A 72,089-nucleotide genomic window follows, 5' to 3' on the forward strand; every position below is an offset into this window, starting at 1 on the left:
TGTGAGCAAACATCACTAGCTTACAGTCCCTTGGACTGTAAGCAGTTCATAGAATCATAGAATCGTAGAGTTGGAAGAGACGACAAGGGCCATCCAGTCCAACCCGCTGCCATGCAGTTAATCTCAATCAAAGCATCCCCAACAGATGGACATCCAGCCTCTGCTTATTGATTAGAAAATAATTTAATGTGCATGCACATGTGCATGCGCGCGCACACACACACAATAAGACCCTATCTGCATCCTGCTGTAGTAGGAAATGTTTTTATAGCAATCAGCTAGCAATGGACAAGGCAAGGAAAGGTGGCTGAGTCTAGCAATTCCACAGTTTCTCCATTCTCAAAGCTTGTACTACTAAATCTTTGCTAAGCAAAACAAATGTTGCTTTAGTGACATCAGCAAAGGGCATAGCTATGCTATCAACATAAACTGATGCAATCTGTGGCCTTCAGACTTTATATGCATGAAGGAGCTACATGCAATTAAGCAGGAGGGAGATTGTGCTGCTCTGTCACATCTCTGATACTGGGCACCTTCACAAGCCTGTCCTGCCTGACATCCATACCTTGAATGTGGGTATCTGAAAATAGGAACACAGTGTGCCTAAAACTCAACAGTTAGGCTTCCATACAACCTAGGGCACTGTGTGATCCAGATTCAAGACTGTGTGGATGGTTATGAGCATTAGTTGTTCCCCCTTCAGAAATCTATGTCCATCAAGAGGATTAGGAAATATGCAACATTATATATGATGCCAGAAAATAACTTGGAAGTATTAATTTTTATATTAGAACAAACCTCTTCATGACAACAACATGCAAAGTGGACTATAATAATTCATTTTTCTGGGATAATTATTATTTTAGAGATGGAGGTCAAGAACTTCTCTTGCTCTTTGAGTCTCTCAGCATACCAGAAGACTACAATTACCAAAATTTCTTGTGAGATTCCATGGTAATTAAAGAACTATCAAACCTATATAACTGTGCAGTGTAGATTGGAGCAATAGTTGTTTTGAATAGACTTTGAAAGTGAGGACTTCAAGGTTAATTCATTTTTGGCTGGTACATTTCAGATATAGGAGTTTTAAAGTTAACAGGTATCAGATCTGAATGCATAATTTTCTTTACCTTGCTAGCACTATTATTAGCTCATGAAGCAACAGCAAAACCTGCAGCTAAAACCAACACTATGAAAATTAAAACTGCTACTGCAAGATATTAGTGCAGCAACCAACACGCCAGACTGTTTCTGCATATGTGTATTTAACAACAGTTCTGCACAGTTCTCTTCTACTCTTGGCAGATAAGCACCAGCGAATGGTCCTAAGTCAAGTAATAATTCTGGCTGTCTCTACTCTGCTACTGCATAATTGTTTTGTACCAACTTGGCTCCTGCCATAGAATCCTGGGAAATATAATTGGGGAAAGGTCTTGAGAATTTCATGTTACTGACTCTTAAGACTTTTTCACAAGGAGGAGGCAAGTATCATTAAATCATAATTAAATTGTGCTAATAGCACTATCAGGGGGAAGATTATCACACGCTTCTCCCATTCGTGTCCCGTGTGTAAACAGTAATGGATGCATCAAGGGGTAATAACAGGAGCTTCCGTTATTACCCAGTGATGTGCCCATTACTGTTTATGCATGGGACATGAATGGGAGAAGCATGCAGAGGTGATAATCTTTCCCCTGATCACACTATTAGCATGATTTAGTCATGATTTAATGATGCTTGCCTCCTGTGTGAAAAAATCCTTAGATCCAAGCCTATCATCAGCACCAGGCTCCTGCCAGGGCCTGGGGGAGCCCAATAATGCAAATATTTCCCTGGGCAATTGGTTAATAAGTGAATTTTCTTCTATTTTTCTTCTATTTCTTTTATCTTACTTTTAAAATCATCTTGGCAGTTGTAGAGGAATCTTTTTTAAATGTCATATTATGTTATTAGGAGATTGCTTCACTCTCAAGACACTGTGCATTGTCAGGTAACACAGAATTGTCATTATTACCATGATAACAATACAGCTTTCATCTCAGAGTGGCCCAAAAGAAAGCTAAGAACCTCTGCTGTAGGGCAATACTTCCTCAAGCAGTGAAAGCAATTCCAGGATGCTTAAAATGACAATTTGCTAGCCCAGCCATTGATGTCAGATAAGACTACGGCTGGAAGCCCACTAATATAGGAATGGACCAACCTGAGTCCACTTTCCTGGGACTCTTTTTGATGCTGACAACCCAACCCACCCATAGTTCATAGAATTATAATAATATGATCCCACTTTGACTGTCATTGCTATATCCTGTGGAATCCTGGGGTTTTAGTTTGTAGGTCTTGCAAAAAAAGCTCTCTGACAGAGAATTCTCAATATCCATCATTAAACTGCAAATTCCAGGATTCCATAGAATGAAACTGTCACATTTAAAGTGTAACCATAATGCTATAATTCTATCATGTGAAAGAGCTCATAGAATGACAGATACATCCAAGAAAGTCTGCAATGAAGCTATGACAACAGATTCCATATGGCTGGTAATATAGAGCATCAGGAAACTTGCCCTGGTTTCTTACATGATAGGATGTTAGGGTCAGAGTCATGGTCTGTTCTACATATCTAACAGGGGGAAAATTCTTCTAAAGTATTCCAGGATGTAAGTCAGGGCAGCCATCTTTGATTGCTCTCTTGTGTACCAAGCTTCCTCCCTGTAAACAAAAACAAAACAAACTTAACGTATCTTAGTGAAATGTTCCAAAGACATTTTAGATGGAAATAATTTAAAAACGGACACATCTTATATACTCTGTTGCCTAAGGATTCTTCCATGTCATCCAGCTACACTGAGAGACAAGCCAGAATGCTAGGACAGAATACTGGGGACAGCTTTATAGATGGGGTTAAAATCTATGGCATTGTTATATAAAGACAGAGATTAACAGTTGAATGATAAGTGAAAATGGTCTTAAATCATATGTACTAATTTGTGCTTGTTCTCTTCTTATCATTTGCCAGTCCTGGTTGATTCCAGCTCATGTTAATGAAACCTATGGATTAACCTCTCTTTCCCAAGAGTAAGTTAACATGTGTTCATTTAGATACCAAGAAAAACAGATTGTTTTTCCATTTTTCTTTCCAGTAGTTCCTTTAAACTCTTGTTTCTGTGTTGAAAATATAGGTAGTCAGAGAGAGATTGAGTAAGTCTATGATTTTCAAAGTGGCTGAAGGTCAGGCATTCTTCACTGTTGTTCATAAAGTTCTTTTCTGTCCAGCTTTCTTTCCCTTTGCTTTCCTTCTTCTCCTCATGTTCTCTCCTCTCCTCTTTCCCATTGTTCACCCTGTCCTCTTTCCCATTGTTGTAGGGCTCTCTGAAGTCTTTCATGTGATGTTGTGATTGGCTTGGAAGCTCTTGAATTAAATACGGTTTGTTGCTGTGGTACATGCCAGGGCTGTACCGTTCTGCTCCATAGCAGTTGTCTTCTTCTTCCTCATGACACAAGCTTTCCTTGGCACTTTCACCATCAGAGTGAAAAGAAAATCCTTTTTCTTGGCTTTTTTGAGAAAGGTCAAAAGGTTCTTCCTGTTCCAAGGCTCTTGACACATCTGTCTGTGATGTTCTCATTCGTTCCCTTCCAAGTCCTATAAGTATTTTTTTTTAAAGAAAATGAAAAACACACACACAGAAAGAGAGATAAATTTGTTAACAGAAACAGTCACATTTCTACATCCATTTTGCAGTTAAAACAATTCTGATTTATAATTTCAGACATAATATTTTAGCTATTTTTTTTACCTTTTTTTGATTAATGGGGGAAAGTAAAGAGTTCTCCTGTTGACTCATTAGACTTCCCCAGCACAGTGAAAACAACATTAGTTCTAGCAGTATTTAGGATTGCATTACCCTGCCTTGAAAAAATTTATGTAAGATCCAATGAATAGCAGAAAATACTGATAACCATGTTGTGCGCATGCATATATATATATATATATATATATATATATATATATATATGAGAGAGAGAGATCCACCATGCTGTAGTGGTTTGAGCGTATGACTACGATTCTGGAGACCAAGGTTCAAATCCCAGCTTAGCCATGTAAACCCACTGGGTGACCTTGGGCAGGTCACACTCCCTCAGCCTCAGGGGATGGCAATGAATACCCTTTTTCTCTATACAGGTAGAGAGGTGTTCAAACAAATAAACATAGAATATTTTAACAAATTAACATAGAATATTTTAAATCCAATGTAGATCATTAAATTTTATGCATCAAATCACATTCAGGAATTATGACTTTATAGATGCAACAATTAATGGAGCCAGTGTAATATAAGAGATCATGTTCTACTCTGATTATCAGTTGCAAGTCTCATGATAAAAAGTATTAAGTGTACTACCAAACATTGGCATCATGCCTATAGCAGTCTTGAACCAACGGTTTTAGATATAACAGACTAATTTGTCATATGCAGTGATTTTTAATAATACCTATCCATTCTTTAAGAATCACAAGAACATCAGAAAGGCAAGAACAGATCATGTGACAAAACCCACTTGCACTTCATGTACATTTGTGGTTGTTGTCCCACATCTCAGAGTGGTGAATGCTCTCTGGGTGTGAATCAAAAGGAACTTTTCCAAGTGATGATACTGTTTTAGAGATAGGTTCCAGCTTTGGATAGCTTCTTTGAAGACTAAAGACTAAAACACAGACCAGATTCAGCACCACACTGATGCAGAAGCAGGCAGCTGCCTTTGGCCAATAACATTTCTTTCATCTGTGCATCCCCACAATTTGTGACTTTGCTACCATTCCTACTTGGCAAGGTCTGAGGTCATTAGGTCGGGGTTCTGAGGCGGAGGAGCAAATGGTGCCCACCATCTATCCAAATCCAGTGTTGTTGTTATTATTATCATTATTTTACAACTAGGGAAAGGACTGACCTTTTCTTCCTCCTCTCCCTTAAGGTAAAATAATAAAATGACAGTGAATAGCACAGTTTTTCTGACACCATAAACCAGTTGCCTGAAATGGCTGCCTCACTCTGACTAATGATAAGGATGATTATGTTTGTAGGGTGTCAGACTTTGGTGCACACACTGCCTTCCAAATGGTAGAATTCAAAGTCATAACTGTGTTAGTTTGGAAAATCAGTATGCAAAGGGATCTTGTAGCACCTTTGACACTGATCATGCATCCGTACTACAGAAATAATCCACTTTGGCACCACTTTAATTACAATGGCTCCATGCTATGGAATTCTGGGAGTTGTAGCTTGTTCTGGCACCAGAGCTTTGCTTTGCTCTAGTGCCAGAACAAATTACAGCTCCCAGAATCCTATAGCATGGAGCCATGGCAGTAAAAGTGGTACCAAACTGGATTATTTCAGCAGTGCAGATGCAGCCTGAAAAAGAGAAGCTGGTAGCATAAGCTTTTGTAGACTTGAGTCTACTTCCTCAGATAGCATTTCTCATGGAATGCATTTAAGGAAGTAGACTTAAGGCTACAAAAACTTGTGCTACCAGTTTCTCTCTTTCAGTTAGTCTCAAAGGTGCTACAAAATCCCTCTGCATATTGCCTTTCAAATGTTATACTTGGTATTATTAAATCTAAGGTAAAATCAGCTTGGTTGATGGTCATTTACCTTGAGAACGAAATCCTCTTTCCATGACTCCATGTTTGACTTTCATGTGTCTGGTGAGGTTCCCCTTCAAGGTGAATTTGCTGGGACAGTAGAGGCATTTAAATGGCTTGCTGTCTGAATGCAAGTGCATGTGCCCCATTAAATTATGCATTCGATTAAATTCTTTTCCGCACAGCTGTCAAAAGAGCAATGACAATCACAGTGATTTATTCTGCAGATAGACTTTCCAAAAGACATCATTGTGTTTTCTTGAGCCAAGAGGCTTCTGCGGCTGAAACAGTTTGGCAACTTAACATTGTGTCTATGAGAGAAATTTGAACACCTTCAACCATGTGTATAAGCCCATCAGAAATACCCTTCTTTAAAGCTGGGTCTCTTGTGAATTAATAAACCTAATAAAGTATGTTTATTTCTTGATTAATTATAGTTTTAACCCACCTTTTTCAGGTTTTCCTCCTCCCCACTTTTTCCTGTGAGATAGCTTGGGCTATGATACAGTGACTGGCCCAAGGTCATCCAGTGGTTTTTACAACTCAGTGGGGACCAGAATCTGGATTTCCTAAACACCAGTCTAGCATTCTAACTACAGAACCACACTTATTCTAAGTGCTGCATAAGGAACTGTGATAAGAAGGCTTTTCTGGATTGACTGGTTTTAATGTGATGAAGCCAAATGGCCAGTATGTTCATGGAGCTGTCCCACATAGGTACTACCATATATAAAAAACAAAAACAAAAAAAAATACAAACAGAGCAGAAGGTATTGCAAGATGAAGACATACAAACCACAGAGAGGTACAAAAATGGTAAGGTTATGCTTCTTGTATTAGCTACCGAATGCCAGAAAATAAATAAGAAATACAATTGTCCTGGTTTTTCTCAGCTAATCAGAATTACTAAGGGTAGGTGAATACCTACCTTTTTCTCAGAAGCTGGAATAAGTTGGGAAAACTACTTTTTGTACTTCAACTGAGGCAGTCTTGGCTGGGGGATTCTGGGAGTTGCAATACAAAAAGCTTTGCCCCAGATATATGTATTCTACAATAAACTTTTTTTTACTGCCCAGTTCTCTTTTCTAACTTTGATGGATTTGTCCTTCCTTGTTTCTGGTTCTCTTTAAATAAGTAGGTAGGTATTAGTAGGTTGACAGTTACTCATGATACTGTTGGATCTGGAAATCTAGATGCAATATTTTTAGTGTATTCCTAGAAATAAAATATGTGAATACTGTATAACAACCAAATGTTTTCACCAGAGTTTGGCTGTGGCAGTTTGATGGCAAATCTAGATTTGCTGCAGTGTGATGCTAGAAATATGAGGTGCTTTGGAGTTTTAGAAACTCAAAAGGGCTTTAATAGGAAGAGCAGCACTACCTCATTCTAAAAGATGGATCCTCACATCCTAAGCATGTGGTCTTTGGAATGCCTGGAATGCTGAAGGAAAATAAAACAGATGAAGAGAACTTCCTCTCTGGGCATCTTGATGTCTCCTTTTCTTCAGTACTTTTTTTGATTTGGTCACTGCTTCTGCATTCTGTAGCCCAAAGCAGCCCCACCCAAAGCCATTCTTTCACAACCTCTCAAACATTTCCTCCCTTGGAATCCTTAAAAGTGCCCTTGCTCTCCTGGATGCCTTTCTTGTGGAAAAAAAGGTGGGGAAAACATCTTTAGGATGTTATGGGAAAGAAGAAAGATGGGTTTTATCTGGTACACTACTATCACTTATGGCAGAAGGTCCTGTGTTGAGGAGCTTGGAAGGTTAATCTTTAAAAACAGTTTTCTCTGCTATTAATTATGATCTGTCAAAAGTAGCCCACTGCTCTTACTTGTTTCGATAATGAAAGCAAATAATTCAGTATTTTACTCATCACACTTCTTCTTGCCTTTACTTTTTTGAGGAACAAAGCCCACAAGATTGATGTGAGAAGGGCATAAAACTTGAAAAATTAATCACAAAATGCCTTTTAAAAGTGGCATTGGAAAGTAACCAGAAATTGTTACACATTAAACCAATTAAATATGTTTTATTTATTTATTATGCTTCTTCTGAAATTTTATAGTTTAAAACTCATCCTTATTTCACCCCCCACCCACCCCATCAACTTACATGCAGCTCTTATTTATAACCCATTACTATATTTCCAAGCTCAAGTGGCTTTTTGGTCCTAGCGACTGAAATCGATATTGCCCATTCAGTACTCTGGCTCATGGGTTTACTGAGTCCTTAAAACACCTTTAAACTGCTCCTCCATGCAGATACCAAGAGGGTGCAAATATGATGGGCAAGGTAATGCTGGAATGGGGTTCCTGCTACAGCATCAAAGCACCCCAAGGTCCAATTGTCCTGTCAGCAGGATGGAAACAAGGGAGAAGTAGAATTCCTTGCTCCCCCTCCTATTTTTAAAAATCAATTCTCCCCCACACACACTGTTTGCAGAAGGAAGTAAGGAAGTCAGATCACTTCGAGCACTGATCTATATTTCCAACCTAGTCTGCTGCAAGGATATAGAACTTCCCTTATTCCATCCATGCCATACCCCCAATCCTATCATTTTCCACCCTCTCCCAGACCTAGAGGTCTCACATTCATGAGGGATGCAAGGTAGGAGAGGACCCTTTCACACTACACAGTAATAGTGCTATGATTCCACTTTAACTGCCATGGCAACTTCCTATGGAATTCTGGGAGCTGACATTTAGGGAGAGATATCTAGAGTACTGAGCCAGAGAGTTAACTGGTGCTTCAATAGCAACAGCAATAGCAAGTACATTTCTATACAGCTTATCAGTGCACTTAAGCACTCCCTAAGTGGTTTACAAATTTAAGCTAATTGTCCCCAACAATCTGGGTACTCATTTTAGCAACCTCCTCGGAAGGATGCAAGCCTGAGTAAAGCTTGAGCCCTTTTGCTGGTATTGAACTGACAACCTTGTGGTTTGTGAGTGAGTGGCTGCAGTACAGGCATTTAACCACTGCACCACCAGGGCTCCTTCAAACTACACCAAACTACAAACCCCAGACTTCCATAGGACATAACCATGGCAGTCAAAGTGGTAACATAGTGCCATAATTGTGCAGTGTGAAAGACCTCCCAGATCTCTTCTGGGCTCTATTAATGACTTTATTACATGTTTTCACAGTTATCCTATTGCCACTATTCTCAAGACCTTAAAAGTTAACTGTAAAACAAAATAAAAATAAAAACACAGAAAAGCATCCAAATATCAGAACAAAGAAGACAGCCAATACAATAAACCAAAGAAAACCAGACCAGTAAAATGCTTGGGAAAATTAAAATGTTCTGAGCTGCCCAAAGCAATTGCAGTGCTGGCACCAGTCATACTTCTATAGGAATGTGGGAAGGCCACAGTTGAGAAGGTTCTCTCTACTGTTGGCAGATATAATGCCCAAGACACTTGGGAAAGTTTCTTAAATCTGATGGTTGTGCTTCCATCCAACAAATCATAGTAAGCTTTCTTATAATATGAGTATATCCACGCTACATAATTATAGCAGTTTGACACCACTTCCATTGCCATGACTCCATCCCATGGAATCTTGGGTTTTATAGTTTGGTGAAATGCTGAGTGTTCTCTGCCGCTGAGCTGTTGTGGTGCAGAAGAGTGAACTAGAGCTCTCTAGAAGAGAAGTACATCCCCACACCGTAAGTCCCAATATTTCACAGGAAACAGACATTTCAATTAAACTTGTATAATACAGTTCAATCCAATTGCTGTAATTGTGCAGCAGAATACCACTTACTTAGTGACAGACACTAGAGCTTGTTATTGATTTTATTTGCTGTCCAGTCAATTGATGGAGACTATTTATATGAGACCTCCATGAGCCCTGGTCATCAACAACTTTGCTCAGGTCTTGCAAACTCAGAGTCCCTACTACCTTTCACTTTACCAAGCTTTGTCATCTTTTCCAATGAGTCATGTTGTCCCATAATATGTCCCATGTTATGTCCCTAGAGTAGACCCATTGAAATGAAATTTATATGGGATTTAGGCACCATCCAATGGGGATTGCTAGGCATCACTATTCTATTTGAGACTAAAGTCAGATCTAGTTTGATTTCTACAGTATGGAACTCTAAACTAGATTATACTTAGTGGTACATGATGGTGAGATTAAGACAGTGGAGTTTATCAAACAAGGACATTGGAAGTATAATCCAATGGCAATCTGAATGCAATCATGGGATTTAACGTTATTGCGTGATAACCCACTACATGCAAATTCGGGCAATGGGAAGTCAGTCTGAGCACAATCATGTTGTTTCACGTTATTGTGTGATAGATTACCACATGCAAATTCAGGCAATGGCATACTATTTTCAGGCAATAGGAAGCAAGTTCGAATGCAATTCGCATTCACGTAAATTCGCTAAACTAGCAAATTCACATGAATGTGTTCTGGCCCCACTTTCTTTTCATTCAAAATTAAGATAAATTCCTCATGTGTGATAAAGTCCAGTGTCATTTCAAGAATTCCATTAAATCATTACAAAAAGCCTGTATGGTATCTGCCGTCACTTAGACAACTTTGAAAGGTTATTAGACAAATTCATGGAATACAGGTCTAGCAGCATCTAATAGAATTTTGAAGACTTTTTTTTTTAAAGTCAAATATAATGTGCAAATTTTGTCTATGTATGACGAAGTACATTTCAGCCAAGTTAGTGACCCATGTCTAAAACCAATAACATGTTTCTGCAACTCAGTGGATTTTGGTGGGACTTCAGCTGAACTAGTCTGGAGTTCATGTTGAGAAAAAAAAAATCAAACAAGGACAGTCCTTTGTAAAAGAAGACCTCACTCCATCAAGAGACATGGGCTGGGTGTAAAGCTTCTTTCTCCACATTTAAGCAAGGGTGTGCATACTGTTGACTACACTGACCACTGGACTAAATCAATGACAAAGGGATTTTTTTTTAAGTGAACAATGTGGACAAAGGCTTTTCCAGTGAGATTTCTGCATTGGCACAAAGATTGTGCTTAGAAGCAAAAATCTATTGCATTTTTTTTAAAAAAAGAAATAACAATACAAACCATCTGGATGGACTAACATGAAAGGCAACAGGTAGCACTGTCTTTAGAGAGGAAAAGCCAAATGGGTGAGGAAATGTGAGTGCCAAAGGTTTTCTTCTGCTTTTGAGTCAAGCCACATATGGTTGGTCCCTGCGTGGCTGTGATTAGCTCTGTAGGAAAGCTGGTGTTTTCTTTTGCTCTGAGAAACAAGGTGAAGAAAGCTGCAGCCTGCCGTGAGGTAGAAAGGCCACTGCTGTGCTGTCCTTCCCTTGTATTCTTCTTTAAGAAAAAAAAACATACTAGAGAAGGTTTAATAAGAAGGGTGTTCCTTTCCTGAAAGTAAGAGAGAGGGAGGGAGAGGGAGAAAGACTGTAAACTGTCCAAAAGGGCCGTGAGAAAACAGGAAGCTCTGAAAAGTACAAGAGAAAGCAAGATGAAATCTATTTGCAGGCCATTCCCGGGGGACGTTGCAAGCCATTGTTAAGCAAGCAGTTCATACAGCTATATCCTTCCTTCTGTTGAGGAGGAGCATGGTGCCAAAAAGGGGCTATCTGGTCATTGCCCTAACTTGCTGAATACCAGCCAAAGAGTCTTTAACTGAGCCCAACTTCCTCAGGGGGCTTCTCAGGGCAAAGAGGGGCTATAAAAGTTGGTCAGTCAAGATTCTCTGTTTTCTGAGATGCAGGAACCAAAACCAAAACCTCTGGTTTTATTCTGATTTATGTTTTCATTTGGTTGGTTGTTTTGTCAGCTTAGAACCTGTTCTTTGGTTAACAGGACTCTCAGGATGTAATGTAAGTAAATGCAGTGCAAGGAATAAAATTGTCTCTGTATGACCAAGTACATTTCAGCCAAATTAGTGACCCATTAGCGGCTGAGATTCTGTATAGCAGACATACGGCATAAATATTCTGCACCTGGAATTGTTTCATGACTCCTGCCTCCTCTGTAAAACCACATCTTTTATCTCCCCACCCTTTAGCATGACCATGTAGCTGTTGATGGAGAGCAGGAGACATCTAGGAGACCATACTATGTCCTTATAGCCAGAAGCATGATGGTGAAGGTGTCATCTAGGAAGATCTCCCAGGGGTCCTCTGAAGGTCCAAGAGGATGATGTCATCATCATTCCCAGGCATCCTCCACTCTCCACCAATAATTATATGGCTGTATCAGGGAGGGACAGCAGCCATGTTGGATTTGACCATGTTAGGTGTTTATAGTAAGGTTTTATCATTGTTTGAGCAGACAGAGGATTCTGACCTCTGTAACAGAAATGAATGGAAACATTCAAGAAATGAATAGAAATGAAATCATAATCATAAATATAGATGGGCTATCAGAATGACCTAGAAAAACTGGACCACAAAGACTCCCGTGTAGTTCAACCTCCTCAGCCATTGTCAGTCACTTCAATCAGAAATGTACGAAATAATAATGCACTAAGAATTTTGAGTTAAGATAGCTATTGCTATTGAGCTCTCAAAGAAACAATAAAGAGTGTCACTGAATTTGCTGCCTGAATACAGCCCGGGTCCATCTCCACTTCCTCCCGGCTCTTTTCGGATATGGATGTTTTCCGATTTAAGAAAATGGCCTATGGAGCAACTCTGGAAGCAGGGATGGACCCGGACTGTATTCAGGTGGCAGATTCAGTGGCAAAAAAATGTCTGATAAGATCAGGATGCCACCCAAATTCAGCTTTAAACTGGATAGAGGTAAATCAATTTAATAACTTATGCAATAAGCCTCTTCGATGGTTTAGGATTTACAATTGCCTAAGTGCAAACCACACCTCTTTTTATATGGCCATATTCACTATGGAAACTGCAAAACTTAAATACTGCATGATGCAACACTGAATATGCATGCCATGTTATCCTTGTAATACAGAAGCCTAAACTGTAAACTAATCTTAACTTGTATTTCACACTTTAGCTAAGTTGTTTCTTTTCTTATTTAATAAGCAGGTTCAAAGTGTTAGAGAGTTGGAGGTTAGAAACATATTTAGATGTAAATGCCAACTAAGAGAATGGATGAGAGGCTGGGATATAGATGTGGACAAAGAGTTGACTTCCCAATGTATATTATTATCCTTTAGTTTACTACAAGGTTTTGGCTAATTACATTAAAAAGTAGAGATAGACATTTAAAAGACCGAGGATAGTTTATGTGCAAGTTAAGCTGGAGTGTAATTCATTTATTTTGATTCTGTCTGAAATATCATGATACCTAAACTAATTTTGCTAATATACTTGCCCAAAGGTATAGACATCATTAGTATTTCGTACCAATCAAAAGTGCAGCATGCATGGATTGACTCAAGTGTTTAGCCAGTATATCAGATTGTTAAGCATCCTTGACCTCCCTTTGGGATGAACTGTGCTATGCAAATGTCAGATGTATTTATCATCAGCAGACGTGCAATTATACTAAGTGCTGTGAAAGTGCAGTTTCAAGATGAGGAATCAAACTGAAAGGAAACAGAAAGATAAAATCTTGGATTCTAGTTTCAAAGAATCGTTGTTTTGGATAAGTAGGTGAGTATCAAAGGAGGGGATAACATGGCCATGCCAATATTTCATTAGCCCCAAATTTCACTCGCAATTTCATCATGGAGGGGGTACATTCTACAGAAGAGGAGGCCAGTAACACTTCTCTCAGGATTGGGCAAGTGGCCTGCCTGGGAGGAAGGCTTCCTGGCCATTGAAGACTTGAATGCATGTCCTCATCGAAGATCTCATGCCAAGTCTCACAACATTGCAAGTCTCACAAGATTTGCCCAGGATCTCTGAGGGATTATATATAGCTCTGCTGACTTCCTGGACAGCCATTTTCAGTGAACCTTCCTCATGACCCAGCCACTCTCCCTATGTTTTTCCAGTGGTCCCTTGGAATTCCTCATGCTTGTGGGTGGGGGGGTGGGGAGAAATTTTCTGTGTTATTGTATCATGAGTTGGGTGTTTTTTGTTTGTTTGTTTTGGTTGGTTGGTTTTGCCTTTTCATCCACTTCATTGCAGCATCATGAGTTCTATCTGCATTGGACAACCTTATTTTTACTTGTTTCTCTGATTTACTATGAAGCTGTTGGGGGTTGCTTTGTAACAACCGTCAGGTACGGAGAGAAGGGGAGAGAACACTCTGCTAGATTGTGCCAAATGCTATACATATTTGGAAAGGGGAAGCCATGTGGGCTTGGGTCAACTGATTACTTGGCACAAAATACTAACAACATGAAACAAAGGGCACATCTTTGAGTTGGGGCACCTGCAGTTTGGCACACCTCTATTGGACTGTTCTGACAGCTCCTCAGATATGCAAATCTCAGCAAGCATTAGCTGCCATTTACCAGGCATCCTAATAGCTTCCTGCATTGCTTAGACAGACATTGCTCTATGTAACTTAGAACATCATATTCTCCCTTTTTCTTCCTCTGGTTGAGAAATATTATGGTTTATTCTCCCCTTTTCTTCCTCTGGTTGAGAAGTATTTTGGTTTATGAATAATATACTGTTTAATAAAGTTGTGATCATCCACATTTATCCCATAATTTCACTGCACAGCTTCTCTGTGTTGGTGCAATATCCTAGCTCAAGAAGTAGTCAAAATGTTGAAAAAGTATATTACTGTTATTACTGTGCGGGTATTCTAAGCATTTCTGTACAATACCTGCATGAGCAACATAATTCTGTTTTTGACTTTTAAAGCCCTGCATGGGCCAGCCCCTCCTTATTTATCAAACCTTCTTCCTCCTCACCTTCCCTCTCGGGCCCTCCATTATGGTAGTCAAGGTCTGCTGTCTCAGCCTAGGATTTTCATTGCTCCGTCCCGGATTCGTCCCTTTTCACTTGCTGTTCCTCACTCTTGGAACCTCCTTCCCCCAAGAACACGGTTCATCATTTCTTTAACCAGTTTCAAAACTGAGCTGAAGACACCATCCTGTTCAGAGAAGCGTTCCCAGGCATTGCATAACTATTATTTGCTATTTGATGTTTTTAATTTGTTGCCTGATTTACTTTATTGAACCCTTTCCTGTATTGTTATGTATTATTTATATGTATTATGCTATTATTTCTTAGATTGTACGCCATGGGCCAGTTTACTTTATCTATTTTATTGTTTGTATGTACAGCGCTTTGTAAATCTACACCGCTATATAATAATAATAATAATAATAATAATCAGTGTATCTTAGTTTTCCTGTAGGTTCAAGAGATGGAGTATTAGGATGTTTTCCAAATTAACATTATATTTTTTTTATGGGAGTTCAACACTATTCAGCTAAACACAATAGCAATAAACTGAATGTATTAGTAGAGGGAATGCACATATCCTGTCCTGCTCTGTTGTTGCACCCCTCATGCAGACAGTGACATTCTAAAGAGGAATTCAAATACATGGTTATGTTAGTCTGGAAATTCAGTATTCAAAGGATCTAGCAGCACCTTTGAGACTAAGGAGGAGTTTATCACATGGAGTTTATCCCTCGCAGAAACGGGATTCAAATCGGGATTGTTTTCAGATGAAGTCGGGGGCACTGAGCATTAATCCGACATTAAGCCGCACAGAAATATGACAAAATCAGCCACTTTTTAGTTTCAAGATTGGATGGAAACAATCCCGCAGGTTTTTTCCGGGATTTAAATCCTGTTTCTGCACAGGATTTGGGCACATAGCCTCCCGTGTGATAAACTCCTAAGAAAAAGTAAGAAGCTGGTAGCATGAGCTTTTGTAGACTTGAGCCTGCTTCCAATGATACTAATTTCTTTCTTTCAGATAGCCTCAAAGGTGCTACTAGATTTCTTCTCAGTCTAAAGAAGAAAGAGCCTTCTCAATGTGCAGAGAGCACTCAAATGTAATGGGGGCTCTATTCTTCAGACTGCCACATTCCATGGAGGCATAGAAGGCTACCACAGGCCCTTTCTCATATTCCCTGGGAATAGGGATATACACACATTAAGTCCATGTTGCTGTGTGTGCATGGCATGATCTTAAACTTTCACACTCAGTGTGTGTGTTTGTGTGCATGCCTTCCTGACACCTGTTGACATATGAATTTCATAGAGTTTGCTTAGACAAGAAATACTCAGAAGTGGTTTTGCCAGTCCCTTCCTCTGAAATATGCCTACACCACCTGATATACATTGGTGGCTTCCATCCAAGTACAAACCAGGACTGACCTTGCTTAGCTTCCAACATCACACTCCATAGGGCTTTGTAACTGCATTCTCCTCCCTCCCTCTCCCACATTTTTACATGTCAATTACACAAGAGCAATTTTGTTTCACTTGACTGGAACATTGAGAATTACTCACCTTACATTTGAAGGGCTTGACATCTGAGTGCACAATCATATGGGCTTTCAGAGTCTGTTTTTGAACAAAGCTCTTGAAGCACAGATGGCATTGGTAGGCTCTGATATTTGTGTGAATTAAAACATGTCTTTTCATATTGGCAAGTAGTGTGAACTCCCGACCACAGATCCCACACTTGTGCTCTTTCACACCCTTAGAAAACATAATAGAAAGGTAACTAGTACAGCTATCACAATAGTTTCTTTTCAACAGAAATAGTAAATTTCTACTTCCTCACTCTAGTGGAAATTACTATCTTATTCATCTCATACAAACTGAAAAGCAATGGGACCTGGTGGTTTTCATGTCAATGGGGCACTGAATCTTCTCCAAGGACCCTTTCAACACTTCAAAATTATAGTGCTATGATTCCACTTTAACTGCCACAACATCCTAGGGAATCCTGAGAATTGCAGTTTAGGGAGGGCTGTTTAGAATCTTTAAGATGTAACCATGGCTGTTAAAGTTGACTAATTGTGCTATAATTGTGTGGTGTGAAAGGGATCATACTTTCAGTTCAGATTTTGAAGGGACTTTCAAAGGTGCTAACCCTACCTTGGAGATAGTTTTCAGTATCTAGTGTAACTCACATTAAAACCCAGAGTTTCAGTGCATGAAAGGGATATTTTTGCTTAACTGGGTTTATAACTTCCTGATAAAGGGGTTGATAGGTCTGAAAAGGTGCTACAATAAAGGCAAGACAAGTCTCTAAAATCCTATACAGGTTTATTCTGAAATAAAGTCATCTTTCCATGTTTGCAGCTTTGAGTTTTGCAGATTTGATTAATATATTTTCTCTAGGAATCTCTGGGTCCCCCAGTGTGACTCTATGGTCAATGTCCATCAGAAGTTGTGCTGGAGGACCTAGAGCTTCCTAGAGAGAGCACTACTCAAGTCTTCTGTAGATCCTCCAACACATTTCTATGGTCAAGCTCTGGCAGATGTTGGCCACAGATGTGCTGGAGGAGGTAGAGATTCCTAGAAAGGTATACTTGTGGGTTTTTTTCAATTTCATGGGTATCCTGTACCCCTTACCCCAACAAATGTGGAAAGATCCCACTGTAAGCCCCATTGTATCCAACTAAGCATACTGCTTAGTAAGAGTGGGTAGGATGGCAGCCCTACAGTACAATCCTCTGCATGCCTGTTCGGAAGTTAAGTCCCATCAAATTCAGGGTACACAAGTAAAACAAAGTTAGGAATCATGTATCCTCTCCCAGTGAGATGGTACTGCAACTTCTAGTAGCCCTAGCACCAAAACCAATGTTAAGAAATGCTTGGAGCCACAGTTCCACAACACTTGGAGGACCACACATTTCCCATCTATGGGAAAACGACTGCAGTTTCAGTGCCTGTTGGACTTAATTTACAAGTGCCTCACCCAAATAAAATATACAGGGGTAGCCATGTTTGCCATGCAGTAAAATACAACAAAAACTAAAATACACAACAAAGTGGTATCTTTATTGGTCAACCAAAATGCAGACAATACATCATGCAAGCTTTCATAGCTTTACTGGCTTGTTCATCTGACAAAGCCAGTGAAGCTTCAAAAGCTTGTGTGATGTATTTTCTCTATTTTGGTTGGCTAATTAAGGTATTGGTTTTTTTGGTTTTTTTATGGATTGTGGATTTTGTTGCATTTGACCCCAAATAGTTTCTGTACTCTGCAATTTGGTAATCCACAGTACTGACCTACCTTATGAGTCAAAGAGTGCTGCTTGAGGTGATGGGGTTGTACAAACTCCATGCCACATTCGGAACAGATGTACGGGCGGATGTCCTTGTGCTTCATCATGTGATTCTGCAGCTGGCTTGGGTACTGGAATGCTTTATCACACTCTGTGCAGTTGTACTGTATGGGCCCTCGGTGACTGGTCAGGTGTCTTTTGAGCTGAGCCAGGGTTGGAAAGTCAAGGCCACACTCAATGCAAATATTCTCCCGACCATTCTCATGCTTGGACTCGTGGGCTTTCAATTCACTGGGATAGGCAAACCCTCTCCCGCAGATCCTACAGCTGTAAGGCTTGACATCACTGTGCTGCATCATGTGTCGTTTCAGGTGGCTTGTTTGGGTAAATGCCTTGTAACACACTTGGCACTTGTGGGGCCTGGTGCCCTGGTGAGTCAGCATATGGGTATGCAAGTGGCTCAACTGCTTGAAAAGCTTGCCACACCGGGAGCAAGCGTGTGGCTTGATGCCACTGTGGCCCAAAATGTGAGTCACCAAGTTGTACTTGGATGTGTAAGACTTGTCACACATTGGACACTGCCAGCGTTTTTGTTCCCCTCCTACATCAACATAATAGCTGTCATCGATCTGGATGTTCACGTCCACCCTTTCTACCTTCTGCTTATTTTCCACATGTTCTCCTAGGTCAGCCCTCTGGAAGAGTGGCTCTGGAGGCCTTCTGGGTGGGATGGGGCTTCTAAAATGAAAATTGGGGGGCATAATAAAAGGAAGCATTAGGGCTGGGTGAACATTGGGATAGTATGGATAGGGAGTATGCAGAAATGTGGGTGGTCCAGGCCATAGGACACTGGGTTTAATCACTTCTTCCTTTATAGGCTGGGCCCCAAAATGTTCCAAAGTTCTGTAGTACTGAAAGCCAATGTTGCACAGGTCAATCATGTGGGCATTGTATTTTGGCTGTGGGTGGTGTTGCTGGAACATTAAAGGGAGGCCAGGAGAACCTCTGGCTGTATTGTGTTCAGATCTCAGCAATGGGGATGTGGGATCTCCTGGAGAGATGGCAGAAGGCATTTTTGTGGGCATGCTCTTACGTTTACGCGACCCCCCTTCTAAAGTCCCCTGGAAATTCTGTAGCTCTAAGGGAGGAGGACTGTATCCACACTGGGTACGTTGAGTTCTGAATTCTTCATTGACAGGTGATGCGACATCTGACTTCACCAGAGGGTCCAAGCAATGGGAGAAAGAAAAGTTCTGTATGTCGTCCATATTACCATGAGTGTCTTCTTTCTTCATTGCATCTACTTCCCCTTGCATCGACTCTCTTCCTTCAAATAAACATGAACAATGTTTAAAGCCCTCTTCTCTCTGTTTGCCATGTCTTAAAGCAAGGATACGGGAACCAGATGTTTTGGTATACAATTCCTATCAGTCTCCCTATGGTCAATGGTTATGAATTTTGTAATCCAAAAACTCATTTTGCAAGCTGCCTCCAGGACCCTTGTTTTAGAAGTCTCCCGCCTAACTCAAGCAGCTTTTAGTGGAATCTGCTCACAGTTTTGCCTGTTGATGCTGATTGGAATGGCTTTTAATAATAATAATAATAATAATAATAATAATAATAATAATACAGTGCGCCCGCGCCATACATGGGCACGCCATACACGGTCTTGAGCATACACGCTCAAGCCGCGGGGAGCGCGCGGGGCGGAAGGGGTGGCGTGTCCCATTCAATTGAATGGGGGCGCACGCCCATGGTGCCCCGCGCGCCGCCGCGCCGCCATGCACAAGCCCCATTGTTTCCAATGGGGCTTGAGCATAGGCGGAATTCGCCTTACATGGTGGGATCTGGAACGGATCCCTCGCGTAAGGCGAGGGTCGACTGTAATAATAATAATTTGTATTTCCCGCCTCTCCCTATGGATCAAATAGTGGATGAGATGCAGAGAATGAGGTGCAGAGAATGGTCCCAGTTGCCAGAACAAAGAAGTGGACAGTTTATTCAAGTAAAAGGGAGGTGCTGAAGCTGTGCTCTGAAGGCTTCTTTGGTGGCAGCTGAGTGACCAAACACATTTCAGCAGCCTCACAAAATGGCTTGATGCATATTGGCTACTCCTCTCTTATCAATGGGCAAATCTCCATGTGAAGGCATGCACATGCACAATCTCAGTGTCTAGGTGCTCAGAAGGTTGAAAATATAGCCGCTACATGCAGTGTATTAGCAGTGCATGTGTACTGCTTCCTTGGGTTCTATGGGGCCACTTATAAAGGAATATTGCAAACACAATTACAAAGGGTACTTATACAGTTTCCAAAGTTCTATGCACCCCACAAAGCACCAAGGAACAATTTTCTTGAAGAAATCATGCTGATCAGCAGTTACTGTAACCAACCTCAAAGCCCAAATCAAAGCGACAAAGGCTTAAGTCTTACCCCTAACAAATACTGCTCCTCTCTTCTTCAGATTTTACTCTTTGTATGGTGTTTCCAACCTTCTGCCAACCAGCCAATATAGTGACATACTGGTCAAACCTGTAAACTTTGCACTAGCTGGCCTCCAAGGAAAAGTTAGTTGACAATGCTCATGCAAGAAGCAGAAGGTATTCTGGAAAACTTCTGTTCTCCTTGAACACCCTATAGTTTGGTGACAAGACCTCATAATTGCAAGCAGAAGGAACCAGATTTGATTTCTGGCATTTCCAGCTAAGGCTTGGAAAGAATCCTGTCTAAAACCTTGGAGACATGTTGCCAGTCAGTGTGCTAGATGAGCCAGAGGTCTGTCTCAATATAAGGCAGCTTCCTATGTTACTGTATTCTGATTTCACATGCCCACTGTGTGGTGTGGGGACTAGAAATTCAACAACAAGAACTCGTGCTGAAACAATAACACTAGGCATCTAAACTGAGGACATCTGGATGTAGCCTTCAAAGTCTAGCTTTGGCTGTAGCCTGCCAGTGATTCAAATCAAGTCCAGAATCTGCATTAGCTATCTGGCCTAAAGTACACCATCCCCTGAATAAATGTGCATTTAGTATAAGAATCAATAGTGCAACATTTGTACTTACATTAATTCATCTCCTTTGTGCCAAATATGCTATAAGTGCTTTTGCATGGGCTCCAGAAGGCACTTGTGTCTAAAGAATAAACAGAGAAGAAGCATAACATAAATTGTGTTATGCCTGTGATTGATTATATAATATGTGTGTATATGTTTGAACAAAAATGAAATGACACTAATTTTAAAACCAAGGTTCTGTCATTATTTTATGGTGCTAAGTCAGAAGCAGCAACACAATTGTCTTGGCTATTACTATTGTTGTAAAGTCATTTTCAACTTATGATCCTATCCCAAGGCTTTCTTGGCAAGATTTGTTCAGAGGAGGATTGGCAGTGCTTTCCTCTGAGGCTGAGAGAGAGTGTCTTGCCAGTGCCACACAGTGAGTTTCCAACCCTGGGTTCCCAGTGTCCTTGTTCAACACTCAAATACTATATTGCATTGGCTCTCATTTCATATATAGATATATATCCAATTGCCAGTCCCAATTAGAGTAGATCTATTGACTCAGTTACCGAATGGTAAATTAACACTTGGGTAAATGCCATTGGTTCTGAGGTTAACTACGTGGGACTACAAGTTAGCTTTAAGCCACAGATTGCTATTTTACCTTTGTTGTGTTTTTCTTTTCTATTGTGTCATAAAAAAGAAAAAAAGAAATCTGTGGCTATTTTATGCTGCTTTGAGCACACAAAGAATATGCAGTGCCTGCCACTAAATCCATCTGACAAAGTGTAAGTTTTTATTAACTTTGTCAATAGGGTTGCCAGGTAAAATGAGAGACAGGGCTCTTGACCCTTTAATGGTTGCATCAAAGAAGGAATTTCAGAATGTTTGACTTGTGTGACCAGCAAAACCTGGTGAAATTTCCTCTTTTACATAATCATTAATGATTATGTTTATGTGTCAGAAGCAATAACACAATCATTTTGGCTATTACAGTACTATTTTGCACTATTTGCTGTTTGGCATTTTATCTAGTTGTTGATGTAAAGTCATTTTCAACTTATGATGACCATATCACAAGGTTTTCTTGGCAAGATTTGTTCAGAGGAAGATTGCTATTGCCTTCCTCTGGTGTTGAGAGGGAGCCCTTCTCTTCTTTCATCAAGGGACCCAACTTACCAATAACACAGGCTGGGTGATTTTTTAAAAATCCACAAGACAATCAGGGGTTCGTCCAATCTACCTGGAGCTCTTTAGTTTCAAAGAACATTTTATCTACAAGATCACGCTCATCATAACAAATTAAAAATAACTTTAAAGAATGATTGCTTTTGTTCTAGTATTTCCATTTGTGTCTCTGACTTTATGTTCAAGGTTAGCTATGTTGGCTATAAGATAAAACAACCTCCTTACCCATCCAGTGGTGATACCTTTATTAGGCCATCCTAAATATGCAAACTACATCACTCTAGTTTTCAAAGCTTCACAGAATACAGTCCTCCCTTCCCTTATGCGGGGGAAACATTCCGGACAACCATTACCACCCCCCGTGTAAGGGGGAAATCATGTATGCTTGTGCCCCATTGAAAATAAGGGGGTGCGGGCACACTCGCCATTGATAAAATTCTCCTGTGGCTTCAGCATATGCTGTAAGCTGTGTAAGTGAAACCCACATATACTGTACTTCATCAGGCAATATGGTAAAGTAGTACATAGGGAAAAGAAAGTGACAGTGTTGTGGTCACATGTCTACATTTCGGATGTTACAAGGAAGCACATGTAAATGACAAGCTACCCCCTCCCCTGTCATAAGATGAGTGACAACAACGGCAATAAAACAGAGGCAGTTCTAGACTTCCAAATGGGGACTAATGGTGGGCTGACATACCTTCTCAAGCTCTATGACAGGGATATCTTGGGTGGCAAAATAAGTCAGCTAGGAGGCAAGCTAATCTTTCTCCAGGCAAGGAGTGAACATGAGATTACTCACACATGTTCCAAAATGCTACTTCTCACAAGGAGACTGAGGAATTTATAACAGTTTGAAAAAAGTTGAGCAGCAAGGAGTTCTTGGGATAACAGACATATATAGTTTCATACACTGAAAGCTGCTTGCCAGAAGAGGCAATGGTGTGCATGCCTGTGGCGCATGCGCTGCACCGGTATTTCTCTTATGTAGGGGTGGGAGGGGGTGAGGGTGGTCCGGAACAGATCCCCCACATAAGGAAAGGGCACACTGTACACATATTGATATAGAGGGTTTCAAAAATTAATAATTAAAATTGGAACTTTTCCCTTTTGGGATGATGGATTTATAGTTAGAAAAGAGCCATGGAAGTATACTATACAACAGCAAAGTTGTTATATGTGAAAAGATGGAAGAATTCAACACTACTCACTGTGGAGGAATGGCTATGGAAGCTAACAAAATTAGTAGAAATTGACAGATGGTTTGATCGGATTAGAGAATGGTTGTTTGTGACTCAGCTGAACCCTCTTATGGACTTTTTGTGAAACAAAGAAAAGGAATTATTAATTGTTTTGACGAGTAGAGAGAATCAGTTATTGAAAGAAGATAATAGTTGTATTTTATAGATAGTGAGGTATGAATAACTATATGCATATACAGCCACCCTTCTTTTTCATTTTTTCTTCTATTTTTCTTCTTTTAATTTCTGTAATTTCTAATGTACTTTAAAAATTCTTAATAAAAATGTTGAGGGGGTGGGAACAGAGGGAGTTTGGATTCCCCATTTGAAGCTAGAAAGCACTCCTTAGTTGAAAGCACTCCTCATCTCAAGTTAACCTTATACCTGAGAACACAGAGACTTTCCCAAGAGACAGTATGCATTATTCCATCAGAGGGGCCTGTGGCTTCAGACTGGATATTCCAATCCAGTTCTCTGGCAGGAGCTGCTTTGTAATTTCAAATGGAGAAGCAAAAGTTTATTGCCTGTTTTGTGGCCTTGGTTCCCTCCCAGCTTATGGCTGAGGTGAAGGGGATTCACTTTTCATCTACATATACTTCCTGTAACATCCAAAATGTTGACACTGTGGACCACAATACTGTTCCTTTCATTCCTATATATGCTATTTTATCATCTTTGCCTGATGCAGAAGCCTGCAAAGCTTTGAAATCTATTGTCATGTATTCTGTACCTTTTGACTGGTGCAATAAAGGTATAATAAATGGGATATTGGCATTTTATGATCTTCCTTTGTTCTGTAATGGTTAAATCTCATTAAGAAGAGGAGGAAGAAGAGGGGGAGGGGAGGAGCAGGTGAAATCCAAATCATTCTGATCAACATTATAATTGATAGCAGCATACCTCACTGAATCCTGTCTGCCTCCTAATGTGTGGAGAACTATCAGAGTTAACAGCACTAGCTGTTACTGGCCTTGATATTGGGAGAATAGGCTTAAATAACTACTTTGGTAGAACTTGGTCAAGTTACCTTTGGACTAGGGTTTCCATAATCTAGTTACTAGTGGACATGCAAATCGGTAGATCTTGGGAATTAACGTCTAAAAATAAAAATTTCAAGCTATGGAGAAAGCCCAGTAGGATGACTATCTTAACCAGCCACTTGTTTCCAGGTTTGGCTTCCAAAAATCCTTGAAGCAAGTCAGGATGGAGGAGAATTCAGTTTACCAGCTTTAACAACATCAGACACTAATTTGTAGCAGCTTCCTTGGATTAAAATGGAAAGCATAGCTATGCCTGGGTTTTGTCAGCATAGTCAATAAAATGAATCCTCCCACTTTGGATAGACAGGCATAGGGCAACCATAACTGTTCATAATATTCCCATTGTAACTGCACCATAGATTTTTTTTATAAATGCATTCTAAAAGAGCTAATCTTTCATTTTCATTTTTTTCCTCCACACACTGGCCTTCCTTTCTCATTGCAATGTATGATTTATTGCAAGTATTTTCAGTGAGGTGTGAAATACGACCCTAAAATCTTTTTAGTCACAGCTAATTCAGATCAATTAACCATGGCAGATAGGCTTTTTCATTTCTTATATAGGGCCATAATTTCCCCAATCCTCCAGCCAAGACACATTTTTTTTAAAAAAGGTATTCCTTTGTTAACAAGGTAGGTTTTAATGATAAACTGCATTTTTTTGTTAACAGCAATTTCACACCTATGTCCTTTTAAGAATTGTTGGGTGAATTCCCTATTTGCTTGTTAGTTCTGAATATGTATATGTGTGTTAATTAGTTCTAAATCTTCGGCCGTTTCTGTCCCTGGATTGAAGGCAGAGAGAGATAGGGAAAGGTGCCAAGTAGCCTGCTCCAGAGGATCACTTTGGACTATTTGCATGCAGTGGTGTCATTAACGATGATGTTACCTGGTGTGGCAAGGGCATGCATGCACCCCTCCTGTTCCTTTGGTCCTGGGCTTTTTCCCTGTAGAAAAAGTCTGAGAACAGAGCAGCCGACAAAGGCGCATGCGTGCCCCTCCTGCACTGAAAGGGAAGGAGGGCTCAACCAGGTGTCACCCCACCTCTGGGTGTCTCCTGAAGCAGTCCATACACCCTGCACCTCTTCAATGATGCCACTGCTTGTAAAGTGAACACAGAGAGAGAAAGTGCTAAAGTCAGCTTGGCACCTTCTCCCCATCCCCAGCTCACTTTGCAAGCAGTACGCACTTTGCAAGCAAGGTTGTTGTTTCTACACTTGCAAATTACACAGACAAGTTCCATTAATTCAAGGAGGGGGTCTGCTCTTTCCATTTTCCTTAAAACCATGCACATGTGTGTGAGTGGTCCTGAGTAAGCCTCAGAAACAAGAAGACCTGATGTAAAAATGGACCCCTTCTCAAATTAATGGAACTTCACCACAATTTGCAAGCTTCGAAAGAGCAAAAAATAAAAAATCAAGATGTCAAAAAGTGGGGTCTTCCTATGCTTTTTATATCTTTTCATGTGCTTTTATCTCTACATGTTTCAGTTTCTGTAATTTGTCTCCAATCCTAGTTTTGAGGAAGAGGTGAAAAATAAATTAATAGATGATGATAGCTTTGTTCATGGCTTCTGTTTGTTTCTCCTTCAGGGCAAAGATTCAATTGTCCAATTGTCACAAGAAAGTTTTTGGTCTTCTTTGGCACACACGCACTATATATAATGCATATAAATGTAATAATGCAGGAAGGACTAATGCATATATATGTAGTAATATTACTACATATATATGCACTAGTCCTTCCTCCTGCATATGAAATGAGTTCTCCTTCAGCATATGTAACAGAAGGAATATTCTCAGAGACAGTTCTAAACCCAGTTCTGGCCTTTGGTAGACAGATTTGTTGCTTTCACACATCAACACTGACCACTGTAAAAATCTGAAAAACCTGTTTCAACTCACTCGGACCTTTGAAAATTTAGGACAAGGGACCTGATTTGGATCTTTGCATCCTATTACATTCCATCCCACTCCCACAACTGTCTAAATATATTTTATACCTGAGCCCTTACTATCATTCATTACTGCATCCGAAGATGTAGTTTATATCCATAAAAAATCATGCAAAAATCAAAACCTGTTAGTCTTGAAGATGCTGCCACATTTCTTTTTTTTCTTTATCTACCCTTTCCTTCTTCCTTTCTTTGATATTGTTATCAAACTATATCCTTTTTGACTTTGTCTAATTTGTTGTAAATGTTTTATGTGACCCTCTATGAAAATGGTTTAACAGAACTTTTAAGCTTCCTGAAAGTATTGGGCACTACCACACCAATTTTCTCCAACTTCTTTTTAAGAAATCCCCTCACTGTACAAAATTTCCCTGTTCTAAAAATAGATGTGACAATTCTGGGCTTTCTAGGCAATTTTAGAAATGCACACACATACACACACATACATTTTGAAACTGCTATAGTGTTGTTATTTTTTTCAAAATCTGCCAACACAGCTCTAGCCAGATCCTGGACATGTCAGTGTGGATAATTTCAGAGAGAGGCAGAAAAATAGCTCTGTATATTACACAATAATTTAGAACAGGAGTGAGCAAAGTATAGCCTGTGGCCCCAAGGCTGTTTTTGTGGCCCCAGGGATTGTAAAAAGCCTTCCAAATGGAGTGCATTTCCATCGTGTTTAGAGGCTCCCTGTCCCAACCCTGTGGTCAAAAAACATTTTGCAAAACTTTTTGGCCCCAGATGCCCCCTATCCACAATGGGTTATGGGGGGGGGGGGATTTAGGGTCTAAGGAAAATTCTCTTTTGAAACAGGAAATGAATATGAAGTGACTTTTTCCCACTTCCTATTATTTTTAAAATGCCTCTACTGATCCTAAAATGTCCTTGGAAAGCCCAAAAATATGAAGAAAATGCCCTCATTCCCCCCCAGAGAGCATTTGGGGGTTAAAAAAAAACTTTAGGAGAAGATGCGTTGGAGGGGATACAGCTCTCCAAGATTTCTTGGGGGACTAATTTCGCCACTTAGCCTTCCATAGTCACTCATCCCAATCTAGAACCGGAATATAAGTAACTGCTTTGAGCTTTACACAATGCCACATATAGCTTATAGCAATACTGCAATTAATCTCTACATCACAGAGTCAAATCCCCACACATCAAATCCATTAGTAATAGTTCTAAAGTGCAAGGCATTGGAAGCTGGGCCAACCCCAAACATTTTATTGTCTGAGGCAGGGTAAACAATGGCGTCCAAGCCCAGAAGCCTAAGAGAACCCAACTGCATGCAAATGGGTCTTTGGACACCTTTGAGACTTGCTGATTTTCCAGATCAACATGGCTATCTTTGAATTTTAGGACCCATTTGTCTTGTGTCCAAAGGCCCCTGTTGACTGTGCTCCCTTCAGCTGAAGGCAGCCTGGTAGCTTAAGGGCAACAGAGCTGACTGTGTGTCACCCAGATCTCGACTTTCTGACATCTTGCTGCCACTCTCCATGCCCAGTATCTTGCTGCCCTTTTGTGACACTCAAAGTCTGATACCCAAGGGAGACCATCTCACTCTGTGCCTTGATAAAGCCAGCAGATTCCTGTCAATGTACAAGAATCCTTATATTGGTGCTAAAATATGTTACACATATAATTAGAAAGCCAGATCTACTTTGACTATGCTGATGAGACGATAAAGGAATTGAATATTCTGCAAATGGGAGATGTCCAGGATGCAGATACTGTGGGATACTTAAATTTTCAGTTTCTGTTTTCCTCAGAGGAAAGTACCAGATTTTTTTTTTTTTTGGGGGGGGGGGGTGGTTTCCTGCACATGCCTTTTGAGAAATAAGAAAAGACTTGAAACGCTCCAGTCAAAGAAGACTGGAGGGTAGGCAAAGTGTGTGTGTGTGCGCACACGTGTGCATTCACAAATATAATTACAAATGTCATAAGGTTTTCTTAGACCAGGAATTCTCAGAGGTGGTTTGCTAATTTCTTCCTCTGAAATATAGTCCACAGCGTCTTGTATTCATTGGCAGTCTTCCATCCATGTACTAACCAGAACTGATCTTATGTAACTTCCAAGATCAGACCGAAGGGCAAAATCTTTAGGGTATTTAGGCCATAGGCAAAGCTTACCCTCTAACTATTTCAATTTGGCAGGGATAGCCTCAGTTAATACTATGTTGTCCCACTTTTTCATCTGCTTTTAAAATGTCCAAGTTTCTTCCTCCTCCTCCTCCCATTTCCTTCCCTTTGTCTTCAGCCTAATTCAGTTTTTGCAAGACTCAGTTTTTGCACTCAGTTAAACTCAGTGGGAAGAAAGGAAAGGATGGAATCTTCCCCTTCCCAGTAAACTCAGGCAAAAGCTATTTGATAAAGCCAATTTTTCACTTTGGTGTTCTTCCTTATTAATACCATTTGCCCTCTTGACCACACTGTGAAGATTATTGCACTGGGGTTAAAACGTTCCCCAGTGCATTCTAACAGGGGCGAGCACAGAGCGTGACGGGAACCCGATGGGGCCCAGAACGCTAGTTTACTGCACAGCAGAACGCCACCGCCAAGCGTCCCCATCGGGTTCCCATCGGGTTCCCATTGGGTTCCCATCGGGTTCCAGGGGACGCCATTTCTGGGCATGCTTTGAAACCGTCCCCAGAAATGGCGTCCCCTAGAATCCGATGGGAACCCAATGGGAATGTTCGACGGCAGCAGCAGTGGTGTTCTGCCATGCAGTAAACTAGTGTTCTGGGCCCCATCGGGTTCCTGTCACGCTCTGTGCTCGCCCCCGTTAGAACGCACTGGGGAACGTTTTAACCCCAGTGCGATAATCTTCTGTGGTGTTGCTTGGCCACATGGTTCCAGTTTTCATCTGTGTAATGTTGGAAGGTATGGCGAAGTGCAGCCTGTGGGCCACACAAAGTCCCCCAGGAGTGTATTTGTGTTTTTCAGGTTTTAAACTTTTTGTCAGATACACACACACACACACACACAAATGTTCCCAAATGACCTCTAGTGGATGTGGGGGCAATTTCACCATGTTTCCTGTCCCCTTGAGGTTATCTTAGGCCCAGGAGACACCTTTTTTTAAAAAACAAAAAAAAGCAAATAAAATAAAATAAAAGTCACAACACCAAGAAGTGTTCTGGACTTATGAGTCATTTCCTGTTACAAAAAAAAGCAACTGGCAATTTTAAAGATTTTTTAAATTGTGAGGGTGCAGCAGCAGCTATCCAAGATCTTCTGGGGGCTGGCCAATCTCTGACGATCACCCACCCCTGGCAGAACCAAAGATCAGTAGTCCAATACAGTTGGTTGGTTGGTTGGTTGGAATGAATTTGTATTAACTGCTAGGGATCATGAGACAAATACAAGACAGGTGCCAGTGGTTGGGGATTCTGTGGGAGTTTTATTTTACTTTTAAAATCTTTACATGGCTTGTTAAATTTTGCAAATCAATCAATCAAGCAATCAATTCGTTTATTCTTATAAAGAATGTAAAAGATCCATGTCAGACCAAACCAAATGGCTACCGAATTCAACATTGTGTTTTCACTCTTGCCAGCAATAGCATTAGCATTAGCATTAGCCATAGCATGTGCATTTCTATACAACTTAATAGTGAACTCAGCACTCTCTAAGGGTTTACAATCTGTAAGCCAATTGCCCCCAACAAACTGAGTACTCATTTTATCAGTCTACAAAAGAATGGAAGGCTGAGTCAACCAAGTGCCATGCAAATTTGTGTGTGTGTGTGTGTGTGTAACAACAACAACAACAACAACAACAACAACCTTAGAGTCCTGGAATCGAACTCACAACCTTGTGACTGCTGTATTGGCATGTAACCAGTGTACCACCAGGGCTTCCTTGCCAGCTCATATCCTCCAACATTTCACAGATGAAAACATGGACTCATGTGGCCAAGCAACATCAGAGTGTGGTCAAGAGGGCAAACATTATTAATGAAAAAGTACACATATATGTAGGAGAAGCTGGAACAGTTTGATTCTGCCTGAATCTACTGGGAAGGGCAAAATTTTAAAAATCCTCTTTCTCCTGCTGAGTTAATTCCATTGTAAACTATTTTTGTATTTTGAACTCAGTTTGCACTAATGGATATGCTGTAAGCTGAGAACAAAGGTGGAAAGTGGGAGGAGAAGAAGGAGACATTTTAAAAGCATATGAAAATGTGGGTGAACAGATTAATTGGGACTGTCCCTGTCAAACTGGGACAGTTGGAGGGTGTGCCAACTAGATATCTTATAAGGAGCATATGTTTTCTAACTGTTTTCTAACAACTGATAACTAAAGCATATTGTTTCAGATACTGGATGTAATATACAGATATGACTAATATGAACAGGAATGGGTTAGATATCAGTGTATATCACCTATCTTGATTGCAGGAGGAAAAAAGAGATTCTATCACATTGATTGTTGGTCTTTCTAAACATTGATGATCTTCTCCTAGCATGTCCTTATTTGTCATCCTTTAGAGAAAGGAAGATCCATTTTCTACTTTGCCTCTGTACACAATGTTCTCATTTATAAGTATGGGAAGTAGGTGTTAAATGTTAAAAATGCTGCCAAATGCAACAGCAATAGCAAAGGAAGACGTGCTTCCTGTACTTTGAATAGCTGTGTAGGAGAAGGATAGCTTTGATTACTCTCTTTTACAAGATCCTACTCCAAAATTCCTTTGATTGTGCTCTTGTTTAATTTATAGGCGTTCTCCTTGGTTCCTAGCTATGTTATACTGCACAAGCCAGGAATTTATCTTCTATATTTGTTGACAATGTGGTGACTTGGAAAGTGTGGGATGCAGCAATTGTGTATCAATCATTATTGTTGTTGCTGTGTGCCTTCAAGTAATTTCTGACTTATGGTAACCCTAATGCAACTCTATCACAAGGTTTTCTAAGACAGAGCATGTGTGACTTGCCCAAGGTCATCCAGTGGGTTTCCATGGCTGAGTGGGGATTCAAACTCTGGTCTCCAGAGTCATAGTCCAACACTCAGATATCATACCATGCTGGCCTGTATCTGTCATATTTAATTCTCCACAGTTCAACAACTCTCAAGTTTTTGTTCTCTCTGCCTTTTTGTTACCAATTTTATTCTATCCTTCCCATGAAAATAAAGGTAATACATACTAATAGGAAGAAAGATCTAACTTATCAGATGAACTTTCATAGAAGGGGCTTATATTTGCAATGAAAAGTTGACTGTCACTAGATCATGTACCTCCAGGAACTGGGGAATATTCAGTTGTTCCAGAAATGTAGCTGTTTGCCTCAATCATCTGCCTTTTCACATTACACAATAGTACTTTAACTGCCATGGCAATGTCCTGGGACCCTGGAATTTGCTGTTTGAGAGTTTAGAATTTTCATCCAGAAAGCTCTAGTTCCTCACCAGACTACAAATCCCAGGATTACACAGAATGCTGCACAGAATAATGGAATCATACTGCTATAACTGTATACTACTAGAAACAAACTACACTCTTTTGTCCTCCAGATAAGTTAGCTGCAATTCTCATAATCAACATCTGACACAGTGATTGTAGGTTAGGTTTTCATGCAGTAATAAATTATCTATAGATTGTAGTCAACACATATAGGGAAGGCCGGTGTACAGAAACATTACAAGAAGTTTTAAAATAAGTGTTAAGGACTGTAGACACCTGTGTAGAATGTATCTTTCATAAAAGACACCAACTTGGGAAGACATATCCCAATTTGCTGTTAGCAATTTAAGTGTTTAAACAGGTGGATTTAACTTTAAAGATGTAATTATACTCAACTGAGTTATTTCTCCCTACAAATTAAATCTCAGATTAAAAGTTGTAGATAGCCTATAAAGTTATTTTTAGTTATTTATCTAAATTGTTTTGGTTCCTTCCAATATTAGGCAAGTAAGCTTCCAGGTGTTCAATAAGAGTGTTCCCTCTTCTTATTCCTCATGTTCCTCCATTCCTTTCATCTTTTCAAATCTGCTTCAGAATGTCTCCCAAACCTCTTTAGCAAATTATCAGTCACATAATGGACTGCATGCTCTCCAACTGTCCTAAGTTGGCCAGGAAAACCCCTGGAGATTATCGCATGGATTTTTATCCTGTTGTTTTCCCAATGGGTTAAATATGTGTTTAATTTTAAAGATGGGTCTTACCACAGTCACATGTCTACAGTCCATCTGCATATCCCATGGCTTTTCAAGCATGAGAAAATCCTGTGCTTGAAAAGCCACAGGACAAGCCCAGGTTACATACGAGCTGCAGACGTGAGAACGTGCATTGTTCCTGTTGGGAAAATGACAGGATAAAAGCTCATGTGTTAATCTCCCCAGTTAATCTTCTGTCATCCCACTTTTTCAGATGCTCTTAAAATGTCCCAGTATTACACTTCTCTTCCCTCTTTTGCTCTTTATCTTCAGTTTACTTTAGTTGCTGCAAAGTGAGTTCAAAGTACAATTGCAATTTGCAGCTAGTTAACTTAGGAGATGAGACAGGAGCAGAGGTGGTAGAAACATGCCCTTTTCTGTAGGATCAGGCAAAAGCAAACTGTTGCAGACTCTCCTAATTTGTGTGTTCTTCCTCAGTTACTTTGCCATCTTGACACACTCTGATGTTGCTTGTGTCCTAATTGTCCTAATTTTTTAATTGTGTGAAAAAGTTAAAATAAAAATAAATTGAAATAAAATTTTAAAACCTGAAAGGCATGCTGGGTGGACACAGGGCAAGGAGGTGGGGTTAAAGGGGAGTCAGGGAGAATGCACAATGGCAGCGGCAGCCCCAGTTGCACAACTACAAAGATGTTTAATAATGGCTACTCAGAACCCAGTACGTTTACTTTTCTTAAAACGATATGATTACTGTAAGAATGGGATTTATGTGGTAATGTCCATTGTCAAATGTTACCAAATCCTGAGATGTCAAATTTAAATACAGTATATGGAATGACTGCCAACATATCTGTTGAATATCTATACAACGAGACAATATCTGGCAGAATATTCATCACCATACTCAGTATGGTTCTGAGCAGATATTTTTTTACAAAGTTATTACAGTTGTATATTAAAGAAAGTGAAAACGGTGCTAGATCTTTGGGTATAAAATAGGAATGTTATTAACCCCAGCACTTAATGATCAGTAACAATTATACTGAATTTTTCATTTAATTTAATCTTATCATGCAGTAGTTTGAGACCGCTAAATGTTTGGTACTTCATTTCTGCAAAGATGCAGCCAAGAATTACATGATGTGTAACTGGGCTTTCTGGAAGATCGCTTTGCCTTTAGGAATTCAGTTTTAATCTATGAATTAAAGAGACTCGGTGCAGTGTCTAAGTAAAACGGAATCTGGTTTAGGCTGGCTGCAAAAGAAAACAGGGACCCTATTTCTTTTTCTACTTTCAGTGTTTACTATAGGGATTTATATTTCATTCTTTTCACAAAACTACCAAAACACTTCAGGATCTGTTGAGGACTGCAGAGATTCTTAAGAGAAAAATAGTGCTGATAAATACCAAATAATGTTAACAACAGAGATTTATGGTATGATGAACTCCAGAGAACAAATTGCTCTGTCATCTGTCTGACATCTATTTGGCTATAATATTGCCTGTTGATCTTCCTTCATCTGTGCCAAATGTGCCCCACTTTGTCAATCTTGTTTGAAAAATTTGGTTTCCATATCATACTGCTTGACCTCCTCTGGACATATTCCATTTTGGTAATATCTTACTTGCCATTGTTGAAAAATGGCAGCTCTGCAAACGCTTTGATGACAGGCGAGGAACAAGACACCTCAATGACGATTAAATCACAGGAGGTAAGCACAATTGGCTATCACACAAGTCTGCTTTGGGAATGATTTAGCCACGTTTTAGCTACGGTAAGCCTCCGTGTGATAATTGCCATAGACTCAGAACATTAGCATGATGGAGGTTTTTGAGCAGAGTTGGGATGTCCACCTATTAGAGATATTGCAGGAGTGGATTTCTTGTCTGACAGGAAGTTCAGCTGGATGACCCTTGGGGGTCTCCTACAATCCTATGATTCTATAATCTTAATCTGGGACATGTAGCAACAACTAGGAACCAGTAAACAGTTTTTTAATCATCAAAATTCTGTTATGTTGAAATGTTAGCATTAATCTGGCCTTGCCTGGCAGATTATTTCTAAATACTGGCCAATATCTGTATTCACTTTTCAAACTGACCTTCCAGGAAAATGCACTATTAATTATATCACATGTCCAATAATGTATATGCATACTTGTTGTTGTTGTTGTTGTTGTTACATAGTTTCAAGTCGTTTCTGATTTATGGTGACCATAAAGTGAACCTATCATGGGGTTTTCTTGGAAAAATCAGTTCAGTGGAAGTTTGCCATTGCCTTTCTCTGAGGCTGAGAGAATGCTTAATGTGCCATGCTTAATGACTTGACCAGGGATTGTCTTGTAATGATACATTATAATTTCACCCTTGCAGCATCACCAACACCAGAAGCATCTGCCCCTTGTGATGTCAAAGTGATTGCTCAGCTTTTGGTGCTGAAATCTTGGCATAGTCTTGACCTGAGAATCCTTTGTGGGAGGCTGCTAGAAGCTAGTTTTGGTTCCTCCCATGCAAAGCAAAGCTGGAACAAGGTATTTGGGAGGACTGTAACATCCAGAATTGTAGTCTAAGTGATGAGGCAGTCACTGAGGTAATCCTCAAAACAAAATAAAGAAGAAAAACAAAATCCTGGAAACCTGATTTAACCAAAGCCAACATTCCTTATACAACCTTTCATACATCCCAGAGGAGGACTGCATACAATTAAAGCTTTAAAAGTTAAAATTTGGATTACTCTCCCATAATATACCAGTCAACATGGCTAGCACTTCTGCATGGCCAAAACTTAACAAAAATTAACATCTCCAAACTGTTATTAGCCCTGCACTCCACATTCAGGCTCCTTAAAAGACTTTTGCACACTTCATGCTAACATATGCAGACAGGATTAACTCAAGATTTTTTGCTACTAAAGGCAAAAAGCAAGATTTTGCCTTTTGGCTAACCTCCTCTACTCCTCGTGCACAAGGAGTACACAACATCAACATCAACATCATCAACAACAACAACACCATCAATGTACATGGTCTTGTACAAAAATATAACAACAGAGCAGTGGAACAGACATCCCTGTCCAAGGTCTACAATCTTTTTTTAAAGGAATACAGAGGATTGAAGGGACTGTTCAAAATAAATAAATAAATAAGGTCCAAATACATGCAATCTGAATATGCAAAACTGTAAAGGTAAAATATTGGAGAGCCAGCATGGTGTAGTGAATGCTAAAACTAACTCTCTGGGAGACCAGAGTTGTAATCCCCCAAGGCCATGGAAGCCCACGGAGCAAGTCACACTTTCTCAGAATCCTAAAAGGAACACTCCTCTGACCAAATCTGGCCAAGAACTCTCTCTCACCATGGTAGATTTGCCTTAGGCCATAAGTGAACAGCAATTTGAAGACACACAGCAGCAGCTACAGCAATGGTAACATTGAACTGGAATTCCACAAAGGCTTTAGAAAGAAAAAACTGTTCTTTTTTTAAAGCAGCAACTGAAGGATATTTGGTGTACACATATAAAATCCTGCTTGAAATTCATGCTCAGGGAGCAAAAGATCTAGTAAAAGAGCTGGGAGAAGCATCTGGATGAATGCTCTCATCTTTGGTGTGCTAGCTAAATTCATGTATTAAACCTATAGAATTCATCTATTAAACCTATAGCTTTGTAATATAAATTCCAAGTCTTTAAACACTGACTGCACATAGCCAGCCAACATAACATTGTTAGGGTACCTTCATAGCAGCTTATTTTGCATTGCTTTTACAGTTGTACATGATTAATGGTGCTGGCACTGGAATCTCAGCTGTTCATGCTCATCATGATTTTGCAGGAGATGAAAGCAGGAAGTAGACAGCAACAAAGTTATCCCCTTGCTGTGTCAGAAGTCTGCATGGAAAGGCTGATGTCTCAGTTCTTTGTGGGAAATTACCTTCAGGTACTGATTCAGGCTACAGAATATAACTTCTTGCTAGCAAGAATAATTTCCTATCTTCATTTATTCCCTGTCCATATTACTGAAGTGGAGCTGAAGATCTGACAACCATTTTAAGGGCTGGCATAGAACACATAATAGAAGTCAACACGTGATTCATATTGACTTGAGCAGGTTGGTAGTCATGTCCTGGATCTACATGCAGAGAAACAAAGCACTCATAGAAGGCAATACAATTCAACGAGCATTCACCATTTTATAGACGGGCTTTTGTACTGCTTGCATCAAGGAAGACAACCTCCCACACAAACCTAATACATGAGCAAAAATCTTCTATAATTGCTGCAGCAGTTTCTGGGCCAAGCTAAAACATAATCAACACTTGCTTTTGTAAACATTTTTACCCAGGGCAAAAACTAGTGCACCCATCCATGATTGGGGGAAGGAGGAGTTGTGAGTGGAGCCAAAAATATTCCCACAAAAGTCATTTCAACTGAAGGAATAGTGCTTGCACTTTGATTTATGATTCTGTCATACGTGATAGAACTGATTTCATGATAACCATATAGAGACAAGACAGAGAGAAGATCAAAGCACTCCCCTTACTCTAAACTGTCTTCATGATGCCACCACATAATTTGGCTCCATGGTGATGTTAGGCAGCCATTGCAGAGTGATTAATTCCTGCCCTCATTCTTGACATCATTGTTTCATGGCATGATCCCAGTGGTCTCCTTACTAATGAATTCCAGCCAAAGATTTCTTTAAAAGAGACTCAGAAAAGCAGAGAAACATAGCAGAATATTTGGAAAGCAACAATTTTTAAGGCCTGTTTAATTTTTCCTGTCCCATTTTCACTGGTCTCTTGTTCTTCCCCTTACATGTACAGTACAACCTCTGTATCTCTCCAGGGGATACATTGCCAGACTTCCCATGGATAGTGAAAATAGCGGATAATGGTGAACCCTGTATTTCTTCTGGAAGTTAACCATAAAGTCATGCCTGAGGACCTCCAGATGCCTAGAAAGACCTTTTTTCCAGACATGGGTAAGTTAAACTAGTATTCTAGTATGGTTGTCTCAGGGTCAGCCATTCCCCAGTTGTTCAAAAAAGGCTAACATTCAAGTGCAATGCTACATCATGATAAAGTGATAGCATCTGATTTACTACAATATTGGGAATTCGCAATGAGGTCATATGCTTTCACCACTCTCCTGGTCCTCACTAGAGCTTGGAAAAATTACATTTTTGTACTTTAAAGTTGTATGATCTCCCAGCTAGCATGGGGCATTCATGGAGATCTAATCACATTTTAAAAAAAAAGTTCTGCTACTCATCTTTTCCTTGACATGAACAGATAGATACTTGAAAAGAAAATTAGAACAGAAATAAAGAGTCCTTCCTCTCATCACTAACAGAACATTATTGAGATGCAATAGATTAATTAACTGTCAATGACTTTAAACACAAATACATCTGAAAATTATTTTAAAATTATTATTATTATGAATTAAGCAGTAAGTTAAGACATTGTTAATTATTCATTACTGAGATCCTTCCATGCTTACTCTCTCTTTTTACTTCTTGTAGTGAATTTATTATTTGTGGTTTTATTTTGCATTTCTGACTGTTCCTTTATTATTTTATCATTGTTTGATCTTGCTTTAATTTTTCACTTTATAATATTAGGCCCTTACGGTTAAATTAATCTACCCAAACAACATGATTTATTCTTGTCATGCAATAATTAATGAGAGCGTACTCCCCCTAACAAAACATCTATTTTTATTTGATTATAAATGATCCACTCTAGTTTCAGAAACAAATGCTAGAGTAACTATTTATTTCTTGGCTTATTTATTTCAATATTTCTAAGGCATCCTCTACCAGTAGATTTCAGGAAAGAATTCGGTCAGTTAAGGCACTTTAAAAACAATTTAAAACTGTGTCAATTATGTAGACAGTTCAAATAAGCTAAAGCTGATACACTGTGAGAACCTACAAACTAATGTAAAGGGTTAACAATATAGAAATATATTATCCAAGTGTCAAAATATTGGTATCATTATTGAAGTCACTAAGGTTTGTTATTTATTACTAAATAAGTAATAAAGGTCAGCCCCGGTTAGTACTTGGATGGGAGATCATCAGTGAATACAAGGTGCTGTAGGCTGTTGGAATTGGTTAGTTGAAGGCATTCATGGGGGTGGAGGTGTTCATATGGAAAATACTACAGAATGCTTTGCAAGAGTCAAGGACAGATTTCACTGCTCTTGCTTGCCATATAATAATATCTAGAAGTCCACATGTCCCCTACCCCTCCCTTAACAGAATGCTGTACATGTCTGCTCAGAAATAAGTAAGCAAGCCCCTTTGGGTTCAACAGAGATTACTTTACACTCATCCTCAGACTGCAATCTCATATCTACACCTAGGTGTAAACAAGGCAGTCCCCCCGCTTTCCTCTAAAACCTTTTCCCCTGATAAAATGGGGGGGGGAAATAAAATTAAAAAAGAGATAAAATAGATTTTAGAATGTTTTCTTTAAATAACATGTTTATAACAAGAGTGTTTGTATATTTACTACCCTAATATTCGTTCTAAAAACTATGTAACATGAACACTTATATGCAAGACAATGCACAGTATCTAATCACTAATCATCTTTGCATCCTTTTATCATTCATGTTTAAGGAAACAAATGTTTTATGTCTGTTTGACATTATGAAAGATTGGAAGAGATAAAACATTTTTCTCTGTTTTACTAATTTTGATACTTTCTCCTGCTTGTATTGTTGTTGCATGCTCCTAATAATGTGGTAAAACCAAAGAGGTTCCTTCCAATTCAAGACCTTGCAGCTCCATTTATAACAAAAAATTAAAAAGGGAATCAGTTCATAACTATTGTCTGACTGAACTGTACTATTAATATACCAGACATGTTTATTTGATGATCAACCACAAGGAAGTGGGTTAAGTAAAGGCCACTTTATAGACCTATAACCTATTTCAGTGGGTTGAAACTGGGATGAGCAAGAGTGGGGAGCAACTTGTTGAGGCCAGGTGTCAACTCATGTAACAAAAATTCAAACAGGGAATTCAGTTTGTAATTTTGTATGACTGAACTGCTATACCAAATATGAATATGTCAAACAATGCCAAACAAAATTGTATATCATGTTTTAAATTCCTGAACTAATAGATTTTCGTTTTGGAAAGGATTCAGTTTTTCCCCAAAATTCCATCCTTGCTCCAACCCACTAGGCAACATTAGGCAAGTCACACTCTCTCAGCCTCTGAGGAAGGCAATGGCAAACTTCCTCTGAAGAAATCTTACAGGATCACTATAAGTCAGAACCAACTTGAAGGCACACCACCACAACAACATCCTACAGAAGAGCTTCAAAATGTTAAGAAATTTTACATCTCTAGAGTTCAGATCAGGTATCACACCCAGGGCTTGTGTTTTAGAAACACTACACATTCTGGTAGCCTGTGGTCTGAATGGGGAGGGGTTAGACAGGCCACTGGTGACAACACACTTGCATTTTAGAGGCCATCACTAAACTATCTCTTATAAATTTATTCTCTTTTTAATTATATCTTATTAAAAATGTTAATCACTTCCACTTTTAACGCACTTTAGTGGGGAAGTGAGGTTTCAGCTTGATTCAGGGTTTCTTGATTTATTAATATGTTCTCATTAACTAAAAATTGCCATGAACAAGACCTGAGGAAGGCATGATTAATGCATGAGCAGACAGGACCTTGTGATTCAAAGGCCTTTGTTGCTAAGACTAGAATGTACCTAACTGAAAAATTACCACTATTTTCCACAACATGTACTTGAAGACAAATGCCACCACATGTAATTTGGTTTGTTTGTACATAAATCATTCTCTAAATCCTCTCCTACTGATGATGCCTAGTAGCAGATATGAGATCTGCTGCTACTATTTGATGCTGGTGCTGTCTCAGGAAAAGGACAATCAAGCTATTCACAATATGCATATAAAAGGCACTGTTTGTATATGAGAACCTCCAGTTTCTTCTTGGTCATACAAGCAGAGTTGCAGAAGTAAAGGACACTTTGGCATTACATGGTAAACCATTCATTATGATCAATGATCTGCAAATGTGTTTATTGTGCTCTATGTGGCTGCCAAATAGGAACAATCCTTTAAAATAAAGGAAACGTGACAGTATTATAAACAAATGATAAAGTTTTCATGTTTTCAAACCTCTTTATCCTTGCCTTAAGTCTTAGATTGCTTGCTTTGGTATCTAAAAAAATATAGACTTGCTAATTACTATCAACCTCAACCAAATTGTCATTTGATCTATAAAACATGTATCTGACATCCCAGATTTTATTTATGAAGGATTCACAGCTTACATTAAATATGTTTGGGCTGTAAACTTACCAATTGCTGATACTGCAAAGATGGGTGACCCAAGTTCTGTGCCTGCTGTGACCTAACTGGCAGGTTCTGTCGCTTCTCCTATGAGGACAGAAGTGGATTCAGATAATGTGGAGGGACAGTGCTCCAAATGACTTAAGAAAGAAAACAGGAACAATCAGTTCGTTCCTCTCTCTCTCCCTCTCTTTTTCTCAGATGAGTTCTGTACCTTCAGAAAGAAGGAAGGAAGGGAGGGGAGAGGAAGTCAACAACCCTAAGCTTTCCTGCAAAAAAATAAGGAAACGGCAGATAGCCATCTCGTTTTCTCTCAAACAAAATGTTTGGAAAAATAAATATCACCAAACCAAAAGAAATTCCTCAAGTATTATATCTTTATGATGGATTTCATAGGCTGTAATTTATAACTCAATGGGTGGAATGCCATCAAAACAAACACAATGTTCTAAAAGCAGAGTCTTGCTTGAGGAGAAGATGCTGGTATATAGAAACATTTAGCTGCCTTAACAGTGAAAATATATAAGGTGATAGAAAGACGGAAAAAAAAAATCTTGGTGTACACAATTAAAGCACAAAGCCTCTCTCATTGCTGATCCAAATACACATGCATGAACACACACACATACAGTAATTTAAAGTGCCTCTCTGCCTGACTTTTATACTTATAAATCGACATTTGTTGTCACCTAGGACCAAAACAAATACCATAACAATGTTTGTCTGCTACGTCATATACCTGCTGAACAAATACTTGGAATCCCTTTAAAAACATTTTTGCTCTGGAATGCATACTTATAATCAGTTTTGTGAATCTTTGCATGTGTGTCCATGTAGATATATACCAGAATGTCAACATATGGCTGTGTGAATGAGAGAAGAGACAGAGAGAAAAAAAGGAAGAGTGAGATTGGAACAGATAGATTCCAACTGCAATCATGAGCATTAGTCTCATGTGCGTGACTAAGGAGCTTATCGCTTGGTTTATTAATTCATCTTACTTCTCCTGGTTTAAATTTCAATTCGGGTGGCATCCTGATCTTATCAGAAGGTTTTTGCCACCAAACTTGCCACCTGAATACAACCCAGGGGTATCCCCGCTTCCAGGAGCGTTCTGAGCAGCTCTTTTCGGATCCAGGAGTTTTCTGGCTTAAGAAAATGGCCACCGGAGCACTCCTGGAAGCGGGGATGCACCCAGGCTGTATTCGGGCAGCAAATTCAGTGGCAAAAACTTTCTGATAAGATAAGGATGCAGCCCAAATTGAAATTTAAACCGAGAGAGGTAAGTCAAATTAATAAGCCAAGTGATAAGCTCCAAATAACATGTCTCCAGAGTTCTATTTACTGAACATGTTGCCAAAGATGGAAAAAAAGATGGAAAAAAATATTGGAGAACTTTCTTATATTTAGTTACTGCTGCAAGACTTGTGATAGCACAAAATTGAAAGAGCAGTAACCCACTACAAATAGAAGAATGGATGATAAAGACACAAGAAATGAAGGAAATGGACAGATTGACAAAATTGCTAAATAATAGATCTGAATTGGAATTAAATGATGAGTGGTTACCAATAGCACAGACATGGGGAAAGGTATTTGATATAAAGAAAGATATTTTGATATAAATTTGATGTATGTGAAATGAGGTAAAAATGTGTGTACATATTTTTTTCTTTTTATTCAGAAACAGTTGTTTTTGTCAAATTGATTATAATAAGTATAAAAAAATTGAGAATGTAAATAAGATTAAGATGTGAAATGAGCAAATCGAAATAAAAATATTTTTTTTAAAAAAGAACGAATTAGTTAAAATAAATTATCTGTTGTTAAAAATATTTTAATGCAAAGAGCAACTTAATTGCATTTGCCATTAACTTTAATTGATAGATTTAAATTGGAATGTTACCACTAATACAATTCCAAAATTAAGCTATTAATTAATTTAATTTAAGAGAGCACTGAAAAGTAAACAAATTTTACATTCTGAGGTGGTTTTCTATCCAGAGGTTAGTTCTCTTGAAGTTTTTTGCAAAATTACTTCTTGCTTTTTGTTAGTCCCTCCACATTGGAGAACTACAATGTTTAGACCACAAGATTCAAACCAGTTACTTTAGTTCATGATTAGACTTCAGTAGTTTAGTTTATTCCAAGGTTAAACTTTTTCAAACCAAAAAGAAGTAATTGCACCTTGGAAGGGTGATTTTCTTTGCATTAGGACAGTCCATTTGTATTTTACACTACACACGATAGAAAAGCTCATCATCTGTTTCAAAAAGATGCAGTTTGAAGCTTTTAACTATGAGAATTTTGTTGAGAATCACAAGGAAATTAATAACAAATGAGGGAGACGAGATAAAATTATAAAGGAGGGGGGAAGGGAAAACATTTTAACTTTGGCTGAAGTGGATGAGAAATGGGGTTTTCAAAAATTCATGCAGTTTTTCCCCTCTTTCCCTGACTCAAAACAGAGACGACAAGTGAATACGAGTAAAATCATAGATGAAGTTTTCAAGTTGATTCTGATATGGCTTTTAGTGCAGCCATAACTCAAATAGCAATTTAACATAAATGTAATAATGAATCATCCTCCTAACATATATGCAATTGAGAATATATATATATAGAGAGAGAGCTTATGGGAGTTAGAATAAAATAAAATCTGGAAGACCAAGGGACCAGCACAGTTTCATTTTTTGCATTCAGAGATTTGCATCTGTGAATCAATTCAAAATTGATTCACCGTTCCCACTACATTATAAGGCAGTGAATCTCTCCGAAGCATTTAAATCCAGTCTGAAGTTCCCATTCGCCACCATTCTGGATCAAAATGGAGGCGCCTCCATTTCCTGAATGGTGGCTGCACAATCCAAATCAATCCGAAAGCTTACTCACATTATCAGAGATGCAGATCGTTGCAGTTCTTAAAAAAAGAATGACTAAGGGATCTAGTGCCACATGCACTGGTTTAAATGGGCTTTTTGGTTGCCCCCCCACAAACTACACCAAGTAGAATTTCCAAACCAGTTTATTTCGTAGCGTGAATGGGTGCCAAGAGGTCTCCACACCTGCTTTTGGGGGTGAATACTGTCAGAAGGGCTTCAAGCATCAGCCAGTGGAGCTGAGGTAATCACAGGTCAAGATGCAATGATACCCTGCTGGAGCAAAGCTCCACACTGCAGCCAGCATGGTGTAGTTTGAGTGTTGGCCGATGACTCTGGAGAACAGGGACTGAATCCCTGCTCAGCCATGAAACGTATTGGTGACCCTAGGCAAGTCACACTCTCTCATCCTCAGAGGATGGCAATGGCAAGCCCCCTCTGAAAAAAATTGCCAAGAAAACCCTGTGGCAGGTTCACCTTAGGGTTGCCATATGTTGATTTTGAAGGCACACAAAAACAACAACATGCTTCTTTTTATTTATTTATTTTAAAAAAACTTTTTATTGAGTTTCAAAATATAAAAGGAAAAGAGCAAACAGAAAGAAGGGAAAATAAAGATGAAAAGATAAGACAAAACTATATAGAATACTGTCATATTCAGCTTATATTAAGTTGATCATATGTCCAAATCAAATTTTAAAAATGCTACTTGGATTTAATGTCAATAGAACATTCTTAGCACAACTACTATCAGTCCATAATAATTAGATCAATACTGTCTATTTCAGCAGTCCAAGCAGAGGGGAAAATCTTTTACCTCTGGTTTCAGTGAAGGTTACTACAAGTGTTCTTCTTTCAAACTAATTATAATATAATTTGAATGTTGCAGCAACTAATAATTTGTGGTATCTCCTGCAATATCTATGGCTGCTCTTTGCAATGACAGCCACAGAGCCACTGTAATTTGAATCACATTTCTTCAACCTGATAACTTGATGGACTTGTACATCCATCCTCCCTATTAGCAGAAACAACTTGGTTGGGGAAGATAGGAGTTTCCAACACATCTGCAGATCATCTGGGATAAATCAATTGTGATCCATGTTTTCAGTAAGCTTCTACAAAGAGCACAGCTGGCCTTTGATTCAAGGAAGCAGTGGGGCCGGCCACCTCCTAATGCAGTGGTTCCCAACCTTCCTAATGCCGCGACCCTTTAATACAGTTTCTCATGTTGTGGTGACCCAAACCCATGAAATTATTTTCATTGCTACTTCATAACTGTAATTAAATAGGTGTTTTCCAATGGTCTTAGGCGACCCCCATGAAAGGGTCATTTGACCCCCAAAGGGGTCCCGACCCACAGGTTGGGAACCACTGTCCTAATGGTAGGTAAGGTTCTATGTCTCTTGAAACATGGAAGATCAATGGTAATGGGGGGGGGGGGGTGTCAGAGTATATAGTTTATGCTGTAAATCCAATGTGGCTATTTCATTGGGTACCTGTGGAAGAATCCTAATGCATTTGCAGGAAATTTGGAATGATTGTCAAGGTCTGCTATGGCTTTTAATTGCCTACTGTTTCCTTTATGTTTTCTGCTGTCTACTGTTACAGAAATCATACTGTGCTCAGCAAGGTAAATTTATAAATGTGGGAGGAAAGTTAGGAGTAGATTCCATGAAAGAAGAAAAAGAAGAATCCTGACCTACATCCTAGTGTTGTCTTCCTTGTGCAAGGCGATTTGCATTTTCCCCCATTCCAGTCACATGAAAATGAAACAGATGATTCACACAACTCTTTACTGAGAATACAGTGGACCCTTGTTATACGCTGGGGTTTGGTTCCAAGATCCCCCGTGTATAACAAAATCCGTGTATGCTCAAGTCCCATTAAATATAATGGCATAGCAAAATGATGTCCCTTATAAAAAATGGAATATCAAGGTAAATTTATACTTTTTTGGAACATTTTCAAACCGTGTATGCTGGAATCCGTGTATAAAAAATCCGTGTATAAGAAGGGCTGACTGTAAAACCTATTGTTTTGATACATCTAAGCTCATTATAGTTATGGAACAGTATAAAAATAAAGGCTAATGAAGGCTTTTCCTCTAAACCTCATTAAAAGAAACCAAGTAGGTGGATGCAATCTACTGCCATCTTACAAGTCAGTGTTACACCTCTCTCCTTTCTGTTTTCAATTTTGAATTCAGGTTGTATACAATGAGTTGGCAGAATTCTAAAAGATTTGGTCTTGACTCTTCTGGTGTTTCCTGCTCAGAATTTCTGTATTTTTTGGCACAAGTGGTTTTTTTTTTACAGGATTTCATGAGGGTGTGGGGTGAATGGAAAAGCTCTCCCCACAAATAGTGGGGTTGGGTGAATTTTTTGCTATGATAAGGCTAAGATTTCTCTATGTGAATTCATGGCCAACACAGCTGGTGGCTACATATTTTTCAGTAAATGGAAAAGTTAGTTTTTGGACTGAAACTCCTATGATCCCCCAGCCAGAAGATTCTGGGAATACTAGCTCCAAAATTAACATTTCCAAATTATGAATAAAATGGAACCATTAGAATTACTGTATCAACCTGCCTATCATGGATATTCTTAATGGGGTTTTTTAACATTCTGACATTTTAAAAATGGACCATTTTTATAGACATCTGCAGCAAATGAACTGATGCCAGCTTCAAAGCAATTATCAGTAACTAAAAGAGGTCATCAACTAGAATAATTATGTAGGTGAAAACAAGAGTAGAGCCTTTAGGTCTGTAGCGTTTCCTCAAAATGTACAAAAGGCAACACATATTAAAAGAAGGTATTTTTGAAGTGCCGTCTGCTTATACTAACATTGTTTAATGAAAGAGCATTTTGCTGAAGCCTAAAGCAAAGAGCGGGGGTGAGGAAGCTCATTTACCGGACACAGCTCAGACAAGTATTGGAAATCCTAGCACTGGGCTCTCCCCCTCCTTTTTGTTGTCTGGCTTACTATGAACAAATATAAGCATTTTTAACTAGATAATGCTACCTTTGTCCTTCATGAAGTATGTAATCATATTAAAGCACAGTAAGAACAAGAAAGCAAACAGATTTATCCTCATTCCTTTTGTCACAGTGACAGTTTTATTTTTATAGCTGAATGTTTCTCAAAATAATAAAGAAGTGGCTAAATCAAGTTATATTTCACTATCAATAAAATAAACTAATTAAAAAATAATGCCCAACACTTGTGAAAATGTCATGGGTATTTTCCCGATTTATGTTCTCACTTTACCATTCAACCCAGTAAAGATGGGGGGGGCACTATCTGTACTTTCTGTCTTTGATTTTCCACAAGGTCTAAGTGAAAATTCAATCTAGTAATATTAAAAGAGAATGTGCATGATTTTTACAGGGCGACCAAAACTATAATCTCATTGAAGCTTATACTGGTGTCTTCAAAATACCAGTATAATATGGTGCTGACAGAACCATCTGTAGCAGAGGTTGGCATAGTATACCCTGTGACCTCCGTGGGTCAAAACCTGCACCAAATGCCCCCAAAATGACCTCTATTGGGGCAGTGACATTCCTGCCATATTTACTTTACTTAGGCCCCGTTCCCACTCGCCCATTTGCCCTGGGTAGATCCGGTCTGGAATCGCTAAGCCGGTATCGAATCTACCCGGAAAGAAGTTCCCACTACCCTTTACCTTGATAGATGCAATTTGCCCCTCTGAAGTTCACATTTGCAGTACCGCTTTAAAATGGAGCCTCCTTTGTTGTCAATCAAATTCACCTCTGCTTTCGTCAAAGGTGACATATCCTACAATCATTGGCCAACGGAATGGGTGCTTACCCCTCTCCTTTTTAAAAAATCTAGCAGCAGTGTTCGCATATTCTGTCAACTTGTCAACTTTAAAAACCTCCAGGTGTGTGGGTGTGTGTATCTGGGCCATTACAGATTATGGCAACCCTAAAATGACCCCATCCTGGGGATTTCTTGGTAAGATTGGTTCCGAGAAGATTTGCCATTGCCTTTACCCTGAGGCTTTTCCACAGCCATCCCTCTGAATGCCAGCCTCTAGCTTCTTGTTTGCTTCCTGCCCAGCATTTCCTCCTCTTTGAAACCTCTTCCCTTCTGTTTGCTTCAAGCCCAATGCCACCTCCGAAGCCCTTGCCTCCCCCTCAGATGCCAACCTCTCCCCTTCCCTTCCAGCCCAAAGCATGCGCATAATCTGTCATAATAATAATAATAATAATAATAATAATAATGATGTTGCTTGCAGGGGAGGCAACCTCAGAATGCCATCTCTGCATCCTCTTTCTTTTCTTTCCCTCCGATTGCCACCCCAGAATTCCATCTCTCTTTACATACACATATGTAGCAAAAGCATTCACACATTGTATCAATTTGCCAGATTTAAAAGGGAACGCAAGTATTTGCATATTCTGTCACACACACACACACACAAATAATTTTTTAAAAATGCCGCTTGCAAAGGGTTAGCCCTCCCTCTGACCTAAATCCCTCCCCTGAATTTGACCCATTCATGACTGAGCCAAGTTCACATTTGCCGGCAGCAGGGAAGAATTGGGTTTTCAAAAAGGAAATGGGAAATAATCCACTTTCAGAAAAACTTCTCTAAGGGGGATTTGCCCTGGATCGGGTGTGCAAGACCCTAATTCTGATGTATTTAAATTGGTGACAATGGGAACTTCCCATTTTTAATCCGGGTTACAATTCAGTACAAAAGGTAGCCTGAATGGCCCCTTAGGGAAACAGGACAAGGAACTTTTAATCCAGCGTACTTGCTTCTAGCCAGAAGGAGAATGCAGAGCAGAATGGAGGATGAGCCCTGTCACCACAAAAACTACAATGAAAGGAGTTAGCCAACTAAGGACCTTATTGTACTCTTTTCTTGTGAGAGACAGGAAAAGAAGGTGGCCATGCTGCTCCCTGCTGTTTCTTTACATTCTGTATAGATGAAATTGATTTGATTTTTCAACTGTGCCATTTTTTTTCTGTTAAATACATGACTGTGTCTTTTGTGTGGTTAAATGCATAATTGTGTCTTTTATGTGATAAGGTCCTTTTGTGTCCTCCAGTGTTCCTCTGCTATTACCCTGGAATGCATACTTGAGCGTAAAAACGAACTTGTAGAGTAGTCATGCATTGTCCTGGTGGAAAGTTCCATAAAGCTGTAAAATTGTGAGGCTAAACTATTAACACACTAATAGAAGAAGACACTAAAAGATTCTGTGACAGAGTCCAGGAAGAAATTGACCACATACCAAAACAGGTTTTAATCATAGGTGATCAGAATGCAAAAGTAGGGGCAGAATCAAAGATTGTAGGAAAATTTGGCCTAGGATCAAGAAATGAAGCTGGAGAGTCACTGACTGAACTTTGTAAAGCCAACTTGTTAATTGCAAGTGAAGAACAGTGAAGAAAGCTGATAGGAAGAAAATCAGCTCATTTGAGATATGGTGCTGGAAAAAAGTTCTGTACTGTAGATACTCCTGACTGCAAAAAACCAAATAAATGGAACTCAAAGCAAATCAAGCCAGAACTCTCTCTAGAAGCCAAAATGACTGTCATTCTTTGGACATATTATGAGATGATATGAATGAATGAATGAATGAATGAATGAATGAAAATTTATTTATATACCGCTATTCCTACATAAATCATAGCGGTTTACAACATAAAATAAAACAATAACAACAACATATATCCCCGACAGTGCAAACAAACTACCCATACCGATTAAAAAAAATTATACAAGAGAATCTAAAAAAACATTATATTACAGTCAATTAAAACCATATCATTAAAAGCCGTACAACAAAATAGCTGGATCGAAAAATGTGCATCAAGGGAGGAGAGAAAAATATTAAGGCACATGGGGGAAAGCTTGACGGAAAAGATGGGTCTTCAAATTTCTCCTAAATAGATCTAAAGAGGTGACTGAGCGGAGCTCGTCGGGCAGAGAGTTCCAAATCTGCGGGGCCGAGATAGAAAATGCCCTCTGAGAAGATGAAGAATACCTTGACTTTGGAACTCTTAGCAAATGTTTCCCACCCGATCTGAGAGTGCGGGGTGGACTGTATGGGGTGAGGCGGTCCTCCAAGTACCCTGGGCCCAAGCCATTTAGGGCTTTATAGGTAATTACCAACACCTTGTATTGTGCCCGGAAGCGAATGGGCAGCCAATGTAGATCTTGCAATATAGGTGTTATATGGCTAGTCCTGGAACATCCAGTGACCAGCCTTGCTGCCATATTCTGAACCAATTGTAGCTTCCAGGTTTGGTACAAGGGTTGCCCCATGTAGAGCGCATTGCAGAAATCCAACCGAGAGGTTACCAGAGCATGTACCACTGTTTCCAGGTCTCCCCGGCCCAGGTAGGGTCGCAGCTGGCGTATCAGCCGAAGTTGATAGCAGGTGCTCCTGACCGTCGCATCCACCTGAGATGTAAGGTGGAGCAACGAGTCCAGAAGCACCCCCAGACTGTGAACTGAGTCCTTCAAGGGGAGCGTAACCCCATTCAGGACAGGTGGACAAATATCCTTCCCCGGGCCAGGGGAATGTATCACGAGTACTTCCGTTTTCTCTGGATTCAGGCTGAGTCTGTTTTCCCTCATCCAGCCCATTACCGACTCCAAGCAGGCATTTAGAGGAGAGATGCCATCCCTAGTCACTGCATCAGTCGGAGACACAGAGAAACATATTTGGGTGTCATCAGCGTACTGATAACACCGCGCCCCATGTCTCCGGATGATCTCTCCCAGTGGCTTCATGTAAATGTTGACTAGCATGGGAGACAAAATCGCTCCTTGGGGGACACCAGATGTTAGTTCCCTCTTATCGGAACGACAGTCCCCCAGCTGCACTATCTGGAATCTATCTGAGAGGTAGGAACGAAACCACTGAAGCACAGTGCCCCTGATACCCAGCTCCCCCAGGCGTTCCAGAAGGATACCATGGTCAATGGTATCGAAGGCCGCTGAGATGTCCAAAAGCACTAACAGGGACACGCTACCCCTGTCCATGCCCAGACGGAGGTCATCGACTAAGGCGACTGTGGCAGTCTCAACTCCATAGCCCGCCCGAAAGCAGTTAGAAAAGACAACAGTGCTTGGAAAGGTAGAAGGCAGAAGAAATGGGGAAGACTGCATTCCAGGTGGATAGACTCAAACAAAGAAACCATGGCCCTGAGTCTGCAAGACCTAAACAGTACTGTTGATGATAGGGTGACTTGGTGGTCTCTTGTTCATAGCGTCACTATAAATCAAAATCAAATTGATTGCAGTTAACAAAAACTGACATGATAATTATTCTAAAATGATAATTGTTGTTCTGATTGGCTGGAATAATCAGTACGATCAGTCCAAGAAACACAGTTCTATTTCAGTTGGTTTGAATGGCTTTAATGACATCATCACATAGGCCTGAAACAGACAGGCCAAATACAGTGGCTTCCTGCCACTTTGGGGACATGGTGTTTAGAAAACACACACCTCTGAAGCAGCTGGAAGTTGCTCCAAGGCCACCAGCAAAAGGAGCAGATTTAATCCACTCCTGCTGGCAGCCTGTTTGGGACCACAAAGACAGCCCACTTCGGGAACAGGCTATCTAGTCACCACAGTCCTGGAACAATCGAGGATGGAATAGCCAGGGATTGCGCCTTCTGGGCCATCTGCTTTGGCCTGGAGTCGACATTGATTGGCTACACAGTATCATGATATCATGATATCGCGTGAAGTATGATTGGTGCAGCTCATTCAGAAAATTGCAGTCATGTGGACCAGCAAGGAGGGAAGGGGGGCTTTCCCATTTTCTAAAATGGCTTTAAGTACACAGTCTTTGCAAATGGTCCAAGGAAGAATGTACACATGTCAACAGTCATCTGCTTATACAGTTCATCATCCAGGTTGGGATACACACTCACTCAGATACTTGCTTAGATATGTTTTTTGGTGGGTTGTTTTTTACTTTTTGCAAGCAGCTGCTTTGGGGCTCATGCTTTTCTAAACATGTTGTCTTCTTTGTTTCCAAGAATGTTAGGTACTGCATAAACACATTCTTTTTTTTTAATCCTGTTACAAAAAGCCAGCATTTACAAGAGCCACTTTCGTTATGTGCAATAAATTATTTTAATTCCATTGGGACAAAAACACTTACAATAAGGGTTGTGTGTTGTGTCAAAATGTGCACGAATTGTGCATGCAGAGCTGGCTCCAAAATCAGTGTAGTGGGAAGTGCTCAACATTTAATTAGTCTTCCCAAGGCTGTCAAAGCAAGTAAAAATGACAGAGGAAGCTCAGAGGAAGGCAAGGCAGAAAAAATATGCTGAGGAATAAGAAAGGAAGAAGGGGCTTTATATCATGCAGCCTGAAAAGCAAATGAGCATATCTGTTAGAAAGATCAAACTGGCAGGTTCTCAGTCAGCTCACAACTTTAAACAGCTATGAGGGCAAAATGAAGTACAGAGAGTCAGAACCACAGTTGTTATGCCAAAAATAAAAACAAGTATCCCTGATACCAAGAGTCACTCCATCAGAAAACAAACCCCCAAGTGGATTAATTGCAGACTAATCCATTACAGCCTATTTTGTGTGTGTGTAAGTCACTTGTCAATGTATGATGACCCCATGAATTTCATTGGGGTTTTCTTAGGCAAGGAATACTCAGAGGTGATTTTGCAAGTTCTTTCCTCTAAAATTTAGCCTACAGCATCTAGTATTCATTGGCAATATTCCATTAAAATAGTAACCAGGGCTGACCCTGCTTAGCTTCCAAGATCAGATGGGATCTAGAGCCTTTAAGGTATTTAAGCCCACCATTTATTTTAAGTACTTCATATTTAAAAATACACACTGCTATAAATATGTAGAAATGTAGAATGTTGCTTTAATGTAGTTGCTTCTCCCCCCCCCCCTTCTCTATCGCTATCATCTTTCATTTTGTGTCTTGCCTTTTAGATTTTAAGCATTTGGGTGGGTTTGATCTCATTTCCATTTATTCATTTTTATTTATTTATTGGAATTATATTCCACCTTTCTTCCAAAATGGGATTCAAGGCAGCTGATATTTCTGGTATTTGTAGGCCAGATATTTCTGATATTCTTAGGTCACTCTAGGAAATTTGAGGGATGAAAAGAAAGGTAAAACTCATACCCTCCAACTGTCCTGATTTGGCAGGGATGGTCCAAATTAATCCTTTGTGGTCCCACTTTCAGCTACTTTTAAAATGTCCCAATTACTCTCTCCTCCTCCCACTTTCTTCCTGTGTCCTCAGGTTACTTCAATTGCTGTAAAGTAAGTTGAAAGTGCAAAAATAGTATGCATGCCATTATCTCAGCAGAGGGAAGAGGAGAGATGTCTTTTCCAGTAGGGTCAGGCAAAACAAACTGCTACAACCTCTCTTAGCTTGTGTGTTCTTCCTCATTAATAAATTTTCTTATCTTGGGTCCTGTCTGCACTGGCTGGGATACGGGGCAGCTAAGAATATCCTGTCCTTGCAGCTGCCTTATCTCCGCTTTTACATAAGGCCCTGGTGGCGCAATGGTTAAATGCCTGTACTGCAGCCACTCATCAAAACCATAACATTGCAAGTTCGATACTAGCGAAGGGCTCAAGCTTGACTCAGGCTTACATCCTTCAGAGGTCGCTAAAATGAGTACCCAGATTATTGGGGTTAATTAGCTTACACTTTGTAAATCGCTTAGGGAGTGCTTATGTGCACTGATAAGCAGCATAGAAATGTACTTGCTATTGCTACTTGCAGCTGTTCACATGCATATTCTACTGTGCTGCCCAGTGGGGTGTTGAGTCACTCACTCCTGATGTCAGAACAAAGATGCCCAGTGTTTATCAGTGTCATTCTGACATCAGAGTAAGTGACTTGCTCACCACCATCGTGCTGGGTGGCACAGAGGACATGTTTTAAACAGCCACCCAGCATCAGAGTGAAGGGCTCTGGATGTTCCTGGAAGATCTGGAGCACACAGGGACTTTTGGTACCATTTTAAGAGGGGTATACCCCTGGGTTTGGCAATGAATGGACTGGACGTCATCCAGCCTCAGGATTGGGCTCTGCATTGCACAGACTCCCTGCCAAGAGAACGGGAGTGAGTGGGAGGAGGCTGATTTATTTGGCCCATGCACACAAGGACTTAGTCATCCTTTGCTATTGCTTGGCCACATGGGTGTCCTGGTTTTCATCTCTGAAATTTTAGAGGGTATGCAAACCTTGATTTAAATAACAAACAGCTAAACAATTTTTATTGGATCTTTAAAAAATATTATTATAAATAAGGGGGGGCAGAAAGAGATGGAAAAAAGTGAGAAGGGAGGTAACATATAGCATAAGAACGTGAACTAGGCATATACACGCATGCTGCAAGCTGACCACATTTCCAAAAATATAATTTCATAAAGATAATCACTGGCCAAACAGCAGCCGGAAGGCATGTGATATCATTTCCAGTGCACCCAAATGTGATGATGTGGGCTGGGGAGAGGAGGACTACTGAAGTGAAAGTTTATTAGTAATTATTTTATTAGTAAAATAAAATATATAGTTCCCCATCTCTCCTGTAAGTACAGAATTAGTGCCTCTACATTGTATTCTTGGTCAAGGGAATAGATATTAAGCTAGTTTTAAGTCTATGGGGCAGTTTGGCCCACAGTTGGACCATTTTGCTTCCAGAATGACCTAACACAGTCATTTTTGTTTGGAACAGCACAGAGACATCCACTGGGAATTCAATGCGAATGAACTTTTAGCATTAACAGTTTTTGTTGCCTGAGAGGCTCAGGATGATGCCTTGCATTCTAAAGGAATTATACTAGACAATCCTTTACTTGCAGCCAGACTCTAGAAGTGTCTTTGGAGACAGAGTTGTATGGCTTTATCTTATAAAAATGCTTCACGCACCTTTAAGGAGAGAAAGCAGACAGCTGCTGAAACTTCATATTTATGTAGGCTCCATTCATGCAGAATGTTCAGAGCATAATGCATTTTACATGCTGGAGGCAGACTGATCATCACTGTCTGCAGTGAAGGATTCTTATCTCATGGGGCTAAAGAACAGCATGATACATTAGCAAGACTTCACAACAACAGTGTATTAAGAAGGCAGAAGTGAAAAGTTAACATTCATGCTGAAACTTCTGGAGAAAATGTAGGTCAGTGCAGCAGAGAATAAATAACTAGACTGGAAGCTGCCTGGGACTTATAGTGCAACACTGTACCTCTCTACTTGGAACAATTACTTTGATGGAATTGCCACCTTAACTACTTATTTTTCCCCCAAAATGTTCCCCAGGGTCTCTTATGACTTATGTGTCATTTTCACTTTATGTATCATTTTCACATTTTCTGTGTTGCAATTAGTAATTTATTTCAATAATTTGTCCTGTCTAGTCAATGGTACATTTGATTTTTAAGTAGATCTCCTTTAAGTTTGAACTCCATATTAGCAACATGAAGGAGTAGCAGACAGTTGTGTAGCTTTGGGGACAGGGTGGCGGCGGGATGAGGGCATTACACTTTCCTCTTGAATAGGTGCTCTGGCCTCCCAAGGAAATATTCCTTCAGTATCCAAATTTCCAGTATCATAGTAACTTAAAATGTCAGTTGGAGTTTTAGAAATAGTTTAAGCATCCAAAGAAGAGGCAGGCAAAATGTCCAAAAGAATGAGAACACAGCAAATATGAGTTCTAAGTGTGAATGTTCAATGTCTCACTCTCTGCAACACTGGAAATTTATCAACTAAAGGAAAATTTCATGGGAGGAAGAATTCTTATGGGGTGGGAAATATATTCAGGTGTAACCATATTGGCCTTGTAGCAAAATACAACAATATCCACAATCCACAAGCAGCAATACCTTTTGTGGGCCAACACCAAAATATAAAATACATTATGCAAGTTTTCAAAACTGCACTGGCTACTTCATCAGGCAAAATGTGAAGCAAAACATAGGAGAAAAATGGTGAGGATGTTAGAGTCACAACCTACATTCTGACTGAGATGTTTTCAGTTTAGATAGTGTTGAGAAATTCAGTGTTCTCTGCATAAAAATGGTGCAGTTAGCTTTGCACAGGACAGGTACACCTGGATCTCAAGAGAAGTTACTTTTCTGTTGTTAATGCAGTTGAAATTTTATTATCTGTCTTTTATTGCTCTTTATCCCTAGTCTCACATGGCCAATAACGGGTGGCCTCTGTCTGCACTGAAATCCCTTAATATCGTTTTAACTGACAACATCTCAGACAGAATGTAAACCTGTGACTCTAACATCATCTCCATTTTTTTCCTGTATGACTTTTAACATCTTTACCTGATGAAGAAGCCAGTGAAGTTTCAAAAACTTGCCTAATAAATTTTATGCTTTGGAATTGGCCTCATAAAGGTATTGCTGTTTGTGGATTTTGGGTTTTATTTGAGGGAAGATGCTCTCATTTTGCTTTCCCTGGAGCTATATCCTGGAGCTCAATGAAAAAATGCTCTTAGCATTCCTACTGGAAACCACTGAGATTAAAAAATTACTTTTACATCACAACTCTGAGAATCCCCAGCTAGCATGTCTATCTGGGAATTCTGGGAGCTATAGTCCCCAAAAGTAACTTAACCGAGCTCTGGGAAACTACAGTAGAAAAAGAAAGTAGTTCCTAAAATTGATAGCCACCGATCATCATTCAAAGGCCAGCCCTTGTTAGTTCAAGGACAGAGTGCCATCTATTGAGTTCAGGCCTAGTCAACAGCTATATTCTGCATCTAGAAGAATCAGAAGAGGCATATTTCAGTTAAATAGACAGGATAACCTGTGGCATCTGTTCAGTAGCATATACTTTGAAAGATAATGTCCCAATTTTGCAGTTGAAAGAATGTCTTTCAGTTACAAATAATGTGCCTTTGGTATATCTCCTGGCTCTCTCTGACTTTCTCTAGCAATGTCCAAATACTTTGTCCTTGTAGGTGAGTCCTTGGATTCTTCCCAAAAGAACGACCTCCAGTCAAAGGCAGTCTATATAGAAAGACAACAGCGCTTTCGTGTTCCTCTGAATGAGTCACCAGCTTCATTCACATTGTAGTCAGGAGATACTGAGCAGTAAAGAACCACTTTTCAAATTGAATCAGTTTTTAAAATGACAGAGCTAAGAAGAGAAATTATCTAGTCTGCTCATAATGAAGCGGGCTCCAGATCTGTTAATTGGTTTATAGAACCAATTGAAGCAACCAACATAAAAATATAAAGCCAACATTATTGTGCCCAACATAGGTAGGGTTGCCATAGTGCCGGACCTCGAAACCGGGAAAAATGTAGGACAAAATTTTCAAATGTAGGACACACAAAACGTGTGTCCTACATTTGAAAATTCTGTCCTACATTTTACCGCGATCGCAGCGGGGAGCGGAGGCCAAGCGGCAAGGAAAAGCCTCCACTTAAGGAGGCTTTCCCTCCCCGCCTGGGCCCCGCCACGATCGGAGGCCAGGATCGGGGCCTCGCCTCGTTCCTGGGACCCTCAGGGACCAGGAAGGAGGGGAGGAGGCCGGCAGCGATCGCCCCGGCCTCGCCTCCTTCTTGGCCCCCGCAGGGACCAGGAAGGAGGGGAGGAGGCCGGCAGCGATCGCCCCGGCCTCGCCTCCTTCTTGGCCCCCGCAGGGACCAGGAAGGAGGGGAGGAGGCCGGCGGCGATCGCTCCGGCCTCGCCTCCTTCTTGGCCCCCGCGGAGGCCAGGAAGGAGGGAGGAGGCCGGCGGCGATCGCCCCGGCCTCGCCTCCTTCTTGGCCCCCGCAGGGACCAGGAAGGAGGGGGGAGGCCGGCGGCGATGGCCGGGGCTTCGCCTCCTTCTTGGCCCCCGCGGAGGCCAGGAAGGAGGGAGGAGGCCGGCGGAGATCGCCCCGGCCTCGCCTCCTTCTTGGCCCCCGCAGGGACCAGGAAGGAGGGGGGAGGCCGGCGGCGATGGCCGGGGCTTCGCCTCCTTCTTGGCCCCCGCGGAGGCCAGGAAGGAGGGAGGAGGCCGGCGGCGATCACCCCGGCCTCGCCTCCTTCTTGGCCCCCGCAGGGACCAGGAAGGAGGGGAGGAGGCCGGCGGCGATCATCCGGCCTCGCCTCCTTCTTGGCCCCCGCAGGGACCAGGAAGGAGGGGAGGAGGCCGGCGGCGATCGCCCCGGCCTCGCCTCCTTCTTCGCCCCTCAGGGACCAGGAAGGAGGGGAGGAGGCCGGCGGCGATCGCCCCGGCCTCGCCTCCTTCTTGGCCCCCGCAGGGACCAGGAAGGAGGGGAGGAGGCCGGCGGCGATCGCCCCGGCCTCGCCTCCTTCTTGGCCCCTCAGGGACCAGGAAGGAGGGGAGGAGGCCGACGGCGATCGCCCCGGCCTCGCCTCCTTCTTGGCCCCCGCAGGGACCAGGAAGGAGGGGAGGAGGCCGGCGGCGATCGCCCCGGCCTCGCCTCCTTCTTGGCCCCCGCAGGGACCAGGAAGGAGGGGAGGAGGCCGGCGGCGATCGCCCCGGCCTCGCCTCCTTCTTCGCCCCTCAGGGACCAGGAAGGAGGGGAGGAGGCCGGCGGCGATCGCCCCGGCCTCGCCTCCTTCTTGGCCCCCGCAGGGACCAGGAAGGAGGGGAGGAGGCCGGCGGCGATCGCCCCGGCCTCGCCTCCTTCTTGGCCCCCGCAGGGACCAGGAAGGAGGGGGGAGGCCGGCGGCGATGGCCGGGGCTTCGCCTCCTTCTTGGCCCCCGCAGAGACCAGGAAGGAGGGAGGAGGCTGCAGGGAGGCGGGGAGGTTGGCGCGGCTGCGCCCAAGAGGCGCCGCCTCCCTGCAGCCTCCTCCACCTCAGGCCTCGCTGCCCTCCTTTTCCGTCACAGGCCTCAGAAAGGCCTTGGAGCCGCGGCGGCGGCGGAGGTGGCCGCGGTGGGCGGGGCCGTCCCGGTTTGGGCGCCAAACCGGACCGGGACCGGGATGGCACCGCCCAAACCGGGATTGTCCCGCCGGGGGGCGGGATATGGCAACCCTAAACATAGGCTGCATCTGAATTGTAGAATTAATGCAGTTTGATACATTTTCTCCACTCTTTTACTAGCTGTCTCCAGGTAGAATCTGGTCTGAATCTTTGGTGTTCAAATGCAGATGCTGGGGGTTTCCCCCCCTGAGTTTTTCCTAAAAGATTCACATCTTTGGCTGTGTGAATAACTGATGTGAATAGACACAGGTTAAACCAGGATAAAACTCTGCATGCCCTGAACATGCTTTGAATATGTTTGCATCATCAACTCCATCTTTATTTTAGTGCTGACATATGTGAGCAAGTGAACTCGCAGAGAGGTGCAAAGATGCAGTTCCACAGTGTGAACAATAACCCAGAATGCGTGAGATTATTCACATAGTTATGCTAAAAAAATGTGTGAATGATATCCAAGATAATTATATAACTAAAACACTGGCTGACAGTAGTAGTAGTAATAGTAATAGTAATATTCCTCCTTGTAGCTACCCCAGCACTGGGATTCAGGATAGCTTATAAAAGTTAAAACAGTTAAAATCACATCACTAAGGGCTACCCCTGGTAACATCACTGGGTCTTCTCCTGTGACATTGCTAGGTGTCTTCCATAGGTCTCAGGTTTGGGGTCTGAAATCTCAGGATCATGGATGCTACTGATTTAGCAATCCTAAACTGTGTGATTATCTGATCAGAGTAAATGATGATGAAAGTTGTCATTTTAATCTTTTGGAGGGCCAAAGGTTCTCTGCCTGTGCTTTAAGGCTTCACAGGGATCCAACCATTGTTGTTGCTCAGGTTTGGCTTGGTTTTTCAGGCATAAAAATAGCCTTTTCTGTTGAAAGTTGCCTTTTGAAGTTTCTGTTCCAGGGATAGGAAGTTGCCATTTTGACATGGATTGCCTATATTTTTCCCCAGGAGATTTCTACCTCATCAAAAGGGCTACTTAGGATGTAAAAATTGAAATGGATTCTTTTTTATAATATCCAGACGTCCTCCTCCTTGCCCACAAGTAGGTTTACAGTTATCACTGGTTATCACAATGTGACACCTAGTGTTCAGCTTCAGTGGTGATAATTTCAAGCATGCAAAATAGTAAACTTCAAATCATCTCAAGTCTTCTCTAATCCAAGCATGATCTCAGAGTATGTTAAGGTTATATTGCCATGCTATTAGCAAAATGTTTAGTTATCCCTTACAGAGATTATCATTAAATTATTTCTGCTTTAAAGGTGGGGAGTTATTACAGGAATAAACAGTATAAAATAGGATAACACTGCAGTTATGAGCTGAGATTAAAATTGTTCTGTTTTTGTTGTTACTGCTTCTGTCATTTTTAGTCTTGAGACCAAAAAGCTGTTTCAAACTCAGAAATGTTTAGTTTTAAGGAGGGATTTGAAGGATGTTAGTGTTGTATAATGAGAATGTGTACTTTGCACTCGGGTATATTCTCTCCAGAGTAAATAAATGACATATCAACTTGTGAGAAAAGCCTTTTATAACTTGATCCAAATTTTAGAAGAGGTAGCTAAATGAGCCTGTTGCAGGAAGAACAGCATAGTGTTTGATGGTATTTTAAAAATTAACAAATGTATTGATTAACAGATTCATTTCAGAAAACTTTTGCTATAATAAACCTGTTAATTTTTAAATTAATAGGTTTATTATGTTAAAAGTATCTTTGCTTTTTACCTGTACAGTAGTGCAATGCAGGGTGAACATGTGGGAGCATAGCTCTGGGAGTGGTAAAGTCATTCACCCAAGAAACCAAGGTAAAAGATGCTCTGGCAAGTGAATGATGTAATAATGAAACTTTCAAGATTTACTAGTCTTTGGAATAGACTAGCATAGAAGAATCAGACGATTAAGAAAACAATCCTGCAAGGACTGGATACTTCTCTCCTTCTCATTGGTGATATTATATTTGTTGTTGTTGTGTGCCTTCAATTCGTTTCCATCCTGTGGCAACCCTATCACAGAGTTTTCTTGGCAAGTTTTTTCAGAGGGGGTATGCCATTCCCATCCTCTGAGGCTGAGAGAGTGTGACTTGGTGAAGGTCAGCCAATGAGTTTTCATGGTTGAGTGAGGATTTGAACCATGGTCTACAGAGCTGTAGTCCTGGTGGCACAGTGGTTAAATGCCAGTACTGCAGCCACTCATTCACAATCCACAAGGTTGTGAGTTTAATCCCAGTTTGGGGCTCAGGTTTGACTCAGCCTTGCATCCTTTGGACATTGCTAAAATGATTGCCCAGCTTTTTGGGGGCAATGAGATTACAGTTGTAAACCTCTTAGAGACTGTTTAGTGCAGTATGAAGCAGTATATAAATGAAACTGCTATTGCTATTGCTGGTCCAATGCTCAGACCCTTAACAATTTGATATTACAGTGGGCCCTTGGTATCCACTGGGTTTTGATTCCAGGATACTCCCCACCCCCGATAAAATCAGTCCCTTTATAGACATTGGGGTATTAAAATGGTGTCCCTTATACAAAATGGGAAAATCAAGGTTTGATGTTTGAAATTTATATATTTTTACACATTTTTTTTCAAGGTGTAGAGGGTTGAATCCATGGAGACAAAGGGCCAATTGCATCATCAAGATGCATGGATTTATTTGGTCCATATTTTTAAAATATCTTAAGAAACAAGGATCTCAAATTTCCTGCTGCTGGGCGATTGCCATGAGGCAGCTATCCACCTAGTCCTTGACCAATCGTTGCTGTTGTGTCCCTTCAAGTCATTTCCATCTTATGGTGACCCTAAAGTGAAACTATCATGGAGTTTTCTTGGCAAGATTTGTTCAGAAGGGGGTTGCCTTTGCATTCCTCTGAGGTTGATAGAGTATGACTTGCCAATTATTTCTGGAATATGTTTAGGCTTTCTTTGGAAAAACTTATGTGCCCTAATCTATGCATTTCCATGAGCACTTTTCCCTAATAGACAGGTCTTCCACATGTTATTATCCTAAATAATAAATGTTTAAATCAATAATACAATTTTCCATCTTTAGACATCACTGGCTAGAAACCCTACCAGTGTTATTACTCCCTGCTGAGGAGTAGCAAAGGTATAAACAGAAGAAACAACTGTGCTAATGCTTTGGAATGGGAAGAGGATTGCTTGTTGGCTTCCTTTAGTTCTCTCTTCAGGAATGAATCCCCATCAAGTATTCTAATAATCTCAGACATACAGAATGAAGACTTAAGTGTGGGGACTCCCAGTTTATGTATGTGGTGACTTTCAGAAAATAGTGCCTTTATATCAGAAACTTGACAACATGCTTCTTCATCAGAGAAGACTGTTTCATCATAGTTATAAATATACCTGCTTCAAGTGTGCCACAGTGACAAATCAATCCAAATGCTCTTCCATTGGATTAGGGGACATGCAAGGAGAAATTGTGATCTCCTACAATGTAACACTGGCCTGATATGACACTTGTCAGTGTTGCATATTCAGGCTCATTGGATGAAGTATGTACTGCTCCAGACCTTGAAAGTTGTTGTTGTTGTTGTTACTGCTGCGGCTGTTGCTCTAACTCCCACAATTGCCTAGACAGCTTGGCAAGTCCACAGAAGGAACTTCACTGCAATAACTGAATGCCATTTTATCTTCACCACTTGTATCACCTGGAGATGTTTATGTTGTCTTTCTCAAGAAAGTCAAGGTAGCCTACATAACAAATGTAATAGGGGGAGCAGAACGGATGGAAAACATACATGACCTTTTTAATCAGCCAAAGGAAAAAGCATCAATATTTCAGTGGCTGCATGTCTACCCAAGCAACACAACCAGCCCAAGATATTCTTCCACTTAAGACAGTTACAGCTGTATACAGTTCCCATTTTACTGATTAAGATAAAGAGATGAACAATTTTCTTCATACAACCAGTTCTGTATAGTGGTTAATGTGCAGGATCGAGGAGATGCTGGTTAAAATTTCCAGCATCTCCCCAACGCTACACAAGGGAATTGTATATAGGGGCAAATGTGGACAGTGGCTGGTGGAATGGGAGATGAAATTATTTTTATTACCTTCGCAGCTATGTCATATTTCTAATGTTCAAAGGCCGATCAGTACCTTCATACGATAAAGTTCACTGGGTCAATTTGGACCAGCAGCTATCTCTCAGACCAATTTACCTCACAGGGTTGTTAATACTATAAAACTGGAGAGAGAATCCAGAGGAAGGTTTTGTTTTTTAAAAGGTACCAGAGTCTTTATAGAAGTTCCAGAGTGTGATAAAATGTTTATTTACAGGAGGCATGCATCTTCTATATTCATTCACTTTCAGAGATCTTCTGCTTCTGCTCCCTCATCCAAACAGCTCCTGCTTATAGAGTGTCTGTCAATGTAACAATTCCCTTAAAGGGATATCATCATATCATGTAAGTTGCTTTAAGTTTCGGGCAGGAAAATGGGATATTAGTCCAATCAGTAACACTGCCAATAATAATTTAAAATGCACATTCATTGTGGCACACAAGAAACAATGGCCTAATTCTAGTTTAACATTCTCACTGGAAAAAAAAACTGGATTACAAGTGGTTGTGCAGGAGGGGCAAGTTGTAGAACTGCATATCCCAGGACTTTACTGTAATATCCCTCACCACAAAGCCCTTTTGAGAAAATGCAGGTCTATCTGACTTCTATTAACCATTTACTGATTGTATAGTACAATATTTAATAGCAGTCTCAGGGGCTGTGCAAACCAGCTGCCTCTTTTGCAGCCAGATCGGGGCCGTGGTAACCACATACTGTGACCCTGATCTGGCGTATGCAGAAAGCGGCTACTTTTTGTGCCCTGCAAAAGGTGTGATAGCTGTGGCACCGTGTCTTTACAGCACTCCTTCAACACTGCATTGTGCAGACACAGCATCAGAGGAGCGCTGTGACTCCACATGCCATGTGGTGCAGCGCATGGCATCACACCACCCTGAGGGCAGAACTGAGGCATGCATTATATGGACGCTACGCCCCGACTCCGCCCCAAACTCTGCCTTTCCTGCTGGTGCGCACAGTCCCTCAGTGCAGCTAGAGAGAAAAAGGGATACATGTGATCATGTGGCAGATCTCAAAAGATTTTTTCAAGCAGTTATGTAGTTTATGTAAATGTTATTTGTTTTGTTTTGTAATAAAAAAATTTTAAAAAATTTAAAAAAGAAAGAAAGAAAGAATCCACAACTGATTTTTTCTGCAAGAGGTTTATTATCAAATAAGCTTCTTTGCCTGGGTGTAGAAATGAGATCAGGAGCAGCCAAAACATTTTGCTGCCTGACATAGAGTAACAGGTACCCCCCTTAAAGTTTCCAGTACCCAGGGCAGGTCAAGTTATTTTGTCACCTGAAACAAAACATCCTCTCCCTGCTGTTTCCTAATTTCAACCAGTAAAATGTCATTGATAGCAAACTAAGCAAACAACAGGGTGCTGCCTTTTTAGAGTACCCTAAATTGGCTGCACTAGGTGCATTGGCACTTTAGAAATAATACATTTGACATCACTTTAAATGCTGTAGTTCCAACCTATGGAACACTAGGATTTGTAGTTTTGCAAGGCATTTAGCCTTCTCTGCCAAGAGTACTGGTGCCTCAAAAAACTACAAATCCCAGGATCCTGTAGAACAGTGCCATACAAATTAAACTGGTGTCAAACTGCACTACAGATGCAGCCTGCCTGAGTTGGATGTCTGACTCTGCTCATTGGTAGGGCCAGTCCTAATATGAGATAATAACATTGTACTGTACTCTCCCATGTGGTTGTCCTAAACCAAAATAAAGATGTCACTGTAGATGGTGTCACTCGGTGATGGTGCTCAGAAAGGGGGGGGCACACCAGCAGACTGCCCCACTCTTTCTCTCTCACCTGCCCCCTGGCCAGTTACGCACCACCTGGCCAGACTGCTGTAGACTCCAAATGGACTGTTCAGAGTGTGGCAGTGACTGCAGCCTGGGAACAGTGCTATGAGCTCTGGACAATCCATTCAGGGTCTGGCACAGCTGCTGGGTAAGTGAGAAAGAGAGGCAATGTCTTTTCTAGCCCATCCAGTAGTTGTGCCCATCCCACTGTGTGTAGCATCCCATCCAGTGTACATCCCCCTCTGGTGTGTCACCTGGTATGGTCCTCACTGCTTCACCTTCCTAGTGATGTCACTGGGTCAGAGGGGAGCAGATAGCTCCATAAAGTCTGGAGGCCCCTAGTCCTCTAGATGTTGCCCTCTCCATTCTAGCATGATTGATCTTGTGCAAAGTGGTGCAATCACATAACTGGATACAAGGCACTGAGTCATCCCCCATGCTGAATATTAATGCCAGTTCAGAAACATAGAAATAGAAATAGATTTTTTTTAAAGTTTGGAAATATGCAAGCTGTGATTGACATCTCATATGAAGAATTAAAAAGGGGGTCTATGCAGGGACGTAGCCAGGATTTTGGGAAGGGGGGGTCCAGACTAAGTGCCACCATTATAATGGGGCTTGGGTGTGGCGGCGCGGCAGCACACACCATTGATTTTATCTAACGGAAGGGGGGTCCGGACCCCAAGAACCCCCCCCCCTTGGCTACGTCCCTGGTCTATGCAAAAACAGTACTTGATACTCACTTTGCATTTTCCACTTTACTTTTCATATATTCTGGAAAATGTTCTTATGCATGTTATTCTACTCTCATCTTTAAATTATGTATGGCAGAATATTCATGGTCCATTAAAGTGTCATTCTTTAACAAAGGGACAAAGAGTTTCTTTATCAGTACTGTAGGATTCTGGAATGGCTTCTTGTATTTTAACGATGTCACAGAACTACTGTACAGCAAATGGTTCAATCAGACATTAAACTGTGAAGTAGTAACTGTGGCTGTTGCGTTCTGATCTCTGCTTGGTAACTAATGTTGATCAGTACTGTATGCAAAACATGTATTTTTTCATTACCAACAGAGAAAATAAATTGTTGTGATTTGGAGGTACCAAATATAATACCTTGTGGAATCAATCAACAAAACTTTAATAAATTAATGATGCCAGTAGCAACTGTACAGTACTGCCTTCTGAATAATAATGTGAATCGTTCATTGCTTTTATCATAATGTTCTTTTTGCATGAGTCATCTAGTTTAGCAGAACATTCGCTTCTCTTAAACTATCTTGCCTTCCTCCCCATTTTTAAGGTTCAGCCACAAAATTATATATAAAAGGAAACTGAGCAAATGCACATGGGGGCTTGGCATGAGTCCTTCAAAATATAGAAGTTTGGGCTTGACTTTGTGGTAAAAGAGGGTGGATATCATGAGTCTGAGTTCTTCAGGAAAGGTGAAACAGAAGGTTTTGAAGTAAAAAAATGACACCTGGGTTCCTTTGAAAGCTGTGATCCCACACCACCTTATTCCATGCTTAGTGAATGGCCATCTTCAGAGCTGGGAAAGGTTTCTTTAGAGCAAATGAGCTAGTCTACCAATAGTTACAACAGCATGCCTCAGGATTAGTGTTTCTTTGGCCCATTACAGACCACCTAAAAGCGGTGGTCTGCCACCGCCGCCGGTTGCTGCGTCCGGGAACCGCAGCGGCCAAACTGCACGGTTCTCGGATGCAGCAAGAAAGAAGCGCCAAAATGGAAGTGGCGCTGTGAGGCACTAGTCGTGCACTTGCAGCGCCACTTCCGCCGCGCGACATCCGGATGCTACACGTCCGTGATATCAAAATGGTGGCCCCCTTGTGGATGGGCTAGGGAGTCCGACTCTAATACGCCCCTTCCTAACCCTAGCACGCATCTGTAATGCGCCAAAGTTTGAAAACAATAGTGGCTGGGGTGATGAATCCATGATATGGTGGTAAATCCACAGTGTCTTTTAGTCTGAACTAACAAAAGCAGTAAACCTTCCATGTCTTGCCTTCTTTTATGTTCAGGCTTAAAATGCAAAGTGATCCACTGATCCACTGACATAGAAGCCACCAGCTAGCACCGTTTGAAGACCTGACATTAAAAATGTCAATATCCAAAAACCAGTTGCAGAATGTTTCAGCCTTATAGGACATACAGGTTGAAGTCCTGGAACAAGGAAATTATCAAGAAAGACTAGAATGAGAAACAGTTGAATTTAATTATATTTACAAATGCCAATCCATTAGCAGATGTATTAACAAAGACAATGGCTTCATCGTACACTACATATATTAAGAGGCCTCACTACTGTAACAAAATGAAACTTCTCACCTAAGGAACTGGCTTTTGGTAAGTAAATTTATTGCTTTCACACATCACAATAACTGACCACTGTAGAGATCTGAAAGACATGTATCTCTGTACTAAGGCCTTTGAAAATTTAGGGTAAGTGTCATGATTTGCACCTTTGTGGATGTATTGCATTCCACTTCCTCCCACAACTGTATATATTTGCTTTATTCCTGAGCATTTATTGTCACTTTGTAAGCATCCAAAAATTGGGTTTATATCCACAAAAGCTCATGTAAAAATAAAAACCTTCTGTCCCCAAAGTTTCACAACATGATGTCAAACAACAATGAGAAAATACAGTTGACACTAAGAAGAATGCAATACCATGGAGACTGATTTTCACATCATCCCTGTCTAGCACTATTCACTTATATAAATTAAGTTGACCACAGAACATGAAATCCCAGATTTCTTCTTAAATTCCAACCTTAAATGCCCATATAATCAGCTTCTCAGCATCTTAAGGATGTCTCATCCAAATACCCAGTACATTTGAGCATTTCTCCCACAATGAAAATCTTGTTGTCTAGATCCTGATGTCAGGGTTTACATCTCACAAGATGAAATAGATAAGCAAGGATGTTTCTCAATCACTGATGCACCCTGTCCCCTCTCTCCTATAGGATAACCTCTCCTGCACAGTTCACCCACAGGTTTCTTCTTTTCTTTTTTAGTATGCTTGTATTGGCATGTTTTATACTATCTGCTGTTTAATCCTATTTTATGGCTTGGACTTAAGCTTTTACTATTGGGGGGGAGGGATGGATTTTTGGGATCTGTTTTTTTAATAGTAATTTTAATTGTATGCTGTGTCATTTTACTGTTATGATCTGCTTTGATTCCCTGTGGAAAAGCAGAATATAAACTTATTATTATTATTATTATTATTATTATGCAACTTTAGTACAGACGTATTGAACTATTCTGAATAGTTCATTTTCTCATTTGTTATTCCAGAGTTTGATTTGTTCTAATTGATCTGCATAAATTTCTCAAATAGTCAAAATAACTACTAGCCAGTAGTAGTCACAGACTTCACAGACCCCCATGGAATGAAAACTGATTCAGTTGTAGGGAAGCTGTAGTATTTTTGCCTGTACTTAATGTTCCAGTTTGATGCAGTCTAAAATACTGATAGTGAAATTTGGCTTGAATTTTATGAGTGCTCATAGAGTGTCAAATTAAATAAATGCTGATGATTTTTACTTTTACAGATTCATGCTCTTCAGCTTCAAAGCAATAATGGTGGGGTTTTTCCACCTCTACACTTGCAACAACAATGATGATAATAATTCCTACCCAACTGTTGCTGTGGACTGAAGCAGAGAACAATAAATTAAACACAAAATACTGGAAGAAACAGCAAAGCCACTTCTGAGTATTCCATGACTAAGAAAACCTTTTGAAATTCATCAGTTGACAGGAGACTTAAAGATACACACACACACACATATATATATATATACATTAAAAGAGCATATAAAACCAATATATATGAAAACAATCAATACATAACTTTAAAAACTGTTGGTCACATCCTTCTCCCTTTTTGTTCCAGTTAGGCCTGCTGGAACAGACTGGTCTTTAATGTACTAGAAAGCTAAGTGCAATTTTCACATGATTAATTTATTTTAAAAGAGAGTTTGGAATTGAGTCTTGTAGTGTCACACTATCTTATTAATTACTTTGATGTAAGTACTACTGTGATTGATCGTGCATACTTTCAAGAAAGTGTGCCTCGTGACATAAAAAGGAGAAGGATGTGACCGATGATGATGATTCATCTCTTCTCACTCACTGCCAACATCTTCCTTTTCCTTGTTTGCTGCAAAAATGTCCTGATTCTTCCCAGCTTTCAGACATGTTCTGACATTAGATATATTCTATGGAAGTGTTTAGAGAAGAAGCAGTCAATTGGCTCATTATGATGTTGCTCATCATATGGTTTCAAAGAGCAAGTCAAGCGAAACCAGAAGTGAAAGATATGGAAAATTATCACAATTGTTTTAAAAGCCTAAAAGATTAAATCCTACATAGATAGTTATACACATACAGCAGCCTGTTGCAGCTTTTCATAATGGTAAGGAGAATTTTTCCTCCCACTGATACATTTTCTTCAGGAAGGGACAATTACACAGAAGCAGAAATGAAAGAAAAGAACACCTACACAAAATGAAATGCAATTTGCTCAGCTACAGTGCCTGAAAGGAGAATAAAACCATGATGGAATCCGGACCAATTCTCTACTATTAGGTGAGCCATAAATTCAGGCACCTCCTGTGTCTTCAGGACTTCAAATGCTTTCATGTTTCATTTTAAGGGGTTGGGGGGAAGAACCCATTTTTCTTTACACTCTTTTAGACACATTGCAGTTTTACAAATATCCTTATCAGATTCTGTCTTCTCAGAAGATGTGGCAATTAAGAAGCAGAGTCATAAAGTTGAAAGGGACCACAAGGGCCATGTAGTCGAACTCACTGTCATGCAGAAATATACAACTAAAGTATTCCTGGAGCATTTTAAAGGCCTCCAACAAAAAAAAGCCTTTTTGTAGAACTCCAACCAAGGAGAACCCATGTCCTCTATTCTACTGCTGAGCAGCACTTAAGAGGTTCTGCCTACTGTTTAAGTGGAATCTCTTTTCTTGTAATTTGAACCTATAATGTTGTGGCCTCTGGAACAGCAGAAAACAAGCTCCTTCCATCTTTTATAAGACATCCCTTCAGGATGTCAATCATCATATCACAATCTAATCTTCTCCGAGTTAAACATGTCCAGTTGCCTAAGTTGTTCCTCACAGAGCTTGGTTTCCAGAACTTTGACAAACTTGGTCACTCCCCTTTGGACATATTCCAGCTTGTCAATACCCTTCTTAAACTGGGGTGCCGAAAGTGGACACAGTATTCCAGGTGAGGTCTAATTAAAGCAGAATAGAGAGTGATCATGGGACAATTATTTCCCTTAATCTGGTAGATACTATGCTCTTGTTGATGCATCCAGAAATGCAATGGCTCAGAGTACCCTAGAGAACCTAGTGCCAGACAAACTAGAGTTAACCTATTAAGTATGCATCATAAAAAATGATGTTGAAAGGATAAATTTCTGGAGTGTACAGTCAGCCCTCAGTATCCACAGATTATGCATCCACAGATTCAACTAGCCATAGCTTGAAAATATTTTTTTAAAAATGCAAAGCAAACCTTGATTTTATAAGGAACACCATTTTACTATCCCTTTGTATATAATGGGTCTTGAGCATCCACATATTTTGGTATCCACAGGAGGTCCAGGAACCAAACCCTAGCAGATACCAAGGGTCCACTGTATTCTAATTGAAGGGCGAAACCAGGCATTTACTTAAATTGCGTGGTTAACAAGAGGCCACTAAACTGGGGAGGAGTGTGTGAAGAGATATATAATGCATCCGGGACCATTGGTGAGAGAAGTGAGATTTAACCCTTTTGTTTTCTGCTCATTTTCACCTTATCTATATATCTCGTCACTTGACACTGAAGCAGCCCACACTTCTTGACTACTCACTACTTCGTAAATTCCCTTCATTGTTTTAAGTGCCCCCCCCTTTTTTTTCCCTCTTGTTTTGCATGGTTATGTTTCTTAGGATCGGTGGGGTGAGATAGGAAGAGAAAGATAAACAGTTTATAAACACCAATCCAGTTCGTATACAGTGCAAGGAATACAATTGGTGTATGATAGTTCTATGGAAAATGAAAACATATTCATGACAATAAAGGAGGGGCCAATTAAAAAGTTAATACAATAACTCTGGCACTGCTAGGTTAATAACTGCTGTGGAAGATAAGCCTATAGTCTTGATTAAATCTAAATATAATACCATCAAATTTGCCAATGAATTCTAGTTCAAGAAAGTTACAGTGAAGATATTTGCTCTGGCCACATTCATTTATTATCTAAAACCATTTGTTAATTCTCCATTTTAACAATCCCAATTAAATTTTATGAGATTTCACCCTTCTTTGAATGATGGATAATTCTGTTTCTATAAGAAACACATCCCCAGCTTTTATTGCCAGTTATTTTAATGCAGGATACAAAATAGACCGCAGAGAGTATATATTCTGGTTACTTTTTAACTGTAACCAGTGAACCTATATGTAAACTTTTTATAAAAATAATTATCCCAGCTGGAAATTCCTCTTTCCTGCTTTTATATAAAAACTAGTGTTGTTAAGTTCCTGTCTTAAAAAGTGGAATTTGGAAGCTAGAATAATATAAACATTTATTAGGGTATTGTTTTCTGCATCATTCAGGCAGCCTGTTGTCACATTAACCATAGATAGTTCTGAAATTATAAAGAACGGAATATTTTTTACAGGATTAGTGTCTGGGGGTGTGGGGGTGTATCTTTGGTCTACTTCAGACAAATAATTCACTGTGCCATCCTTTGCCTGAGCACGTAGGAGGAGTGTGCATAGCAGCAAAATTTTCCCTTGCAGAAATAATGAACTGGCTTTTGAAACTGGCATACAGCATTTATATATCCTTTCTTACTGCATTCCAGTTCCATAAATTTTAAATAAACCTGATTCTGTACAGTTTCTAGATGCACAGTCAACAGTCTAAATCTGTGCTTAGGCACAAACATTATCCTCAACTGTGAACTCAAAGGCTTTCATGGCCGGCATCCATAGTTTTTTGCGGGTTTTTTGGGCTATGTGGCTAGGGTTGCCATATCCCGGGGGGCGGGACATTCCCGCTTTTGGACTGTTCTGCACGGTCCAGGCCCGGTTTTGCTTCTGTCCCGGGTGCCCCCCCGGGTTTTGTTAGGACACTGCCGCCGCGGCACCTTTGGCCACTCTTACTTGCGGGCGCTCTTACTTGCCGCCGCCGCAGCCACCAATGTGGCTGTTCTTGCCACCGACGCAGCCTTCGCCGCAAGCCAGTGAGCCCCCAGAGTTCTGTGTGGGCGCGCGCAGGGCTCAGTAGGAGCCTGGAGCTCCTCTGGTTGGCTGGCAGGCTGGGCTGACCAATAGCGGAACAGCTCGTCCCCTGCTTCAGGAGTCTGTGACTCCTGGCAGGGGGCAGGGCTGTTCCAGCTCTCTGCCCCCATTGGCCGCCCAGCTTGAAGAGGAGGAGCTCTCCTCTGTTTACTCCCCGCGGACCGGTGAAGGACTACTGGGGGGTCCGAGGGCAGCGGGGGGCAAGCGGGGGCAATATTATTGTTACTAGCACCCAAAGACCTAGCTGTGTGAGTCAGTTTGCAAAGGGACCTTCCATGGTTATCAATATTATTGTTATTAGAACCCAAAGACCTAGCTGTGTGAGTCAGTTTTTGTGTATTTATTTATCTCCCCTTTATTTTTATTTAGTGGATTTTTGGCCCCATCTGTGTGTATTTATTT

At 40.5% G+C, this 72,089-nt stretch overlaps 1 protein-coding gene across 1 annotated transcript; it reads right to left on the reverse strand.

The window, feature by feature from the left end:
- Window positions 1-3,092: 3,092 nt before the first annotated feature.
- ZNF366 (zinc finger protein 366) lies at window positions 3,093-40,683 on the reverse strand. The gene is made up of 6 exons (XM_089512738.1): window positions 40,620-40,683; window positions 20,792-20,860; window positions 17,735-19,053; window positions 15,997-16,188; window positions 5,646-5,820; window positions 3,093-3,637 (listed from the first exon to the last, which is right to left on the reverse strand). The coding sequence occupies exons 3-6, from the start codon at window positions 19,040-19,042 to the stop codon at window positions 3,093-3,095; spliced, it is 2,220 nt and encodes a 739-aa protein (XP_089368864.1). The 5' UTR covers window positions 19,043-19,053; window positions 20,792-20,860; window positions 40,620-40,683.
- Window positions 40,684-72,089: the final 31,406 nt, after the last annotated feature.

The sequence above is a fragment of the Sceloporus occidentalis genome, unplaced genomic scaffold (genome assembly GCF_023333645.1).
Source record: "Sceloporus occidentalis isolate IW3139 unplaced genomic scaffold, rSceOcc1.0.p SCAF_1, whole genome shotgun sequence".
Taxonomy (NCBI): domain Eukaryota; kingdom Metazoa; phylum Chordata; class Lepidosauria; order Squamata; family Phrynosomatidae; genus Sceloporus; species Sceloporus occidentalis.

Bases quoted from the DNA above. Each gene is read 5' to 3' on its own strand.
- ZNF366 (XM_089512738.1), bottom strand. From the start codon at position 19,042: ATGCAAGGGGAAGTAGATGCAATGAAGAAAGAAGACACTCATGGTAAT. The intron at 16,189-17,734 runs GTAGGTCAGTAC...ATGTTTTCTAAG, and splicing joins AGCACTCTTTGACTCATAAG to GGTGTGAAAGAGCACAAGTG. The intron at 5,821-15,996 runs GTGAGTAATTCT...CTCTTTTGACAG, and splicing joins TCAAGCCCTTCAAATGTAAG to CTGTGCGGAAAAGAATTTAA.